The sequence below is a fragment of the Corvus hawaiiensis genome, chromosome 4 (assembly GCF_020740725.1).
Source record: "Corvus hawaiiensis isolate bCorHaw1 chromosome 4, bCorHaw1.pri.cur, whole genome shotgun sequence".
Lineage (NCBI taxonomy): Eukaryota > Metazoa > Chordata > Aves > Passeriformes > Corvidae > Corvus > Corvus hawaiiensis.
The window spans coordinates 42,864,700-42,936,788 of NC_063216.1; the positions used below are offsets into that span (position 1 = coordinate 42,864,700).

General features: G+C 36.8%; 1 long non-coding RNA gene across 1 annotated transcript; it reads right to left on the minus strand.

Moving 5' to 3' along the window:
- Positions 1-10,623: 10,623 nt before the first annotated feature.
- Positions 10,624-54,201, minus strand: LOC125324298. The gene is made up of 3 exons (XR_007202915.1): positions 54,104-54,201; positions 15,235-15,296; positions 10,624-11,064 (listed from the first exon to the last, which is right to left on the minus strand). It is a non-coding gene; the product is annotated as an uncharacterized LOC125324298 (long non-coding RNA).
- Positions 54,202-72,089: the final 17,888 nt, after the last annotated feature.

Consider the following 72,089-nt stretch of genomic DNA (forward strand, 5'->3'; position numbering starts at 1 on the left):
TGGTTTTTTTTGTTATTGCTTTTTTGTTTGTTTTTTTACCTTATATGATCATGATATTCCTTATTCTTTTAAAACATACAAGAAATCTTGCTGCCTGATTCTCTCCTCTCCTGTACTATTTCTCTATTCCTGTCTGTGGAGAGTTTGCTACAGCTACAAGGGGATCACAATCCAGGATGGTGATTGCTCTGTGAACAACCAGGGTGACTGAATATATTATTTAATGCAATATTGAAAGCATGACATCCTTAATTTCCTGCAAGAATTGAGCATCATTGCAAGTTAGAAACTGCTTTTAATAAACTTATTAACAATGACCAAATCAGATCCTGGCTTTGTACAACTTCCACAAACAATCTGGTACAAACTTCTGCCAAATGTGAAATGTCTTTTGAAGCAAAACCCTGGCAGTTCCAGTTTCTTCAAGAAAGTCTTCCTCAAGACTTCTGTGAAAGAACTCTGTCTTAAAAGGTACCAATAGCATCTGTATTAAGAGGAAAAAGAGTCTTCAGAATTCACCTCTAAAACAGAGCTCAAAATCTCCATCTCACTTTCTGTCATGATTCAAAAATATGAATAGAGATTTCAGTCATGATTTGTGCTAAAACAAGCTGGGTTATCTTCCTCTTTTTTGGGGCTATGTGCATGGAGGATGCCAGCCACGTAGTACTGAGGGATCCAGAGCCTTCAGGATCAAGTTTACTTACAGCGCTGGGATGTAAGGTGTTCCTCTTACAGCATTTTGATATTGGACCAGTACACAACATCAATAAACAAAGGTTTTTTTATCTAGTCTGTATCCTCAATACTTGACATTTTAGGTGTAAAGAAAATGGAAGCCAAGTCAGACTGCTAAAAGGATAGAACAGATAGTAATAGAAATTAAACATATCAAAAGTTAGGAGAATGATAAGAGACAGGAGATATTCTGAAAACTCATTCCAGCCTTTTAGTCATTAAAAGAAGGGCAGAGATGCTCGTCTGTTAGTCCCTCATTTGGAAGGATGTTGCCTTTTGATACTGAGATGTCTGATGGTATTTACCAACCTTTTTGCTTCTGCCTTTACTGAAAAATCAGCACATTGAAGGGAAGAAAGCAAAAGGCTATTGCAAAAAGTAAAGAAATAATCTGTTCCCTACATATCACAGTAGGTATGAGAGGTAGTAGTGGACACTAACTGCACCAGGAGGGATTTAAGTTAGGAAGCAGAAAAAGCTTTCAACTAGTATGGATAATGAGCAACTGGAATAATTTGACTGGGGAAATTGTGGAGTCTTAATCTTTGAACCTTTCCAAGGACAACTTGGGCAATTTGTCAGGAGCAGTCCATGATAGGAATAGCATCTGTCACAATGTGACTCTGACCTGGGGCAGAAGGAAAGTCCAGGTGATGCTCTTGAGGCTCCTTCACTTTTTTATTTTTCTATGACTTTTATAGTTTACTCTTATTCAGAAAACTAATAAACAAAATCATAGCTACTGGCTTTTTGTTACATGCATACCTGCAATCTCCAGAATTCCTGATTGCCTTTGGGAAGCATTATATGGCTATTGTTGCTATGTCAATAATTTTTATATCACCTGTGGGACAAGTTAGGATTTGTAAATAAACATATTGTCAGGCAAATTTAAATCAGTCTTTCCTTTGACTTCAAGAGGAGCTCAATTGCAGAATGTAGATTCAGACAACTAAGTTGACAGCTGGTCTCCCAGGGCTCCCTTTGTATGATGGGCACTTTCAGGAAGCAACTGAGAGCATGAGACTAATTTATTTCTTCTGAAGACTAGCCAAATAACTAAGCAGGTTATTAAAGTAAATCAAATTGGAAACCAATAGTCGGACAGTGTTAACACTCTCCTTCCACACCTTCATAATGCCTAACTTACTAAGCAATAAATAGCCAATATTTAGAAAGAAGATATGAAAATAGATTGAGGAAAAAATAGCATTAAATTAATCACATCCACAGAGTTTAAAGATTTTGCTGCAATCTCTCCTCCCATTTCTGTACCATAAATAATATCAGGGCAAACTAACTGTTTTCCCTTACAACTCAATGTGAAAAAATTTCTGAAATAGGCTGGCTATGTAAATATCTAGTGAGGACTAAAAGAAAGCAAACCTACTCTATTTTGGCTCCCAGTCAGAGCGGTAGTAAAAATAAGATAGTGTTAAATAAATATGCTTTAGGACTCCTTAGATGTGTTTTATAGTAAGAATAAAGTAAACACACTCAGCATAATTTCTTTCAAGGCTTTTTGAGATGTAGATTCCCATAGTTAAGTTACAGAACAAAATTAAAGAACACAGAAAAAGTTTTCTCTAGCCTTCAGCTTCCTGGTCTGCGTCAATTAAAATTATCCTAGGATCAAGAGTGGTCCTCTTTCGGTCCATAATATGCAATATTTTTTTTCTTATCTAACAAGGTCTAGCTGAGTAACTCCTCAACATTGAGAGAATATTGATGAGTGAAAACATAATATTTTCTTCTTACTATTCACTTAAAACAATTGTTCAGAAGACTTTCAGGTAGCCTTCTGCACATGATGGGATTGTCTAAGGAATAAGGAGGAGGCTGTGACTGAACAGCACAAGAAAGAGCCCAGGACTGCTTTGTTAATTAATTAGTTAGTTAGTTAGTTAGTTTGTTTGTTTGTTTTTATGAGATAGGTGTATCATAATTTCATCAAATTTTTAAATTGTTATTTATATTCCATCTCACTGTTTCAACTGGATATCACATTTCATTGGCACGTTTATTCAGCACAGCCTCACTGAGCCCCGGGGTAAACAGTCTCCCACTCAAAAGTGAAAATTCACAGTTTAATAGGAAAATAACATGTTTGCTACTACAAGTAATGGAAAAGTCCACACAACTTTCAGGGACTCTAGTTGGAATCGTGATAATAATTAGTACAGCCATGAGACAGTTTTGACCCATATAATCAAAAGGATATGTGTCACATTAATACTGTCATTACCATGTAGGTTAACCTAAACATCCATATTTATCTTTTCTTAAATACTTCTTTAAATATATAATTCATATTGATGCAAAAAAAATTTAGTTATTTAGCTTGCAGTATGAATGCAGTACTAAAACTTTTTCTTTTTTATTCTTTTATTTCCTTGTCAACCAGCTTGTGAATCCTTGCCACAGTGACAAAAGTATCTTTGATGGCAGTTGCCTTTGGGGTCTCCCTTGTGCTGAGGGGGCTCAGAGCCACTTCCACAGGCACCAGAATATCAGGTTATTGAGGGGTTTGTTGCACCCTGCTGCTGCTGCAAGGGGAAGGATTGTTTCTCCCCAAGATCTCTCATAAAAGGATATTGCTTCTTGACTGCTGGCAGGAATGTTTAACGCCATCCATGCAAGTGCCCTGCAGAGTTATGCAGGTTAACAACTTCCACAGCTTAGATAATGCTGCAGGAATTGGTGCTGAATAAATAATTCATGTAGACTTCTTATGGCTGAAAAAAACCCACAAAACTTGTGTAGTTTGACTCAGATTCAAGCTGCTGTTAAAGTATTAGGTTTTATCACAGATGTCATTTTTGCCTATTTATTTCTTTTGACACTTGGCCTTTTCCAGAGGCTTGATGGCAGTATAATAGAAACTTGATAAATGGATCCATACATTGTTTTCATTCTTTCCAGATGTTTCCTTCAATATGCAGAAAGCTGCAAAGTTCAAATTTTAGTATCTCTTACAAGACAAGGAGTGCAGTTCAGAAAACAGTGTGGATCCTTATTTGGCCAGAAATTTTGTTTATTTTGGTTAGAATGGGACACACATCAATAGACACATTTAAAATAAAACAAAAAAATAATGAAAAAAAGAAATCTATGAAGTTTTTCAAAGAAACCAGTTATGGAAAATACTAAATGCAGTTTTTATTGTAGATGGGACAGCTAGTACTGTCTGCTGACTGCCTCTTCCTGACACCCACGAGTATACTCTAGATGCATTTGGTTAGTGCTGCTTACCCATGCATTACTACCACTAGCTGTTGTAATAACAGCAGGCTAAATAGAAGCAATGTCTACAACCACTCTGCAAAATTTCCTTGTGTCTGAATATAGACTGTGCTTGTTTTTTTATAGGGTCTAGATGCAAAACTTTGAATGACAGTCACGACTAAATGATGTAAAAAAGGGTTGCACAGAACATTCAAACCTTTAGTAATTAATTTAAAATCCTGGGACTTATCTGACACAAAAATTAATAAAAATGAAAGCACGGACAAGTTCTATTTCCTGCTGCTATGTTATGTAACCCATTTTCTCTTTAGAAATTAGGCCATAAGAAGTTACTGAATTGCAAAGTAGTTCAGCTGGTATTTGCATCCAAATATAGAAACACTGGCTATAATAACCTACCAGTATAAAGGTTACTTCAAAAGTCCTGTCATTATCTTCTTGTATGGTTGTCATAACATTTCTTCATATAAATATGTGAATGAATAAAGTCGTTTTAAGGAGATATTGAAAGAGTTTTTTCCTTTCAAAGTTTGCATATCCTGAAATGCCCAGATTTCAGGAGCACCTGTTTTCTCACATGAAATCTTTATATAATTTGTTTTTCACCTTTGTGTTTTATTGAGGTGCACAGCTGTGGATTTTTGGTTTAACCTTTTAGAAAGAAACCTGCAGCTTTATAGTTTTGTTACATTCAAAAATATAGAAGGCATTGTCCTACAGAACTGGCAGCTTTTCTACTTAAAAGCTCATAATTTAGTTAAGCCCTCTAATAGAACTGTATTTCATATATGCTGAAAATACCCTTTATGCTTGTGTTACTCCTCAGAGAATCTAAAGATGGAAATAAAGTCATTTATTGCATAAGGAATAGTGACTGTATTGGCCATTAACCTCAATAAGTTGCCTAGACTAGAATGGGGCATATAAAACACTCATAGTAGTGAGATTTGACAGTACAAGACATTTATTCAAGCCAAAGTACTGCTTATAGAAAGGAACTCACAGATATCTGTACTCACACTACTCTGTGCTGCCATCTTCTCCAGTCAGATAATTTGTTTTCTGCTTCATACAATATTTGAGCATTATGCCCCAGGCACTTCATTTTCTTACAGCAATTTCCTCTTCTCCTACAATAATAGTACTGAAAAAAAGTGTTATTCTTTATTAACTTATAAATGAATTTTTGTCCTTTAGCATTTTACTTACAACTTTAAATGTAAGTATAATAAAATAATTAATGGGGTATACATTATACTGCTAATATGAAGAACACTTTGTTAAAAATTAAACCCTTTGCATATTTATTTTGCATGTAGTAGCATATACACATTTCTATTTTTTAAAACTGTTGAAAACTATATTAACTTTTCAGAACAAGAAAAAAGAGAATGCTTCCATGACTAACTTCCTCCAAGCCTCTGGTTGAATGCAAATATCAGTTTATCTGTTTCTAAAATTTTATGTAAATGCATGCAACTCCAAAATGTTTTGCAAAAGTGAATTATCTTCTGGAGCCCAGTGATACAAATCCTCTGCTTCTAGGTACTCTTCCAAGTCTGGCAGAATTGGGCTGTTAATACTTAAAAAAAAAAAAAAAAAAAAAGTGAAAAAGTTGTGTGAAAATATTGTGTAAATTATAAATTCAAACACTCAGAAGTTAGAAACTGTCTGTTTAGTTAAATTCACTCTCTCTGTTTTTGTATAACTGAATGAAAACCCAGGCATCTTTCCTCATAATACACAATTGTTTTCTGCAGGAACCCTGCCTTCTCTTGTGAATCAGTTTTATGGTACTGTTTGAGTGTGGTGATGTACAGTTCTTAAATCCATTATTGAAAGCATCCACTCATCTACTGCTTGCTTAGCACTGTCTCAGTCTTGAAATAATTTCTTTGACAATTTTTATGATTTTTAAGATCTTAAACTTCTAAGATTTTTGTCAAGACCTTAGAGTTACCCACAGCTCTTTGTGAGTGCTCCAAACATCTTAAGTCTGAACAAAATTCACATGCTTAATTCTTAATCCACATATATAGAATTCTAGAACTGTAGAATAATTTGGTTTGGATGGGACCTTAAAGGTCATCTAATTCCAATCACGCCAGTGTGAGCAGGGAATGTTCCGCTAGACCAGGTTACTCAGACCCCCATCCAACCTGGTCTTGGACACCTCCAGGGATGCTCTCTGAGCAACCTGTCCCAATTCCACCCTTATAGTAAAGAATTTCTCCTAATATTTAATCTAAATCTCCTTTAGTTTAAGGCCATTTCCCCTTGTCCTGTTGCTACATCTCCTTGTGAAGTCCCTTTCCAGTCTTCTAGTAAGCCCCTTTATGTACTGCACATAAATCAGCTCAGTATCAAGATATTTTTCCACCTGCATCTTTCCTGGGACTCACTTCAGTGAGTTTTCTTAGAAAATAGCTACAGGATGAAGTCTTGTCCAGAATGTAATAATGGACAAGGCTGGCCATGAAATGCAAATCTTCTTTAGTGATATATGGTGTCTGTAATAAAAGCCTCCTAATGAATTTTATATTGTTTTTTTGCAAAAGGAGACTACTCCAGATAGGAAGGCACTAGCCACAGAGGACGACAGCTGGTGATTGATTTTGTCTCCCTCATTCTTGTTGATGTTTCTGAGTGCTGTATGTGTGCTTGGATGAAAGCGTTCTCCTTTCATTGCTCTGCTTTTCAGTGGAAACTGCTGTAATTACTCAACTTCGTAACAACCAGCTACACATGGTTGATCAGGAGTGGTTTCTAGCATGGACTGAATGGAAGTCTTTGGATTTTATCAAGACCTCCATCAGCTTCCTGCCCCAAATGGGAATGAGAGGGCGTCGTGCCCTCTCTCAGCATTGCTCAAACCTGGGCTTCATTTTGAAGTACCTAACTTCACTCATTTGTGTGTCTTTGCAGTTGAGATTGAGGGTGATCATAGAGCATATAGGCTCAGAGCAAACTCGCTTTGGGCATTGCCAGTAAGCAAGAAACTTTCTACAAGCGCTGCCCATATATCATTACCTCCTAGCTGCCACATGTTGCTTCTCAAATGATTGAGAGTGGACTACTTAGAGGACCCCAAAGGCTGCTGGTTATGCGGTCAAGAGAAGGGAGGTGGCTACTCCACTTGAAGTTAACAATAAGCTTTTGTTGAGTGGCGTTCTCAGAAAATGATTAAATATTAATTATTTTTCTTTTAGATGTTAATTATCTTTTTTTTTAGACCAAATTTTCAGCTACCTACAGACTATGTTCCCTAGAAAAACGAGATGTTTGACTGGTCAAGAGGGAATGTGTTGGTCATTTCACAACTTGCAAAGTGACAGGCAAGTAAATCTGAAGCTGAGAACAGGGTGCTATAAAGGGTAGGTAGGAAATATCACTCACCCATAAGAAGCAGCATGGAAAATTCATCACAAATCCCCTTGTGCGTAGAATGAGCCTTAGGTGAGCCTGTTCTAAGGATGGAAACGTGAGGATATAAAGCTTGTTCCTGAGGCTCACAGGATCCACAGACTGGGAAACAAGGATTTTGAAAGCTATGACCCCAACCCAGCACTGTAGGAGTTTAAACACAGCTTGGATGGGGGTGTGTGCCTTAAATCCTAGTCTAGGCACAGCGTGGAGTGGGAGGTCATCATAGAAATACCTGATCCAACTCCAGGAGTGGTGATGTGTCGTAGTGACACTTTGCAGCTTCATAGGTAAAACAGCAGGGTTAGTAGGTCTTTTGTCAATTTTGTTAGTCTGTTCGTTTTTTCCCATTTTCAGTTTCATCTCAGAGCTCCATAACATCAAACTCCTTCTGTATTTGGATACCAAAATGTGAAGAGAATCAATTGGAATTCTCTGGTGACACTGGTTTTCATGGGAAAATGAAAAAAAAAAAAGCTAAATTATAGAAACTTTAATTTTTCAGAGAAATATGTTAGTTTCTTTTGATGAAACAGCCCAGAAGACAGCTTTCTGATACAAACCCTAGAAACCCACTGATTGCTTGCCTGCTGTTGGAGCTCAAACTCCCCACCTGTGGATTTGACATAACCCCACCTTCAAAGCTCTGGATCACACAGCACACACACTTTGCCAAGGAGACCGGCCATCAGCTTTGAAGGAGTGGAAAGACATTATGGAGATGAGGAAACAAAATTCAAAACCTACTCTCTAAGTGGAAGAAGCTGTTCAAACATGGAGCTGTGTCACACAGCAGGTTAATGTTTGAAACATAATGTGCAGCCCAAAGAATTTAAATGCATTTTGGTCCTCTTTTAAAGCCTAAACTTGGACTCTTCTCTCTTACACTCTCCCTGCCATGGAGCAGAGCACTTCAGAGTTTCAGAACCAAATCCCAAGCCACCTAGTTCCCAGATTCCAAGCACTGGCTGTCCCTGTCTGAATGGTCTCTCATATGAGAAACTATTGGAATATGAGCTGTCATTCTCAGGATCTTAAGATCCAGTGTATTTTGGAGATTTTCTGGGAAGAACATTGGCTATAAGTAAAACAAACAAGCATTTTTATTTCTCTTTATGCTTTTATTTCCTACAAGAAGCATGAAATATGTGGTCTGTTTGGAATTTTAACTTTTTTCCCAGTCCCCAGAGAAGTCAGTTTTTCTATAAAGTGGAGATTTGAACATGTTTTGTATGTTTGTGGGCAAGAAGTGGATATTTGACCCTGTTTGTTCATTTTCCTTTATATGTAATATATTTTTCTTTATCACAAGTCTCTAAGGAAGCTAAAGATGATACTATTCTTCTCATTTTATTAATTGGAACCTGGAATAAATGGAATAGAGGCAAAAATGTTGACTTTAATTTAAGAGTGAATTTTTACACTTTATATACAAGCAGGGTTCTTATTGACCTGATTAGCAAACCTTGACCTCAACTCTTCTGAGCATCAAATATCACTTTTGGGTAGCCAGAAACAAATTTCAGTTAATGTAAGGTTCTCTTTATTTTTTTTAAAGGCAGAAGAGCAATCTGATTTTTTAAAAGTAGCAGTGAATCATAACAACCAAGAAATCATTTTAGCCTAATTTTCTAAGACAAGTTTTTGTTCCTGTCTGTGCACACACAGTCACATTTGTCCATTTTTGAACTTACTGATCAATTTAAACAAAGACCTGACAAGAAAGTATAGATTTCAGAAACAACTGAGGTAGTTATTAACCAACAGTTATCGTTCATAGTTAAGTACAAGTTTTCAAAAATCACAATTGCCAGGGTGTGCAATGAAGGAACAGGGAAAAACTCTGTGACACTATCTGATAAACCACCCAGCTCACAAATTCTGCAGCAGAAGAGACAGAGGTCCCATGAAAGCCTCTTGCAGTGCATGACCTGATTTATTAACAGTTCATTCTGCACTGTAATCTGAATGAGGCTTGGGTAATGGAGGGAAAAAAAGAAAAAAGTGCTGTGCTTATGTATTAAAAATATGGGTACTGAAAATGTACACATCTATGGGTTCTGCTGGTAACTTTTCCTGTTAGCCCCCACTAAAATCTCAGTCTTGTTTTAGTCCTGCCTTAAATGCAAAGCACACAAATGCCAGCACCAAGACAACACTTTAGCACACTGGGGTAGGAAGCACAACCTGTCTGTCCTCAGTGAGGATCCTCATCAGCTAAAGGGCATCATGGCTTCCCCTACCAATTGGAAAAATATTGATTCCATGTTTTGATACCACACTCTCGTTCTCTAGGTGTTACGAGGCATGGTGGAACATGATATTATCCCTACTGTCACTGATAATGACAGTGGGAGCTGTAGGGATGAGCTGTTGGCCCTGCTGCGCCGTAGTCCCACACCTCTCTTTAGTCAGAGGAGTTCTTGGAGACTCAGGAATGATGGTCTCTGTTCCCTGCTATACAAAGGAATGGGTCTCATTAGTCAGATTCTATGACCTCTTACTCCTGTAAAAGGAAACTTCAAATAATGCCCTATTCTGCTTCTGCAGCCCTCAGATGGAGCATATGCATTTGTTCCTGGAGATGCAGTCTTCTTTGTGCAGGCTACAAAGAAAAGGGTCATGTTCTCTATCAAAGAAAACTGCAGAAAATTGACTGCCAGACTAAAAACTACTCACTGTAGTTATGAAAAGATCATTTTAAGGGATCATAATTTAAGAAAATATGAACAATATTTTTTATGCATGAGAAAAAAAACGAAACTCATGACATGGAAGCAAATTGTCTTCCAAAGTTCATGAAGTCTTCCCAGTACTGAAGTACTGCAGCTTCTCTTCTAAGGGCTGCAACAAACAAAACTTGTTTAAACACCAGGTTACACACTAAGAATACCTAAAAACTATACTTTTTCAAATAAAGAGTTCAGCAAAGGTACTGAGCATATCTGGTAGCTTGGCAAAGTCATGAGTCAGTGAACACAGGGCCTTATTATAGAGTTTTGTGCAATTTCTCTTACACTAGGTTTTCCTTGATGGTAGATGAAGACTACTTCAAAAGCAAGAGGCACAGTCATATAACCCAGACAGGCACGAAGGAATGTAAATTTTGCTTGCACGTATGCATTTAATCTATGAGGTTTATGCTAGCAAGGATCACTCATGAGGCTAAGAGTTGCAGAATTTTAGCTTTATTCATGCAATATAACACATGGCTGATTCACTGAATGCAACAACATGAACCCAGAAATTTTTGGCCAGTATAACTCCAGAATTGGAAAAAGATGTGCCAGGAGATTGTCTCCTGTTCACTCAGAAAAAAGTTCAGCAAGTATTACACTGTGTTCTGCTGCCCTAATCTCCTCTGCCTGTCCTTCAAAAGAAGCCTGTATCCTTCCATTCCAGTACTCCAGTCATAGGAGCCATCCCACCATGTCTCCATGATTCCAGTAAGACTGTAGCCCTGCAGGCATGTGCACATCTCTCACTCCTGTTGTTTATTCCCCATGCTGTGTGCATTTGCATAGAACCGTTTAAGTTGGGCCCCGCAATGAAGCCAACTCGCTGGCTGGAGTAGCTGGAATTCCTTTGTGCTGCTCTTCAGGTGCTCTCCTGCTGATCTGTGATCCCGCTCCAGCTTCTGGGCATCTCCTGCTGATACTGGCATGAAGGAATTAAATTATGAATAATTCATCTTGGCTGTTTTGGAAAATAATTTGTAGTTATAAATAGTAACATATAATGGACTGGTATCACTGCAACATGTCACAAATTGTCTGTTTGATACTGTTATTAATAATGACATAACTTTTGTTTGTCCAACTGGATTCTGTTCCACACGAAGTTATCTACCCATGATTTTTAAGATAATAACTTGCCATTTACCACTTGAAATACCATAGTTTGAATTTGTAACAAACATATAAATCTAATCCAGAGAGCCTGTCCTTCTAAAATCAGGTGAGGCATTGATTTAAGACATTTCTCATGAAACATACATGAAAAAATTGCAGCAACTTTGCTTTGAAAATACTTTCTTCAAGCAAACAGGCCTCCACTCTGGAACATATGCTAGATGAGTTCAGTTCATTTCAGCCTAGGCAACCTCAAATATCCCTCTCGTCATTTGCAGAGTATTTAGGGAATTATACGAGTTCTTCTTTAAACTTATGTCCTAAGCAATTCATTGATGGTATCTAGAGTGGTATAAGATCTGCAGAGTTCAGAAAATCTGGCATGTCTCTTGTGCTATAAGGTCACAGCATAAGTGAGAAATTACTTAGAAGCTTGACACCTTGCAAACTGAAATATTCAAGGAATGGCATTGTTGGAGGTGGTCCTGGTCTTTATGAGCTTACTCCTGAGGATGGACCTTTTAATTTTTGTGGAACCACTCACAAGAATAAGTAGCCTCTAGCATACAGTCTACATCACCAGACATTAAAAATGTGGCCATTTTACATTTAAATATTTGTAGTAGCTCTGCTTGCAAAATGAACAGTAAAACTTCTAGGATGAAACTTACATTTATGCAACTGTTTGCAAAAGTATAAGTTTTCCTACTATACATTATTGGAATAATTTAATGGTATTCAATTTACTGGAACTATATTACTTTAAATATTACTTTTGATTATGTTATTTTCTAAAATAAGTTGTATAGAGGCCAGGAGACATTTGTTGTGTTATGTCAAAATCATAATTAATATTAAACAAAAATGTCTCTAAAAGCGTAATACATAATTGGTTCAATCCATTTTTCAGAGAATGAGTCTGTGCAAATGAGGCTTTCTTTATATACTCATATACATAGCAAATTGTCTTAAAGTGTTAGCATAGTCTTTAGGAACTCTCAAGTGTACATTTAACATCCGAGATTCATTGTATCTGGCATTTGCACAACTGTTGTCTCTAAAAGCAAGTAATGTGAATTGTCACAACAATGATTCTTTAGGGAATGCTTCTTTCTACCATGATGGATTCTATTTTTCTGTGAAATTTTGAAAATTGAACTGTTCGTGGTAATAGAGTTTAAACTCCTCCACTTCTCCAAACAGAATTCATTTATGTACATGCACTTGGAGCACATCTGCACCCAGTTAACTGCTTTCAGTTAGCAAAATCAGCTGCTTTCAATAATTACACGCATATGTGAGTTCCTGAATCACATTCACTTTATAAAATGTTACATCTATATGTAAACTTATACTTTTTTTTAACCAGTGTAGTAGATAAAATTTCCCATATTCATGGCTTCTTGAATTAGCTTTCACAGAATTTCTACACTTCTTAAGGAGATATGTAGCATATGTCATATTGATCCCAACAGATTTTAGGAGCAGGCTTGTGGCACTATATCCAGAAAAGGCCAATGCAAATACACACCAACTCAAGATGTGCTTCTGCAAGCAAAAAACCTCATAAAAAATGCTTTGAAAAGGGAGGCACAGTACATGAGAAAGTGTTTTTAACTCACCTCTCCAAAGGTGCCAGCTATTCCATCTACACATACACTTAAAAAAGAAAATTACTTAGAAAAGCCCACAGTTTCTTCCTTATGCTTTTAATTCTTCTTCAGAGAGGAAAATTTCTTATGAAACCAGACAGGTTTTTAGGCTCAGGGTTCTTCAACCAGCTCATAAATAAACAAATAAATTGCCAGCTAAATAAATAAATAAATATTTTAATTGTTATTACTGTTCAGTCTGTCTCCTTTTGGTTTCATGTTGCATGGTCACCAATCCAAATACCTTCCCATTAGGCATAAACTTTAGACTGTCCTGACTGCAACAACAGTAAAAAACAAACAAAAAAGCAAAATATTTAATTTTTCTAGTTCTGGATAGCTCATACCACTCAAAAAATAGTCAGGACCAACAAACTCATAAGTATCTGGTCAGTAAAATTTCATATGTTACTTTGTGAAAATTGAATTTAAAATATAATCTTACACTTTTTAAATATACCAGCTTGTTTTTTTAAAATACTGTAATAAACCCAATATGATAGAGAATAGAACAATGTGGCTTGTAAAGTAGAAAACAATTAGATACCAATGGAATCCTTGACTTCAGAGGAACAAGATTATTTCATTTATTTCTCTGGACTTTTTTAAAAAAGAGATTATAAATGTATCAAAATGATAAGCATAAATATGATGCTATACTTTCATTTGAAGAGTTTGAGTTTTCTGCTATAAACCATATAACCAAGAATAGTAATGGACTAACATCAAAACACACACATCTTAAAATGGCTTCACAAAGACACAGCTCCTAAAATAATTATTTTAGTTTTGAAGACTGGTTCCACCAAATCCTAGCTTTAATGTATTTTTCTCCCAAACAATAGTGGTTTTAAATTTGTGTTTGAATAAAGCATTACAAAAAAATGTAGGATTGTCAATAGAATATGAAAAGAATCTCCACTGCATTTCATATTTGATGAATGAGGAGCTGTCTAGTTTCCATAAAGGCTTCTCTCTGAGACAGTTATAAGTATGATGCACCACCCTTGGACCATGGCAATTTGGAGGGTTGGCATATGAATAGACCTGAAGGTCGGAAGTGATTGATGTGATCGTCTTGTCTGACCTTCTATACCACAAGTGGCAAGCATCCTCAGAAACAGTATTAGTACCAGAACTTGAAACATGTTTCATCTTATTTTGAAAACTGCATTGTAATCTCCCTTGAGAAGTCTGTTTCAATGTGTAGTTGTACTTCCTGCTTGGAACTTGCGTCTTATTTAATCAAGTCATTGGATCTATTTGTACCTTTGCCTGTCATACTGAAAAACCTCTCTCTACCCATCTTTTCCAGATACCAGAGTAGCACGTAAGTTCTTGACCTTCTTTATAATAACATGAAAAGAGGAGTTGATATCAGAAGAGAAGACCAATGGGCTGTGATTTAAGACCAAAAAAGAAGTGGCATCATTACATAAAAGACTCATTTCTATGCTATGAAGAAATATTGTTGAGCAATTGAAATAGGCACCAGTTCTATGACACCAGGAAAAATCCACAGATATCTGAAGATTTTCTAGAACAGAAAGGGAACAGAGAAAACATATGGAGATTCTTCACAGAAATTTCTCTCCAAAAAATGTGAAAGACAAGCATATTGAAATTGAATCTTTGGTTAGGTAAACAATGTTTCAAGGACATTTTTTTTCATAGAGTCATAGAAAAGAAACCTAGTGCAACACAAAACTTTTAGCTACTCCCCTTTCAAATACATGTTAAAAAAAATCCAAAGGTAGAGAGGCTAAAATTCTAGTTTCCTTGACTCAAAAGTGCTTGCCTGTTTTGAACAGTTTTTCATCTCAAATGCTTTTATCCTCTTTTTCTCCTTAAAAGAGAGAGGGCATGAACTCACCTTATAGTGGAAAATATTTATTGGAACATGAAGAGTCAATCACATAATGACTGGCATCAAACAGAGGTACTCTGAGCCTTTAAAGATGGAGACACCATGCCACCCTCATAATCTAATTTTGATCCCTTCTGGATGAAAGTAATCATTACTATTATTGCATTTTATCCTTTCAGAGTGTTTCCTCCAGAGTGTTGCCCTAATTGACTTTTCTATAACTATGACAGTATTTTTATGCATTAAAAGTCACATTAATAAATAAACATTATAATTATAATGCTTCCAGCTGGGAATATTTTAGTTAAAGGTCATTTTTTGTTCAATAGGTATGTAGTTTAAATGTTGTCAAGTTTAGAATTAAGAATATAAAATACAATTAAACTTCCTTTTATCTCAAATGTTCTCCCTGAAGTTATTCCAGGACGAGTATTGTAAAAAGCATAGGCAAACTCACCTTCTGCAGTAAGGTTTCATGTGTTGTGTGTCAAAGTTTTGTGAAGGACAATTCTTTTCACACTAAGCATGATATTTTAGACAGAAAGAGAAAATAAACTGAAGAAATTATATAAACCATATATTATTACAAAAATCATATTTTAAAATTATTTAAATTATTTAAAACTTTAACATTGAACAGAAAAATATTCAGGAGTGATATTCAGCTCAAACTACATGAGCATATCTAATTCACAAATTTCTTGTTCTTTCCCATCTTTATTAAATTTTAATTACATTATTACCTCTAGCTAACTTTTAGGTTTTCAGAGAATGCATTCTGTTTCCAAGGTATTGGCACATCAGCAGTTGCCATTGGATCTGAAATCTGGACACTGGAATCTACAATACCAAAAGATTCTTTCAAACCCAGTATTTTGTTCCAGTACTGTGTTACTTTCATATTCTAGTGGCAGTTTAGAAGGTGAAGTCACTAGATAAATCACCAAACTGGGAAAGGAAAGAGGAAACAATGTTCACTGCTTAATTCAAATGCACAAATTATTATAGCAATTAATGTAAATTTAAATTTTTTTATAGAAGAGATTTAAAATTAAAAAGAAAAAACAATCAAAAACAAACAGCAAGAGCAAGATGAGTCTATCAGTTTTTAGGCTATTGGCTGGGTTGTATAAAGGGTTTATTCTACATTTTTCCAATACTTACTTCATCACTTAGGGCAAGTGCCCAGAGGTGGAGGTGACACAGCAAAAATTCTGAAAACGTTATAGCCTGGATGTGTATTAATGGAGAGCTCTCAGAGAGGACAGCTACAGCAGAGTAGAGCAGACCCTCTGCCAGATGTCAGTTTTATGAATTTGAATCAAGGGAAGGAGTTCTAGTGATTCTGAAAAAAAGCCTTTGAAAAATACTGTATTTCCGTTTAAAACATTTATTTCTGCAAAATCTACAGTTTGAGAATGAAACATATGAGTTCTGAGAGTATGAATGGAGAATTCCAGTAAAGTTAAAGCCATGCTGGATATGCTGTCAGAACACAGAATCTGCAAAAGTGCATGGGAAATGGATTTTCTTTCCTATTTATAATTGACATGTTGAATATAATTGTGCTGTGTATTTGGCTAACCATAGAGCAATCTGCTTCATATTGGTTAGTCTGACACCATCATGACTGTAACTTCTATATATTGTTTAATAAAACTGCTGATTTTCACTCTTTTGAGACCCTCTTGGGTCTCAGTATTCAGACCTCTTGGTGTCAGTGTATTTTAAATTTACTGTGATTACTACTCCAGTAATAAGGCATAAATGTGTATAAGTATCCAAAATATGAGAGAATGGGTTTCAATAATTGGCTGCTACCTCTAATATTGCTCTGATTTTAGACACTAAGCTGTATCATTTATTTACACAAATGTTTGATTTTAAGCTCATAAGTCTTATTCTCTGGCCAGTAGAGGATACACTACGTCCTCTTAAATGCCCTTCAAAGTCATGCAAAAGTCAAGAAAATCTTAACAAATCTATGATCTTTTCCTTCAAAAAAAGCAATTTTTCTATAGGGACATAAAAAGAGAGTGGAGGAGGTTACAAATTCCCACACAAAATTGTGAGGAATTGCATATACTATACAGTATACACTATACACTAACAGCCACACCTCGGACCCTAGAGATCAAATATTTTCATATTTGTTAGAAAATCCTGAAGAACCTATACTGGAGACTGCTTTTACCAATCAACTTCTCCATAAATGTCACATCACAACAACACAAACCATTAAAGCAGTCCATAACATGCCTTTGAGATCTCTTGAGCAAGCATATGGTGTGCCTTTTCTGCACCCAACCAGGAGCATTACAGTAAAAGGGTTACTTTTACTGTGATCCCCTTAATTACAATATCTTCCAGCAATGTTGTGTTGTAAACAAGGTCATCTAATGGCCTAATCAGCTCATCTTCCCTTTGGGAAAAATGCATGTTATTCATTTGGGTATAAATGAAGCTGCAGCTAGAGGGGATGCAAGTGCTTGGAGACATCGGGCTAGGCACAAAAAAAACTAACTTCAAAGAACACGGTCAATTTTACACTATTTATTTTGCTATAAGTATGCCTTATTTGGAAGAAGAAAACGTAGCATCAGTTAGGGCAGGCTTATCACACCTGAGTTCCCATGAAGGATGCTCTCTTTTCCTGATTTTGTGAGGAGAAGCAATCTCTAGGATGCCAAAATGAAAAGTGATCCTAGCGACACACTGATGGCATCATTGTTGCATTTTGTTAGCAGCTTTCCCTTCAGAAGTAAACCTGCAAGGCTAAGCACTTTGGGTCACAGTGCATAACTGAAAAAAATGAATTGATAGATAGTTATGCTTGAGCACTAGCAAAAGGTAAGAGTAATGGTAAGTGTAATAAGTTTGAAACACTGGGAACATACAATTGTTCTGAAATCCCATTATGAAGATGTATTATTATTAGGTTCTGCTGTTGCCTCACTAAGAGAAAGAATATAAAACACAAATCAGTGGGCACAAAGGTGGGGATGAAATCTTAAGACGTCCGTTTTCTAAACAAACTCACAAATCACTTCCTTCGCTTGGAACGGCAGCTGCACCATTTTGAAGAGCCCCAAGAAAGAGGACGTAGAACACATGTCTTGCTGTTTTAGACTCCACAATCTAACTGGAGAAACTTGCCTTGTGCCAATAGGCATTGCAAACAACTCACTCAACTTCTCTGCCAATATGGCAATTTGCATAGCATTACCCATAATGCTTCAAACTGTGCCTTTTCTTTGAAAACAGATTTAATTGAGCCTTGCTGAGCTGCATTAATGTGTCTGTTTAAATTGAGCAAATCTAATTAGCTCACATGAAAGTTATGCCACCTCTGGTGCAGCAAAGCTAATGCAATTAAAGTCAGCCAGATGTATTGAGTATTGTAAACATGCAGTCTGACTGGTGGAGAATAGCTCAGTATTCATCAGAGACTGGACAGTTTTGTAACACATTAACAACAGCTGCACTCTCTACAGTGTATAAGTATATATTGTGCTGTATATATGAGTACTTTAAAATTCCTTGGTTTCTGCATTCTTCAACAATACTTGTTATAAGATTAGAACAATCTCATCTATGTGTGCCAACCCAAGCCCACTTTTTTTTTTCAATTAGACCACTATGTATTTATACAGCATTGCTACAAAATCAATATTTACTAAACATTGCACAGAAAATTACTATTTATATTGGAAATAATTTCTAAACTCCTTGACTATTTACATGCCTTTATGAACTGGATTTCTAAAAAAGCTGTATGTAAATGGATAACAGGGAAAATGTCAAGATGCACTTCAAAAATAATCAGAAGATGCTCTAATAGGGAAAATATATATATTTTAGATAATTAATTATTTTCACTACACACTCCTTCAATCAGATACCACTTCCTAGTTAACTACTATCTATAAACAGGTTAGCACTCGAGATGCTCAGATAATGTCTTTTTTTAATACTGATTTTTTTTTTAATACTGATTTCAGTATCTGGTTTTGTAGATGTCATGCAAAAAAAAAGTATTTATAATTCTTGAAAGAAATACTTCAAATCATACTTTTTCTTTGAAAACCCCAGTTAGAATAGCTGCAGATTTGGCTGCTTCTTTGCAGTCATTTTTTGTCTCTGCTTTGCATTCCCTTCCCAGAATGTCAAGATGAATAAAAAAGGTTTGGCTTCTTCCCCCATAATTGATAATCTTCTTCTTCCTCATTTATTAAATTAAGCTATAATTGCTCTCAATGGTAATCAAGTCTAGTGTTTCACACTGTGAAAGAGATACTCAGTGGAAATGAAGGTAGGTTGTGCTCTCTTTATTCTTTTTAAATCTTGAACACACCATTTTCTAACTTCTCAATTCTCCTGTCTGTAAAAATGGACATAGTATTACCTAAAAAAATTATGAATTTTGTTTCCTTATCATTTCCTGCCCTAGAAAGTCTGAGATATAAACATTATAGAATGAAAGTTACATGTAAAATTGAATTTTTTAAAGTAGTAGGTTAAACATTGATTAGAAAAATAGGTATTCACAAAACATCTTGGGTATAGATTTTTAAAATTATCAGCTTTTGAGAGTAGAAATAACACCCATAAAAATAGGGAAATTTAATGAGGAATTAAATTCCTTTACATGTAAGTAAAAAAGTCATCTTAAACATGTTCAAAAGAAGGTTTTCAGTATTTTGTTTAGCTGTGTACCTCAAGTTCTAGACTTTATTTTGTGAGGGTTTCTAAAGGTAGCAAGGTAGCAAAGCCAAATGTAAATGTTTCTTTACTGGATATTTAGATTTTTCTATGGAGTTTTCACTACAGAGAAGGAAAAGATTTGTTGAATGGATGGGATAACACATCCTTTCTTTCCCTGCTGTTTTTCCTGTCTGATATCCTGAGATCCTGAAATAAGTGACAACAGCTTCAAAGCTGCCCCAAATGCTTTGTCCAATGATCTGTTATTTTTGTTACCCCGTGCTGAGATGCCTCCCCTCAGCATACAGGCGCCTTAAGGAGCAGCTGGGATACCAGTACAGGCTTTCCACCCTTCCTGCACTGAGGGTGTTGTACAGCTACTTCCCTCCCACCCCTCTTCTCCCACGCCAGATCATAGCAGAAGGGTTGCACTGGTATAAGGAGGAGCATTCCTTTAATTAAATTGAATTATACTTTGTTTGGATGAAGGAAGAAAGCATAAGCAGGGGGAAGGATTTTAGGGGTTCCTTTGTTTCTTGTTTGTTTGTTTGTTTGTTTGTTTCAGCTGCTGGACACAATATAGATTCCCTTGATATTCTTCATCTTAATTTTATAAAAGTACCCTTCTGTTGGGTACTAACAGACTTTCATTACCAAAAACTATTAACTGGTTTGGCCATCTCTTAAAAGTCACCATATGAAGAAATGTCAAACTGCTTGACACTTCATAGAATCATAGAACAATTTGGGTTGGAAGGGACATTTAAATGTCATCTAGACCAAATGCTCTGCCACAGCCAGGACATGTTCATCTAGATTTAGAGATTATGACTAGAGGGTTGCCAACAACCTGACAGGCATAATACAGCAGAGAATGCTGTAGCAGTGGAAGATTACATGTACACAGGCACTTCAGACTGGACTGACAAGCTGTAGTCAATCAATGTGATCTGGAATTTAGTAACTCTAATATAAGAATGAGAACCAAGATCCTAAACACATGGCTTACAAAACAACAGAGGAGTAGCCTTTCTAGCCATTTTTAGAGTTGAAAGGAAACTTTGTTATTACAATAAAGAATAATGTTTTAAGAATATTATAGTGAGACACAAAGGTGAAATTCAGACTGTGAAAATCTTGACTGAGATAATAAAGAAAATCTATCTTCAAGCTTTAGTCATTATCTGCTTTTTTGCCAGGTTAATTGCATCCTCAAAGTAATGCTTAGATCTTTTCTTCATCTCTATTTTGCTGTATTTCTAACATGTATCCAAACACGTGTAACTTTATTAATATAAGCATACTAATATTTGCCTAAGTGCAAACTGAACTCCAGATTTAGCTTTAGGAAAACACCTGCTTTCACCTCAAACACCAAGCCTGCTGGCTAATTTCAGTCCTTGGATGAAAGTATTTGGCACTCCAATACAATAGAGATCACAGAGGCCTAGAGTCACACTACATGAAAGTTTCTTTATCAGGTACAGTAACTGCAAATAACTAAGAAAGTCCTGTGTAATACAACAATAAATTTTATCTACTTCCCCCAGAAGCAAGGATTCCCTCTTGCTTATCCCGCACAAGGACTGGTAAGACTCAGTTTGGTCCAGACCTTAAGCCATAATAAAAACTTGTCTCATACAAAAAATAATTAAATATCATCCTTATTTGCTAATATACCCATAGAGGTCACACTCAGTTTACATATTTTGGCTGTGCAAATTGTATTTGAACCATTTTGCTATGTGATTCTAATTAGAAAATTGCAAGTTTATAAACAAATCAGGGTGCCAAGTCAGCCTGTCATACTGATTATAAGTGAAGTGCAGAAGATAAATTGATTAAGCATTAGTTATAAAAGCAGAACAAAGTACCACATCAGGCACCAGAATGCAACACAAAACGCAGGTGAAAGGAAAAGAGCAGTGATACTGGTTAGCATAAACTGGAGAAAAAAGTGACAAAAACACAGCATAAACTGAGGGAGTAACATGGATAACATATAGCAAACTCAGATCTTTTTTATTGGCAGCAAGTACATAATATCTGAAAATAAAATGAAAACCTTAGCTTACTAAAATCAATTTGCAAACCAGCCCTTGGGAATTGTGCTCATATCATTAGAGAAGATTTACTTTTGCAAGATACATCAGGTCCTGGCAATCACATTAGTTATTAAGACAACATCTTAAGTTATTTATACAATGCTCTCTGAAAAAGTGAGAGTGCATGCTTAATGCAGGTAACAGTTAATAAAAATAAGATTGCCTTTCCTAGCAGATGCAAAATCTGAAACTTTATATCTAGTTCAAGGCAGTAATCCAAGTAGAACAAGCTAAAATTCCCATTACCTCCACTCCAGAGCTGGGAGCAATATCAGCTTAAGTTGAATAAGGCTACAACTAATTGTAATTGGGTTGGTCAGTTGGAAAGCTTGCTAGGGATATTTTGACAGAAGGCTCTTTTTGTAAAATAAATAAAGAAAGAAAGAAAAGGAAAGAAAATATCCACTGACCAACACGAACTGAAATGTTATAGGGAAAGAAAAGCTATTGGAATTAATCTCTTTGCAAAAGTTTTTGGTGTTGTTATCCAAAAAATCACATATTTAAAAACCTAGGTTTTTAAAATATGAATAAGGTTTAAAAAGTATGAAAGATATTTGGAAACTGAAATACTGTTTTAAGTGATCCAAAATAATGTTTACTTTCATCTCTCAAGATTTTTGTTCATCTTTGGGAATGAAGAAAAAGAGCTTCAAATACGTATCCCAGGACAGCTTTTTACAGCAGTTCTTAGTTAAATACAACCTCAAGTAGGTCAATGGGTGTTGGGGTCTCCTCCCCTGCCATGGAGCCCTGGGAGAGGGGCCCTGGGGGGGAGGCACGGGGTCTCCCTGCCCCTGCTCAGCCTCATTTCCCATGGGTTGGTTTGTGTTCCCTGGGGTGGCCAAGGACCCTCGGGTCCCGTGACTGCAGAGTTCCTGAGCAGAGCCCCAGCCATGTGGCTGGAGAAATAAACATCTCTGAAACATCTACCACGAATCTGTCCATATATACTTCCTTTCCTCGGGACTCCTGGTTTGATATATGCGTGTTACAGTAATCCCCGCTGTAACAAATGGGCTTATCACAATTTAGATTTTTTATATCCCTTAGACTGTTTATAGAAGTCATTCAGTGTTTTTTTAGCTCTTCTGTGCAAGGAAGCTCTCTGGAGACTATTCTCCCTTTCTAGTACTCATATTCATGGTTTTGTTAGAAGGAACACTCCCAGAGAAACTATGAGCACCACAACCATAGAGATTTAGTCTCTGAGCTTTTTCTGCCCTGCTTCTGATCATCACAAGCCACACAATATCTAGAAAAATAATTTCTCACCAGACTGAACAAATACTTTTCAGAAATACCTGAGATATTTAGAATATTAAAAAGACACTTAAAGTAAACAGCTCCATTCTGTGTGCCTTTCCTTACACACCAGATGACCATTACGAGGTCTAACTACTCCTTAGCCAGTAGTTACCTAAAACAGCATTTTCCTCATCTGAGCCCCTAAATATCCCTACCTGCATGTTTAAGACACTAAACAAAGTCCCTACTCTCATTTTCATAGTCCCATTCTAATCAGAGGGACTGCTTGGTGGTTCCCTAGTGCATCCTAGAAGAGAAACAGCATATAACTGCTTTGAATTTAATGGAAGGGTTTTTTTCACAAGTATGGCAAATATGTGTTTTAAAGCAAGAGACAAAAAAAAAATAATCTTTTTTTTTATGTTACTAGAAGTTCTGACTTCTCCAGTTGTGAAATGCTGTTCTTGAATCTCTATAATTTCCCTAACAGTACTTTAAAGAGATATACAGGTCTCTCCTGCATCTCCTTTTTCTTTATGGGGAACTGATAGATACTTGAAAGCTCCCTTAACAGAATAATTATTGTTGGTTGTTATTTGCTGGCTACTATAACGCTCTGAGAGACAGTAGAAATAGAAAGAATGCACAGCAGCTGAGACCAGGCAGTATATGCCTTTAAACAACACTGAGTGGATTATCTGTGGTCAAAGAAAGAAAACAAATGTACAAGTTCCGTACAAGATTTGGCAAACTACATAAAGTTAAGGCTTCTTTTTGCTTTATTCTCCATTTTGTGTGCTACTTCCCTGATGATACATTGTATTGCAGAAGTATCCCAGCAGTGACAAGACCAGTTTCAGGTTTTTTCCAAGTATAATTTTTAGGAGAAAGAGTTCAAGAAATTTTTAATGAGTGAGCTAAGACTGTCTCTGGTTTTTGAATGTCCCTCAATAACCAATGCCTGTGCTACACTCATTTGACTGGCTCTGCATAAACCCAGCTAAAGAGACCAGAGACTTTCAAATAAGGTGTAGGTTTGTACATGTCAGAGAGCAGACGCTCTCTGTGAGCTGTCTAGTGGGTTGTGAAAGAAATCTCTGAAGGGGAAGGATGAGGCAAAAATTTCCATTGTCAGAAAAATCAGGCTGTGCTTTAGACTGTTAGAAGAGGTGAGACCTACCACAGTGTACAAGTCAAAGCTGCATCCTTTCAAAGACTTATGGGCACGTAGAGCTTTTAAAACCAACAGTGGCTGTAATTCAGAAACCTTTTTTCTGTCTTTCCTCCTGTAGTGCTGCCAGACTGGGTCAAATAGGAAGCTCAAAACAGCTGCGGTGGGATTCTTGAAGGGGTGTATGGAGAAGGAGGATCTCAGTAAGCTGAAGCATCAGATCCAAGGTTTATGATGACTTTTGAGACTTGTACCCTCAGAAAGGAGAAAAGGTACCAGGACTAAAGCCTAAAATGTGTCTGAAATGCTCAGAAATTAATACTGATCTTCATATCCAGCTAGAATGTAGGCTTTGTCGTTGGCTGTGCTCCTTCTGTAAAGTGGAGCAAAAGGGCTTGAAAGAGAAGAGATATATTGGTCCTATATGTTAAGCCCACCTGGCCCTCCATTTGCCAAGAATAGTTATAAGTTTGGGTTGTTAAGCCTAAGTATTGAGAGAATAAACCCAGACTTATCAGCAGGGCTTTTTCTCTCATAAACTTGGCACTGTCCACTGCATCTGGAATTACTTGACCCTTGTCAGATTGGGTCTTTTTTTGCTTCCTGGGATTTCCAGTCCTGCAGTTAAAGGTGGGATAAGAAAGAAGACATGTCTGTAGGAGTAATATCTGTGGACCTGAGAGGCTGAAAGGAATTGCATCTGTAATGTTCTGGCCTAAGATTCGTTAGCATCAGAAAACTGCTTGATGGAGCTCAGAACTGCATGTGTTACCAAATGATGGTGCCAGAATGCTGTGCGCAGATAAGGGACAATGCACTAGCCAGAGATGTGCCATCTCGTAGGAAGAGCACAGTTATTTATGTGGACTAACACACAGAGCTGCAATCACTTTTGAAATCAGTGCAAAATCTTTCCTTCTACTGAGCTCTATTTTGGAATCTAGTGTGTTCATTAAACATAAAAATTGTGCAGCCCTCATATCTGGGCATGGTGCTGTAAGTTTTTATATGAAATGACCTCTAGCTCAGAGAAGGGCTGCAATTTCACCTCCTACAAATTAATCCTACACAAACCCAGTGTGACACATGAATCATGTAAAATATTTCTGCAGTATTTTTAAGGCCTAGGGGGATACCTGTTCAGAAGATGAAAAAAATAACCTGAGATTTGCAGTGGGATTTATTGAGTACAGGTTTTAAAGAGGTTGCATTTATCAAACACTGTTGAATGGATACTTGTCTGGAGTTTTCCAAAGAATTTCTAGTTGCATATAGGTTTGTGGTCCTGATCTAGACAAACAGCAGGGAGAAAGATAGAGAACTGATTTTTTGAAGACTTATTCTCCAAAGAATCCTTGGAGGAAAAGTTCAAAAGGTAGCTTCACGATAATATATTCAGAAAATGCATGCTTAACCCAGGCTAATAATGGTAGCTATATTCCTGGGTATTCCTTTGGGTGTAACAGAGGGTACCACTGCAGATATCAGGTGTGCTGCTTTACACAACCTTTATACTATCCCAAAAAAAAGCACTTTTTAACAAGGGCAGGTGGCTGGCTTTGTGCTTTAACAGATTATTGATCAAATATGTAGGACAGCACAATTATAATGAGAGATGTTCAAAAGTCTTGGATATTCTTCAGATGTGCTATAATCCTTCAGACACAGTGGAGTCCAGTCTATAGGAATCACAGCAGTAGATATGCATAAAGAATTTGGAAGCGCAGATATATTTTTGGAGGGGAGAAAAAAATTCTGCTGCAGGTTCAGTGCCACTGTATTTTAACTCTGGTTACTTCACTTTCTATGGCATGTTAAGGATGAGGAGAATTTTCTCCCAAGCCTCCAGCTGAGACACTTAGTATAGGACTACTGGGGACAGCTAAAGTTGTTGACTGATGAATGATAGCCAGTTTATAGACATGAATTTATGTGGATGAGTCATCTAATGATGAATAATGAATAAGAAATTTTCTTTCTGGCACTTTGGGTAAACCATGCTCCTCTTTGAAACGGTTTGATAACAAGGCAATAAAAGAATTTTGTGCAAATACTCTTTTGCAGCTTTTCTAGCTCTCAACCAGCCTTTGCTCACCTTTAGGAGTCAGTTCCAGATTAAACAAAAGATTATCAAAGGAAACTTCCAGTATAAATTACTCCTTTCATGTTTTTCTCTACTGATAATCTAAACAGGGCTAATTTATTAGGCCTGAGCAATGTCTGAAGATTGTTCAACCTGTTAGTGTAATCCTAGGCACAGTTTTGAACTGTGTTGACTAGGACTTGCCCAGGAAAAACCCAGGCATGGTTTGCAGGTTAGTGTAGTTACAGGTTAATTCCAATAACCTTTGGAATTAAATAGATTAGGACTTATGTCAGATTATGTAAGATTAGGACTTTATGTCAGAGGACAAGCACTTGTAACTGCAGAGATGCAGCTGTCACATAACAGTGGACTTCAGGGTCAGAACACAGTTCTTGATCCATTTCATATGAGTTTAAGTACTGCATAAATTAATATATGCAGCAGCAACCTGTAAAATTCCTTGAGATGCCTGTCTTGCTTTCCTGTGCAGGAGTAGAACTTGTACCAACACAAAGTTGAAGGTCACTTAGACAAACTTAATTTTCCTCAAAGCTATAAGAAGGTTTGTGAAAAGGGGACAGTCAAAGGTCAAGAACTTTGGCACAATCCTTGTGCATGGCTGAGTGTCCCAGCCCTCCAGAAGTATAACCTGTTCGGTTTCCTCCTAACTCAGAGATCTGGAGACATGTTTTTCTTTCATTGCAAAAGAGACACTTAGGGGGTTTAAAGGGAATCAGCAGTTAGGAAAATTAATGTGTCAGCCACACTGTGCTATCTAAGACAGTTCATTAATTTTTCCCAGGCTGCTTTCTTAAGGCGAAAGATCATAGATTCACACCTTCACAAGAAAAGCTGACATTCTCCTTTGCCAGTTCCTTCCTTTCAGTGACTAAACCATAAACTTCAAAAACTGATTTTGACCATGGAAAATATGAACACTTCTAAGACTAATCAAGTTCTCTTTAGTCTGGTTCAGACATAAGCAACTGATGTCAAATTTCTTCTTTGAATAGCACAGAATATAATTAGAACAGGAATAACTACGTACTTACTACCTGTTAGCAAACCCTCACTTCATAGTAAGCTTTATATTTAGATTTTAAATACGGATCTTACTGTTTCCTATATGTCAAATACGTCTCTCTTTGTATTTAGAGAAACAGCCTATGTCACATTTATGATAAACTGCTTCACAGCAAGTCATATCAAAGAGTTGCAGATGTAATTTTATTTTATAATATTAACACACTTTACATTCAGACACTTGACTTGTTTGAGGAATGTCTACACCAGTACAGAAATATAATGTTCCCTGCCATGTTTCTTTGTTAAATTGAGAGAAGAAAAGCATAGGCATTAGTGTTCCTTGAAGACTTTCACTTAATAAAATCTCTCCGATTTCTTTAAGACATCTCCTAGGATGAGAGTTTTTTTATTTTTCTCCAAGCTTGAACATTTTTTCATAATGTGAGGTCAAGAATATTGACAAAATTCACAAAAACTGTGATGCAGTCCTTTTACAAATTACTTGTTATTATAAGTGACAAGACAGAAAATATATCTTGTTGCAAACAGTAAGATCCAAATGAGAATAAAAATGCTTTACCTTTAATGATTTGAAGTTTAATAATTTTATTTGTACAGGAAGAGTTGTATCCTTTGCAAGTATATTTGGGCTAAATATAGCTTCATTTTGCAAATCTGGATTCTCTGCTTCATTACCAGTTAAGTCTAGCATCATTTCAGCACATAATATGATGTAATAATCTGAGGGTACAGTTTCAGAGAAAATAGTGCTAAATTATTTTCTGTGTTGTGACATCAAATCTGTTTCAGAGGAGGAGCATTATACCTACTAATAATCTAAGATATCATTAAATTAGACAATTTTTTTACTTTTATCACCATTCAGTCCTCTGAAAATTAATCATCAAAATTAATCAGTTAGGTGTCCATTGCCCAAAGGACAAATTTTCATGAGATTAGGGTACAATTGCATGCAAAAAGTTCATGTAATTAAACAAAAATTCTTTAGTCCTAATGTCTGATTGAATTATTTTGTGTCTGATAATGCTGTTTGATAACCTGCTGAAATTATGCCAGCTAGTTCATGCTTTCTTTTCATTGACTTTGGTATCTTTTTCAAGTGTTTCAAATTACAAAATATATTAAAGAAATGGGAATGGCAGAAGGAACAAATGGGAATGGCAGAAAGAATCAGTCAAATGTTTAGGAAATTGAACCCATTGCCCAAATCTGACCATTTTCAAGGGTTTGGGTCATAGCAGTGACAAATGCTAATAGAAATACATTTTCTTGTATATGAGAAAGATGAATCATGCAATATGACCTCACAAAGACGCATGTATGTGAGTGTGTGCATTGGGGACATGGAGAAAATAATTAAGGTTTTGACTGATGATGATTTAAAATCAAAATTTGCTTATTTTTTTTCACACAGTAAGTTTCTTGAACATCTTGATACATTAACTTGAAATTGCTACACATTCTTCTAATTGATTGCAATTAAACCACTTCTCATTTTTAAAGTAACAACTTAATAGCAATGTACCTGATTGCTATTTTTTTTCTGTTTCCAACACATAGAGATAAAAAGCTTCCAGAAATTCTAGAAAGAGTAGTTTGGGGGTAGTAGAGGGTTAAGTCTAGAGAATACCCAAACCAGATAGACTCAAAATATTTTCATACTATATAAAGAAATGGTCAGAAAATCAAACTTCAGTCATCTGAATATCATCCATATTCAAGTAATTTCTTCTAACTCAAATCACATTAAGACATCCTAAACAGCTCCATATTCATATTCCATATTCATAGAGCTGAAAATCCATTTTGTTTTAGAATTATGCCTGTCTTTTGGCTTTGCTAAAAGTTTAGCTGACTGCTTTGGCAACACAGCCTCTGGCTTCCCAACATTTTCTATTTCAAAGCCACCAAACTGTGAAGTGCAACAGTGAAATTCACCAGGCATTGGTGGACAATCTCATTGTAAAAGAAAAAATGAGAAAATTTTAGCCAGTAGAAATAGATTTCCTCCTAACCCCCAAAGTACTAAGTTCAAAGACCTGTTCCTGGCCCCTGAGCTCAAGGTACAGTAATTTTGTGCCAAATATGTTGTCTGTTACCATCTGGAAATAGAATATGTACAGAAAAATTACTTTACCACTTGTCCAGGATTTCTGGATAGCTCAGAGAAGTGACAACTGTGCATGAAGAGTCAGGGTGTTCTGGACTCATGGCTAGAGAACAGACTGACTCAGGTGCATGCAGACGGCAAAACAGATGCTTGCAGAGATGACCAGAGGACTGGGCATGTCTTCCCTGTCAGAACTGCAGACACACAGCAGCAATTGTGCCACCTGGACACACCAAACATCACACTTGTGTTACAGGGCACGGGCACCCACCTTCCCAGCTGAGATTTCCCAGGAAAGAAAAGAGGAAGAGGGTTAAAGGAACCTGATTTGGCTCACTTTCAAATCAAAATGTGATCCAGAGGAGCAAGCTTTGTGGGTATATGGTAAGATTTCTGGCATATCCCCAGTGCTACCCCGGTTCAGCCACATTTCAGTGTGTGCTCTTTCAAATGCTGGTTAAAAGTGAGTTTTTTCCACCCAAAGTTTCTTTTCTGGAACTTTTAGAGAAAAAATACTTTCTGTCCAGGTGAAAGTGAAAACACCTCTCTGATTCCTCCCTATGTGCTCGTTGGTCATCTGTTTATAATTTACCTGCCCTGGAATACCTCCAAGAAGATACTAAGGGATAAGTGTTCATTCTGATATACACATGATGATGTACCCCGTTTTGCCTCACAGCCCCATTTCGCTTCCAACGACCTTTGCAGGTCTCGTATCTCAAGCATTTCCTCTGCAGTGACTTCTTTCTTCTTCTACAGCTCTGCACAAGATGAATGCAGAAGTAGAAGTGGACAGGCCATGAAACTGTATTGTCCACCCTCAGCCTACAGCCACATCAAGCAGTCTGTGTTTATAAGGGCAAATCCTAGACATAACCTGTTGTATCTGACATCTGACCCTCTCCCACTGTCACACAAGGACTGAGTCTTCTGGACATGGGTTTCCAGGCTTCTGAGTTCTTCAACTTTGAAAAAGTAATTTTCAAATTTTTTTCATGTATTGATACATGCTACAATGATTTAGCAATATTTAGTATGATAGAAGTCTGAGTAAATAATAACTCCATTATCTTTTATCAATCCCGTAATCTGATCAAAATTGATATCAAATTAATGAAATCAAATTATCCTGCCATAAGGTCATATTGATTACTACTATTTCTATTGCTAGACCTAATTTAATATGATGATTTATTTTTTATTGTTCTCAAATGGCAATTTTGTTCCAAATTTATTCACACTTTCCAAAGATAAATGCATGTACCATACAGAAATCACTCTTGCATGTGAGGTTTTTTTGCATCTGGGCAAAACAGTGAGGAAAACCTTTCTTGTTGTTCTCTCTTAGGCAACTCCTTATGACAGAAACACAATGTAATTAAGTGGAAGCAGGGACTGTTTCCAGAATTTCCAGATTAATTCAATCCAGCACTTTAGTACATAAATGTAATCAAATGATGAACCATAGATATTTGCTTAAGTATGTGCTTAAATGCTCTGCTGAACTGGATATACAGCTTCTAGCTCCTAAAACTTCACAGAATAAAAATCCATATTTTCCACTTGGATAAAATATCAGATGATTTTCATAAGTAAAGACAAAGTTGCTTCTCAAGTCAATAGACCAAGTTCTGATTGCAGATGTATCCCAGAGAACCCACAGTCACCCCTAAGACACCTTATTTTGAACAAGTGGAAATGAGACTAGCCTAAGAGAAGCCGTGTGTACTTACATAGGATCAGAACTCATATATTTGTCTTTGACAAAATGATGAAGAGCAATGTCAGAAATTGAGTATCTGAGACTAAGAAAATTAAATAAAGTTTTAATATTTCCTAATTATCATTTGAAGAGGAAAAAAATTAATCTTGGAGGGAATACTTCATTTATAATGCTCATTAAAATTGAAAGAGAACCATAATATTGATATACTTAATATGATGTGTGTTTTCTGCCTTTTCTAAAGATATCCATTGATTTTCTGTAGCTATACTTGCATCTCATACATAATTCTTAAATAATTCTTTTTTTATTCCAAGTCTTTAGCCATCTTAAGGATAAACTTGAAGTGGTATATGGAAGCTAGCTGAAGAAGATAGGTGAAGAGGAGCCTTGAAATACTTGAATCTTTAAGGTTTAACCAAGCTTATCGAAATGTTGCTAAAGCCAGCATATTCAGGAACTGTATGGGATGGAATGAATAAATATCTCTATAGCTCTACAGCTACAAAGTAAAAACATAAAGAAATACTTGCAGTGCATTCATAACAAAACTGTAACCTTATCTATTCGGTGTAGATTTTCTTACTTCCATCCGCCCTAGCTATAATACTTCCCTCCTAATAGGGAAGAAAATCACTTTGAGTCTGGTTGAAATAAATATTTATTTTTGAAGTCTAAAATAAAAACTATTTTTAACTTTAATAGATCAATATTAAGGCTTCTTAAAACCACAGAGGAGGTCAAAGGAGGTGATCTTTCCTCTCTGTGTGATACTGGTGAGCCACACCTGGAGTACCTGGTCAGGTCCTGGGCTCCCCAGCACAAGAATGATGTGGAAATTCTGGAGCAGGTCCAGAAAAGAGCCACAAAGGTGATTAAGGGACTGGAGCCTGTGAGGTAGGAAGAGTGAGGGCCCTGTTCAACCTGGAGGACTCAAAGGATATTTAAAACTAACTGGCAGAGGGCAGTAAAGGAGATGCAGTCAGACTGTTCTCACTGGTGACAGTTGAGAGAAAAAGGGACAGTACTCACAAACTGCGGTTAGCGATAAAAAGTGTAAAGAAAAGGAATTTCCTGGAGAGTTTATGGAGTCTGCATCGTCTGAGATATTCAAAACCTGACTGGACATGGCCCTCAGCAACCAGTTCTAGCTGATACTGGTTTGAACAGGGGTGGGATTACCCAGTCCTCAGAGGCCCTTCCTAACCACAGTAGTTTTGTGAGTCTGTGAACAAAAGATTAATTTCTCTTGTTAAAACCAGAACATCCATGAAGATGGAGATGTCTTGCCAGGATCAGGAATACAGCAAACATGATCTTATTCTGCTACAGCCTTCTGCAACTGAACTAACATGAAGGCCTTGTGCACAAATAGAAAATCCAGCTCAAGAACACTTTCCGATTTGAGAGAAAATTATAAAAAATGGCTAATAATACCAGTTTATTTTCTTACTTTCTGAGGAAAAAAAAAGACACAACACTTTTGTCTTTATCACTTTTATTTCCTAAATTTTTCTGTGCTTTTATCACTTTTACTTCCTAAATTTTTCTGTGTTCTAGGAGGAGATCTAACTACTTTTTTTTTGTCTTTTTCTTATACATGTGGTTATCCAGTGAGCAGTGCTGAAATAGATCATATTGCTAAAGCTCTGTGAACTGTCCTTGGAGAGACATTCAGCCCAGTTTGGAGTGAAGGTCCAAACTGAAATAGGCTGCCCAGGGAAATGGTTGAGTCACCATCCCTGGAGGTATTTAAAAGATGTGGTGCTTAGGCACACAGTTTAGCAGTGGACTTGGCAGTGCTTGGTTAACAGTTGTGCTCAATGATCTTAAAGTTCTTTTCCAACTGAAAAGATTCTACAAATCTATGAAAGTCAAGTGGTTTAACTGTAGTATCACATACACAGAAGAGCTTTGTGAAGTCTCAGGGACCATATCCTGGTTTTGCCTAGAATAGTTTTCTGCCTAGTAGCTGTACAGTGCTGTGGTTTGGATTTAGTATGAGAGTAATGTTGATAACATACTGATGTTTTATTTGTTCTTAAGCAGTGCTTACACTTAGTCAAGGACTTCTCGTACTGCCCAGCCACTGAGGAGGCTGGGGGCCACAAGAAGCTGGGAGAAAACACAGCCAGGACAGCTAAACCTAACTGATGAGAGGAATACTCCATATAATATGGTGTCAGGCTGAACAATAAAACTGTGAGGAGTTGGCCGGGGGTAGCAGTCTGCTGCTTGGGGCTGGCTTTGCATCAGTCAAAGGGTGGCAAGCAATTTTATTATGCACCACTTTTTCTTGTATGTTCTTTATCATTGTCATTATTTTCCCTTGGTTTTCTGTCCTATTAAATTGTATTAATCTTAACCAATGAGCTTTCACTCTTTTTCTGATTGTCTCTCGCATCCCACTGGGGAAGAGTGAGCAAACATCTGTGTGGTGTTTAGCTGCCTGCCAGGTTAAACACAACAGACCATTACAAATGTCCAGGGTTAAGAGCATGACAAATATCTCTTAAGTCTGTAGAGGCTTAAAGGAAACCATGGGACAAGTCAGACATCCAAGACTGGATCTGTATATACCAGCAGGTCTCATACCTCATAAAGTATTACTGCTTTCATACAAAATCATAAAAGTGTTTAGAAATGCCATTCTGCAGCCATTAATCTTGTCTTAAAGAGAACTATTTGCAACCTTCTTTCAAAGGTGTCTAGCTGACACTGCTACTCCACAAAAAAGACACACACAAAAGTCCTTTCTCTTTGAATAAGCAACTTCATAGTGTATTACTCCTCAAGTAGCTCAGAACTTAACCCACATAGCCAAATAATCAAGGAGACTATGAGAAAACCTCTTAAACACACCACAGATTCAATCAGGGCTTGGATGTGGTGTAAAACAGACTGCTGTGACAGAAGTTACACATGCTCACACCTTACTTAGGCATCCAAATTTAGTTATTTTCTTCTTATGAATCTGGCTTTCACCAAGGAAAATAATGGTATGGAGGTAAGGACTATTGCAACTGCTTTATTGTCGTAATGTGTGACAGTTTTGCATCCACAGTATTCTTTCCAGTTTTACTTGTGAGCATGTTTATAAATGTTACTTTATGAGTAACTTTTCAAATATTTAAGCAGATGGAGCATCTGCTTCTATGAAGTCTGTAAGGAGGGTGGGGTGTTAATAAAGGCTTCATTATTGGCACAGCAAATGTGAGAAAGATTACTGTCACTTGTAAAAGCAGTAAACACTGTGAGAGCTGCAGTCTGCATGTGGAAGGCGAAACCTTTCCAAAGGTCTCTTCCTCTCTCATCATTAGACTGTATTAGCAGCCTAGCAAAACAGGAGCTCTCTATTAAAGAGACAGGAGCAAGGCAGGGTAAAATGCTGGAAGTAAAGCCACATGGCAGTAATCATGGTGAATAACTCTAGCTGTAAAATTTCATTTAATGAAATTAACTTTATAGTCACAATAAAACTGGAAATAGGAAAGGTTATGTTCTTTCTGGAGAGCAAAGCCTAGCTGTTTCAGGTTTAGAGGGAATCACGTAGGCATTTGAAAGTGTCTGCAAATGTACTATTAATCCCTGAAGTTCAGCTACAATGAACCATGAAAGAGGAGTAGAAATCTGCATATAAATGTAATGTAAGGTATAATCATATTAAAATCACATGAAATCTATGAATCTACAGTGGGTGTGCATGTGCACAGCAGCAAGTCCCAGGAGAGGAAGCTTCAAGAACATCAGTCTTTATTGCTATGGAATGTGACATGTATTGGTTTACTATTCCTCTTATATTGTTAACTTGCTATTCACTTTGCCACTGCTCTCACATCAAATGCAATGTTTGCAGTGAGAATATTGCCAAGACTTCTCTTGCCTCCTTGCAGCCTCGATAATTGCAATCTGCTTTGTGAAGTGCTGTTTAATTGCAGTGTTTCCCCTCCTCAGAGAAAGATATGTTCAGCATAATTTTTAGAATTCCTAATAAAAGATTATAAGCCTCAAAGGCTTGGACATCTAAACCAGGACAGCAGTGGTTTCTGGATTCCACCCCCAGCCCTGTTGTGCTGTTTGGAAACATAGCATGAGACATTTTCTTCTAAATAGGTAAGACACAGCATGATCATTTAGATGTTCATTTGCATATTCACCAAAATATTATTGATATTAGTATGATTTGAATAGCAATAACAATTAGTTTTGAGTGACTTCTTTCCTTAGAATAAAATCTTCTGTTTACATTTGAAACACAGGGAAGGGAGGTTTGGGTCATGATGGGGTGAAGGACGGGAAGCATTTGCTAGCCAGATTTCTTATTTATAAGCACTCTGATTTCTATGTAAAAAACAAAGAATAAACTGATCAAGATCACGACACCATTTAAGTTACCTGCTTAATCCTGTTGGCATTCCCTACAGGGCAGTTCCTCAAATCAAAGGACTGAATCTCTTCAGAAGCCTCCCATTATTTTTTTGGGGGGAGGGCAGTAAGGAGGAGAGAGAGAGAGACATATGTATGCATATATATATATATATATATATATATATATATACATGTGAAGCCTGGCAACAATCAAACAATATTTTGCAAGTTGATGATGATATGTTTGGGAATGACTATTCTGTTATTGAATTTAACCTTGTTCACCTGCAACTTAACCCCTTATATTTTCCAAACACTGTTTTACATACACAGATTTACATATAATTTAGGTTTATTCTTCAGGATTCCAAACCCTAGCAGCATCCCTCTGGAATCAATAGATATCTGTACCTTGTCTGTAGATAAGCAATGTTTTCAGAAGCAAATTATAGTTTTGTATATATAAATGTTATATCTAAATGTTTACACCAGAGAATGGTATTTTATTAACTCTTTTCTTTCAGATATTCTTTTAAATATTTAAAACATTATACTTTTATCAATGTAAATATATTTTAATAATGTTCTCAATGGCATTTTTTCTTAAACGAGTCTTCCATCTTGAAAAGCTTGTAGAAGAACACATCACAGATTGTCAGAATAAGTGATGCCTCTTAAAGAGTAGCTGTCTTAGAAAGCACAAGGATCATCAGAAGCTCCAAATATTACAGAATTTAATTAGCATCTTGTTAAAAAGAAGCACTTCATTGCAAGAGGTGATAAACACACCAAAGTGAAGAAAAAACCACAACAGAAGCACTTGGAAAATAATATACAAAATTTAAAGCAAAATTTACCATCACAAGTCCACTCACCTGGCTTTGATATCTGGTTGCTGAGCAACATGTTCATTTGCAACAATCACTGAACATTATAAAATATGGTTTGTGTCTTTGCTGGAGGTGATATATAGATTTCTCTGTCTGTAATCTAGAGATGGCCAAACTTTGAAAAATACACAATAAACCAGCAGGCTTCAGCTGAAATCCAATTTATTTTATAGTCTCCAGCAATAATTTCTATAACTAAGTGCTAAATGTTTGGTCAATATTACTTCTTTACTTTATGCTTTGCAACTAAATTATGCTGCTATATAGGGAAATGATAATTACAGCACTTGAGAAGCACTTTATACTTCCAAAGCTCTATTCAAAAGTTAATTACTAAAAAGTGATATAGCTTGACCCCTCTGGCTGTATACCCTGGCAGGGCTGCACACAAGGGACAATGCTGTGAGGTTAGCAGCTTTCACAGTCTCTCCTGAAGTGTGCCACAGATTTCCCGAATGAGTCTTGTGAGATAACTTAGGTGCAAATTTTGCTGATCCTGGTCACAGTCAGTCTAAATAAATAACTTACAATTACTTCATTAGGATTTCATTAGCCCAGCTGACTAACCCTCTACTCTGTGAATAGCCTTAACGAGGGATCCTCACGGTAAATAGAATAAAAGAGCAACAATAAATTTTAAAATGAAAGGAAAAAAAATGTTATTGGACTTTAATATTTTTTCACTTCAAAAGAGTAGTGATCATAGTAAAAAATTATTTTTCAAGACTTTTCAACCTGAAAGTATTTCCTTAAAACCTTGAAATATTCACAGACCTAGTTCCATAGTCATTAACTGTGGAAAACCAGCTGTACGGATGTTATTTTCTTAAAGCACAAAACCAGAAGATGAATAATGATCAGGGTACCAATACAAAAGATTTAATGTTAGCTGAAAGGTCTGGCCTTTGGTTAATATTTACGCATAGTACAGTACAAGTTTTAGCACTTATCCATATTTGTAAGTCAAGCAAATGAGTAACTTTCTTTTGTCTTCACTTCTGAACAGAAAACAGAGTATCTAAATGTACTCTCAAAACCACTTTGATGTTTAACAGCAAAAGTATTTTCTCTTTCCATATGTGAAGTGTCTTAGAGTATTTCCAATGCTGTCTGAGGATAGTCTAAAAAACTGTGAGACCCCTTGTATTCACATTGAATATTGGGAAAAGATTCTTTTTAAGAGAAACAGTGCGTTGTCAGCTACTTCTATGAAGATACCAAAGCTCCCTTGTAGGTGGGATATAAAACTAAAATTTCTAACAGCACTGGCCAGTCTATCATGTCTGATGAATTTTTTGGTAAATTAATATGTAGGGGGTTTTTTTAACTTTGAGAAGTTTAGGATACACTTGATCTACTTGATGTTTTTATCTATGCTAAGATACTTTCCAGTACATGGTCCTTTTTGCATTTTCAGTTGCCCTCCTGGAAACTGTGTGAAAATGTGGGAGTCATCAGTGTGACTGTTATGTGTCTATGATTTTTCTGTTTGTTATGAAAAATAATAGGTTAACACAGAATTGGATAAATTCAGAACATGGCTTTAGGTAACACCCATTAGCAAATGTACAGGGATAATATAGCAGACCTTGTACATTGTACCTCTGCATATACCTTCATACCCATAGAAAAGGGTGTAAAGTAAAGATAAAAAAGAGACAACTTCTAAAAAATGCAGATCCTCCAAATATTGGGAAGTAATGGTCCTTGGACAAAAGCATACAATGTTAATTGCATCTTGAAACCTCCAGTGATGGAGACTCTACACTCTTCCAGTGATTGGTTGTTCACACTGTAAATTAATTTTTTCTTTTATCAAGATGAAACTTCTATCCCGTGCAATTTGTACCCTGTGATCCTTGCCTTCTCCATGTGGTTCCTTGTGAAGAGAGCCTCCATCCTCCTCATAGTTACCCTTTAAAAATTGGAATATTGTGATGAGGTCCCCCGGAGCCTTCTCTTCTCTGGGGATTAAAGACCAAACTCCTTCAATCTTTCCCCATAGGGCAGGTTCTTTGATCATCTTCTTGGGTCTCTTTTGGACCCTTTCCATTCTGCTCACATTATTCTTGAATTGTGGGGACCATAACTGGACACAGTACTCCAGGTCCAACCTGACAAGCACTGAGCAGAGTGGGATGATCGCATCTCTTATCTCAGCTAGTAATGTCCTGGAGATGCAGCCCAGGATGTGATTTACTTTCATTGCTGCAGCAGCACACTGCTGACCCATGTTCAGCTTGTTCACCAGGACCCCATGTCCCTTTCAGCAAGGCTGTTCCTAGTCTGTAATTAGCTACTTGCTTATTTTGTTTCAAATGTAGGACTTTGCACTTCTGTCTGTTAATCTTCTTGCTAGCCCATTCTTCCAGTCTGTCCAGGTTTCTCTCTGAGTGTCCCTCTGTTCTTTTGACCTCACCACCCAATTTGGTGCAATCAGCAAACATGGTGACAGTGCTGTCAATTCCATCCTCCAGATCATTTATGAAGATGATGAACATTGATCACCATGACCTGTCAGCCAGTTTCCTACCCATCTTGCAGACCATCCATCTAATCTGTATCTTGCCAGTTTTTCTAGAAGTTTTATACTTTTAGTAGAAGTATTGAAGTTTTATAAAACTCAGCTTTCTGGCATACTGGATATAAAGCAGTACATACTGACAAAGCTAATAGTTGCACCCACAACTAAAGGGAACTTGAAAATATAATTTCTTTTTGAAGCTCTCACTGAGATTTGCCCCTACAGTTTTCAAAATGAGGTGGCACATTTGTTTTTTCTCCCTAGAGAATTTTTTTAAATGTGAGAAAGGCACACACATATCTCAAATTGCCATCTGCTTTAATGTTCACTAAAATGAGTTTGGAACAAAAATTGGCTAGAAAACATAATTTCCAGTGTGTCTGCAGAGTAATATCCCTGCTTGTACGGAACGAAATCTAATCTTTCCAATCAGTTTACACTCTGCTGCTTGGTATGACACATATGGTAAACTGATGTAGCTTTAAATAAATACCAGTAGTAATAATAATAACAACAGGGAAAAATCCATAGGAGAAGAGAACCATTTATAGCATGGTTCTGCCTTACTGGTAATTTGAGATGCTGATTCACAGCATTAGGCACTAGTGGAAATAAACCATGTGACTAGCCAGTCAGAGAAGGCAGACTTGGACATAATGGCAACTGAATATTAAAAGCCGAAGAGATAAAACCGAGGTCACATCCAGAGCCAAACTGAATATAAATTCTTAACAAAATCTCTTAAACAGTAATGTTGTTATGACCTAGTGCCTTAGAAAAATACATGCTTTTATAGATCTCTTAGTTCCTGCGTGGGTGAAGCATGATCAGTGTGGGATCTTCAGTTCTTCCATACTGTACTGCAGTTTAGATAAAATTAAAAATCATACCATGCAGAGACAGGTGCCACTGTATGATGTCACTAGCACAATTTGGATTCACATAAGTGTCCTTATACATCTTAAACATCTATTCTAAGATGTTCATTAGACTACATCTTAGACCACTTCAGAAATACAAGGTTATATTTGATGATACACTACTCAAAATACAACATTTTCCTAAAAAAAAATTAGTTTATAAAGACGTTTTGATGGCACAGGTCTGTGTCAGACATTTGGACTGCAGCTTCTAAATTTGCACTTGAGAAAAAAAATTGTTGGAGCCTTGTTTTCAGTTCATTTGTAAATGTGTATTAAAATAGGTATGATTTAAAGTGTTACCTTGGAGAGGTTTTCCCCACACAACAAGTTAGACATAATAGGAGTATAATTAATAATGATCCAGAAAACTTGAAAGTAGTGCAAAGCAGCTAATTTAAATATCCTTTCTCTGACAAATTAGCCATAAAAAATTTCAAAAACAAGCCATTTGGAGAAATTCACATTTAAGGAATTCATTGCTCTGGTTGTCTTTGAGTAGTTCTACGCAATATCATCCATGTGTTATATTTGAATCCTAAATTCCACTGCTTGTCCTACAAATAAGGTGTCCAGTGAGGTTTCCAAATGTAAGTAAAAGTCACAATGGTGTTCAAGTTCATGGGAAGTTTTGGACAAAGGAGATGTTCTCCAGACATATAGTAAATTTTTAATTGCACCCCCTCCACCCAATCATCACACGATATCTGTAAAGTGCGGCTTAACTTCTAAGCAGTTAAAACATAGAGGAAAATAGCCACAAGATATTAAATGAAAAGCATATGGGAACCTAAGTATATTAAATACACCTAACGCTTACTTCAAAATAAACCAGTCTTTTTTCCTCTTGACCTAGAGATTTAAATAAAAGGTCCCTTGGATTCAGATTAGGTTATGCAACAAGAAAGAATTACTTGCTGATAAATTCTAAAGAGCAGTGATACACTGATACTTTTAGACAACAACAAATACACGTGGACTACTATCAAACTACACATTAAGTTAAAAACAAAAATCTGAATTTATTGACCTTGTTACAAATTCTAATGTTTTCCAAAATTATGTGATGGCAAAGCATAACCGCACATGGAAGCTGTCCTGATGGAAATCTGGGAGCATTTTCTAGGTTAAAGAAGATGAAAAATTTAACCACAAGAAATGGCTATATCTCTTCTATATTTTTGAGCAAGCAGGGCAGTTACTTAGCAAAGTTGTTTATCAGTGAAGTAGCTAGTGCAATTTAAAATATTGTTCTGTTTTTGTGGAAATATACTACTGAATGAAAATGCAGCTGTTCAGTCTGCTGCAGAGCAACTATTTCAACACAAGACCTTGAAAAACAATTGTACTGAAATTTCAACTTGTCAGCCAGTGCTAGTCATTTAGATAGGGGAAAAGGAAGTTCCTTTTCTGGAGTCAATTCCAGCACAGAAAAAGAGGTGTTGGATATCCTGTCAGTTGTAGAAATTTATATTTTGACTTTTGATTAAAGAGAGTAATTTGAAGGTTTTCATTTTTAAAATTTGCAGTATTTTTCATAACCATGTCTAATTAGTATTTCATCACTGTGAACTAAGGAACTGATAGCTCTAGAAAATTATCTAATATTCTGCTTTGCAATTTTGTCAGTCTTTTCATGAAAGATATGAAAGGTATATCCTGAAATTCTGTTGAAAAGGAACTAAATTAGTTATTGGTTTTCAAATGATCCTTACAGCCAGGCCATTGGGGAGGGGAGGGAAGGGGAGGGGAGGGGAGAGGAGACTAATTAAAAGTATTATGGGTAAGATAAGCAAACTGTTATAGGGAGAAATCTTATCTGATATTATCATAACCACTGAAAATAGCATTACATTTAGACACATAGAAGAAAATCAGACACTAAAAATTAGATTCCTTGCCTATTGCCATATGTGTGAGATAGCACAAACCCTTTCTTAGTCCAACAGACAGTGTAAATACAGTCACCTCTTCTTTCACTAAGATAGTCTTATGAGGAGCTGCAACTTCACCTCAGTGATGGAGAATATTTTTCCATACACAGTTAATTGCTATCCCCTATTCAAAAATGTTTTCCTTTTACTATTCTGCTCTTGAGATCTAGATATTATTCAAAGGGTAATCAGGGTTAACATGTTATATGAGTGTGGTAATTCTTGTCTTTGGTTCCAGAAAGCCAACTCATATTGAAAGTCATGTTTGGCACATGTCTATGTACTTTGATCTTTGAGCTGAACACCACAGCAGTCAAAACCAGAAAATTTGTCTAGACTTTTTTAAGTGAGAACAACTAGAATTATTCTACTGTATGAACTGCCAAGTATAATCCACTCCTTAAAAAAGAGTGGAAAAATTTCTTCTTCCTGTTTTGGATACTTGTTTACATTAGAGTGGATCTCAATCTTATGGAAATTTTCTTTGCCTTGAATACTGATTAGAAAGGGACCAGCTATGACTAGATAGGTAATTTTTAGATGGGTAACATCAGATGGGATGAATCCTACCTAATAAATAATCACTTCCCATACTTCTTCCATATTAAGCATCCAATACTGTGAATAATATCTCAAACTCTTTTGTGTTGTTTCCAGTTTTTATGCTCAATTAAATGAATGATATTGTATTTATTGAAAACCAACTAGAAGTCATTATGTTTTGCATCTGGGGACAAATTCTAAAACCCCCATCATTCTTCTCTTTCAGCCCAGGATGCATCTGTTTCTGGGTAGCCAGAGTTTTTCTAACATTCTTATGCCACCACCTGAGATAAGGCTGCCATGTGTCTAGATTTTCCATGACACTTTGTCTTTTCCAGATGGAAGTTTTACCATTCAGGATTTTGAGCACTTCTATTATTTGTCCAGGAATTCTTGGCATATAGCTGCTCAGTCACAGCTAAATATTTCTTTCTGAAAAATCATAGTCTGAAATATGGCAGCCCTAATGAGAGAAAAACCATCTGTCGTTGCTGTAGAGCTTAGTTTTGCACGTAGATATATTTATCTGGACAGCTGCAACTTTGCAATTGCTGCACTAATCAATAGTTTTTGGCTGCAATTTTTGCAGCAGCAGCAGATACATTTACATTTACTTTCCCAGCTGCAGCTGCACCAAGAGAATGAAAAGAGAGGAACAGCAAGGAAGCAGCACAAGCAGAGGCGCTGATTCAGAAAGGATTTTCTTTAGGATCTCTTCCCTTCATGTTTTAGTGTGTGAAGCCAATCAACAGCTACTGACTCCATGATGACAACAGGAATTGCAAACTGCACCACTGTTCAAGGCTCCTCTGACTTATGGACCCAGCTCACTTCTGTGAGAATTCATTGTCCATTCACTGGAATGTGACCATTGCCACACTGGCACTTGCTGCCCAATTTGGCAGAGGCAGATCAGCTATTGTTGGTACAGTGAAAAACAAATAAACTTACTAAAAATGTTCTGTTGCTGCAAACTGTAAAACTCTAAAATTCAAAAACCTAATGGTGTTTTGGCCCATGAGAATGGAGTTATCTAATGGCATTGGCAAAACTGGTGGGGCCTATATTTCTATCATTTTTCAGTGCAAGACTTGAACTGGAAGCTGTCTTGAAGGAAGAAAACCCTTCCTAAATCACACTGGGAGAGTAAATGGCAAAGGTATTTCTGTAGGAGAACTAATATGTTTCCCTTTTTGCAGAATGACTAATTTGTCGCCACAAACAATGCAGACGTTGATGATGAAACTTCTACTTTTATTCAGAAAAGTTTGCTAATTCCTGCCTTCCCTGCCTTCATGGTTTATGAAGCCTGTTAGTGGATTGCAGGACAGAACAAGTGCCTAAATATTTGTAAAACGACAGTAAAATTTCCACTTCTCCTCTGACATTTTTATTTATACCCGCTATGTCTGAGGACTTGTCAAGCTATGGGAGCTTCTCTTTAACCATTTTCTGGTTAAAGCTCATCCATTCCAACAAAAGAAGGGAGCTGGGAAATGTGGAGATCCTAGAGAGTATTAGAATCCTTCCTTTCCCTCATCTTGTGATAAGTCCAGATGAAGAAATTACAGGGAGCAGCCTCTAATTCCTTGAAACTTCAGGGAAGAGGGTGAGCCGTTGTGATCTTCTACTTGACATCCTTCAGTCTTTCTATATCTATGACCATTAAATCTTTCTCTCCCATCTCCCATTCCAGCTCCTCTTTGGTTTTTTTCCATTCATCATCTGCCATAGTCATTTGGCTATTCCTCCTTTTTCTACTGCTCCCAGGAATGGGCTGATGCCTTTTTTTAGGGGGAAAATCAGCAAGGACACAGATGTAATCAGGAGCATAAAGGAATTTTTAAAAGACATGTGTGTGCAATTGTCTATCCACAGCAAAACACACTTCTAGTGTTCAGCTTTGTTCAGTACAGAGAACTTTCTGTGCTGAATGTGCATATTTGGTAACCCTTTTACAGATCTGTGCCCAGTGTCCTCATGAGCCAATGCAAATATTTGACACCTCAGAAACTAATTTTGTCAAGGATTTACACTGGTTGAATTCTTTATTTTTGTTTGTTCTGAATCTGGGTACTTCTCACATAATTTAATGGCCCCTATTTCTGTACTGTCAGAGAGGAGGACAAAGAAATCCCTATTTATGCTATTTCACTCATAGTTTTGCAGATTCCCATGACACGCCTTCTCTGCATTGTAGAGACCCAGGCATAAGCATATTTTGTCTCAGAGATTCTTAATAGTGCAGCAGGAAAATTGTGATTAGAAGACAAAGTTCTGCAGAGGTGGAACAGTACTGTCCACCACCATCATACAAAATCCAGCTTACATAAGAAGCACACAACAGATTAATTATAAAAGGAAGCTGATCAGTGTGTACCCCCCACTCTTTTTCCTCTCTTTCACTTTCTTTGATTTACTGCCCCATCTCTGGGCCACCCACGTGGCAGGACCAACACAGGGCCTAAGGGCTGGTGATATTCTTTTTCCTCTTTCTCTCTTTTCAGCCTTTATTTCTCTCATCCCTTGCTCTGACTGGGCAAAGCACTGCTATCATATTCTACCCTGTACTCCATAATGAAGTTTGTGGTGGGAGCTGGGAGCTTGTGGAAGTGTGTTGTGACCTGTGAGCCCGCACCTTTGAGAAGTTTGTTGAAGGAGTTGAGAGCTTATTGAAGTGTATTGCAAAATTTAAGGGCTTGTTAGCTAACACTTTTTGAGTCTAAATAGTGGCCTGGTTGCCAGAGTTAAGATGACTGTATAACAAAAGTGTACGAGTTCCCTGACACATGGTCTGGTGTATTTGTTCAGGTCAAGGAGAATTTACAGCAAGCATCACGCTTCACAGGGGTGGGCATGTCACATGTTGGCATCCTCACATGTGATTTCATGACCTTAGAACTGAAAAAAGAGTAATTAAAAATTATTCATGATCTATCACAACAGGAAAAATGAATGGAGCATGGGGGAGACTCAGGCACAACACACATATCTCATGTCAGTGCTACTTGGCCTCAGAGAACAGTTCATGGTCTTGCTTGCCTGACTCATTTCTTTGACTCATTAACCAGTCTTTAGGTGGATATCAAGTAATCCTAGAGAAAGGAATATTGTGGCACCATGTTTGGTTATCAGGATCAGGATCAAAAAGTTCAGCCTTGTCATTTTCAAAGCCAGTTAAGAAGGAGGTGCAAGTGCCCAAGCAGTGTTTTTAGTCAGTCACACTCCCTGCAGTCTGTAAATTGGGATTAGTCATCCTGGAGGCAGATGCTGTGAGGGAGGAAGGAGAAAAAAATAGCAGGCAAGAAGTTGTGTTGATTGAATATGCTTTCCACCTGAGGTACTGGTGCATCTGCTTGTGCATTTGTATAGGAAAGCCTCACTCTGCAATTATACCTCTTTTCTTCTCCCGGCTCTTTTCCCTCTAATGTCTGAAAAATTGTGAGTAATTCTCTCTTGTCCTCAATTAAATCTCAATTAAATTCCTTCTCTCATGGAACAGCCTCCCTCATTCCTAGAGGTTTCCTGAAGTTCTCCAAATGTTTCAGAGTTGCCTCTGTCTGAGAAGACCAATGCCTGTTAAGTAATTAGAACATTTTTGCAAGGCTGGGATGATATTTTCACAGCGCCTTTCTCTTGTCCTGGGAGTCCTAAGTAATGCTGTGTCCCTCACATCTGCTGTGTGCTCTGAGCAGTGGGAACTTCCTTAGCACAGAGAGATTATAATATCTGGGAAAATGGATGATCACTGTAAAGGATACATTGAATTTTTGCTATTCTTTACCCTATTTAATATCCAAAACAACAGCATGGGCCTGGAAGACCTGGGGCAAACATTCCTGTTAAGAGTATCTGTGACTTTACATGTTCATGTTTGAGGTGAGATGGTAGCTGCAGGCAGAGTACTTTTACTTCTATGCAAACCCCTTGTCAACCATGTAAACATATGGGTCCAAAGTAATTTATAGCCCAATGAAGGTAATAAATAGCTTGGGCTAGATCCTCAGCTGCTACAAAAGCTAGTGGAGCTAGTCTAATTGCACCTTGTGAGCTCTATGCTGCTGAGTAGTATTTTTTTTTCAAGTTTGTACACCAGAATCTATGTTACTGAAGTATTATGGAGTTGAACAAAGAGGGGAAGGAATGCAATTTGCATTAAATAACAGGAGACAGATCTTGCAGAAAAGTAACTCAGAAACCAACCACAGGTTTCTTGCATAAATGTGAACACCACAGTGTCTAGAGGTCTAAACACTATTATATTCAGACATCACATTTCCCGGTCAGAATATGTCAGATCAAATCTCCTACCAGCTCCCAAAATCCAACAAAATATGAACCTGCACATCTATTTCTGTTCCCTATAACACAAAGATGTAGATAATTCACTTTTGTCTTTTTTATTTATATGTGTCAAAATATTTAATCTTTCTGGTGGTAATAGATCACATAATATATTCCTAAGTCTTTACAACATGTTTTGAAGGTAGCTAGTCAGTAAAAATACTTGACAATTACCAATCATTAGCTTCTCAAAGGCTCCTTTACCTTTAAATCACTCTAATGATGCTCTCATAAAATATGGCTTGTTTACTATTACTTTTATGTGTGCTGTAGCTTGCACACCATTTCAATTACCTTCTATCTTTGCCATCTGTTAACAGGGAGAAGAACTTGTCTCCTTTGTACTGTATGGAAAATTATTACCAGTGAGACTGTCTCCTAACTGAAGGAGAATTTTTACATCATAACTTGATTGCTATTTTCATAAAACAAATCTATTTAACAATATATACACCAAGAATTTATATATGATACTATTAAAAAGTTGCTTTGATTTCAGGAATTAGTTCTTCCAGCTGGACAATAACATATTATTTCAAAAATCATAATAAAGATCCACCAAACAGAATATTTTTATCACCCAGATATGATGCACAGGGTCACAGCAACCTGAGGAAACAAAAAGTTGTTTGGCAAAACAGCTCCCTCATGCCTTTTTAAATGTGATCATTTTAAAAAAGGTAATTAGCAATAACGGTCAAATCCCACTAGATTTGAAACCTCATTTAGTTTAGATTAGCAGATGAAACTTCAGATATTTATCTGAATTTAGACAAACTATTCAATTGTAATGAGTAACAATAACAAACTCTTCCAGTCTGCGGTTCAGCTGCTTGGGCAGAGTCTCCCTGAGAGCAGTGGGGATCTTCTGAAGATCAAAGGTCTGACCACTGCATTTTATTGCAGGAACTGTTTCCTCATGAATTATGCAGGTATCACTCTTAACTAGAAGGTTTTTGCATCATTTTTCTCTTTTTCCTTCTAATCTCAGAACTGGAAGAGAAGCAAAAAGCAGGCATAAGAATGAATAACGGGAGGCAGCAGATGTATCCAAAACTTGCATACATCCAAGAAGAACCAAGATGTTTCAACTTGAATTCAAAGTGAGAAGAATTTCTTGACTCATCACCAGAAGAAAAAAAACACAACAGGTTTCAAAAGCCTATGCGAAAAAATGTCACTGAAAGGGTATTTCATATATGCCACTATAACATAAGGGGACAGGTATCTGCATGTAAAAGCACAACAAACTACTGACTGGAAAATAGTAAAAATACCTTTGCCAGCTCTCAATCATATTTTATTACCATAAAAGGAAAAACAATTTCCATATTTATGCATGATAAGAACAGTGACAAATATAAATACCTGTTAGTGTAGAGATTCAAAATTAATCAAATTTTGATGCCTACAGGGAGAAAAAGAATCTATAATGTAGTGCAAACAATGTCAAAGAAATAGGAACAGTCATGGATCAAATTTATGATAAAAAAATTGCCCCTGGGAAATTCAGATCTTTTTCATGATGGTTTTACATCTTTATACAATGTAAAGACACACTTTTCATTTGGTTATCTGTGGCAGCAGCATAAATATCTTCTCATCTCTGGTCAATATTTGGTACAAAGACTAAAAAAAGTAGCAAAGCAAACACCTGCAAGAAGACTCATTTTAAATATTAAGTCTAATATAAAATTACTTTATCTTGTCTTTCAACTATTCAGAAACATTAAATTTACAACAGTCATTTCATATGGAAATTACTTCTCTCCCTTGAAGAGACTAACTGTAGTCACATATTTCATGGTCCATGATTGTATGAACTTGCCCTATTTCAGCAAAGAACCCAAAATCTGTACAACACTAATTCAATGACAAGGCCTAACTATGAAGCTCAGAATGTCCTTGCCTTTTCTTCATGCCTCCCTACAGAGAGGCTGGTAAGACTTGTACTGCCTTGCTAATTGAGCATTAGATTAAGTGGACTGGTATATCTGTTGTCTGGATTTTAGCAAATAAGTGGAAGAAATAATTGCCATCATAAGTACAGCCACAAATCCGCTTTACATTTTAATTTAATGTGTTTGTATGGGATCTTAATCCTTAAAATGGTTACACCCCACTGTAGCTAGCTATAAATGTGAGGCATAAATTTTCCTTCTAATAGCATGTCATCAGCATTTGCATTTTCAGCCTGGAAAAAATCGTTTTGGAAAGGTTGATGCATTTTGAAATATTAGAGCCAGTATTTTTCAAGCTGATCAAATACTGTATTTTGTAGGAAGAAAACTGCAATGGCATTCCTTTTTATAAAAGTTGTTAGACAAGAAGGCCAACGAAATTTTAAAGAATTGCTGCAATGAAAGCTGGTAATGTATTTAGTAAATAAAACTACCCGCTTGTAAACAGTTCTAGGAACCAATAAAATCTAATGTTTCTGTTTAGTTTTTGCCTATCAAACCTATTAGAATATACATAAACAAATATTTGAACTTGAACATATTTCTTCAGAGTATTATTACCCTATATAACTTAATACTTTCACTGGTGGAATGAGATGATGGTTAAATCTAGTTATTAATAAATGTATTCATTTTTTGAGAAATTTCCTTTATTTTGGAAACAATCTGTTGGTCCATGTGTCAGGACCTGGAGAACACTGAGAGGGCTGCATGACACCAAGGAGCCTGTCAGGGAAGCCCCACTTGCAAGCCAAGGAGGGCAGGCTCAGCCTGGGACCCCAGCCCTGTGTTCAGCCCAAGCCCTGTTGAGCCCATAGGGGCTCCCCAGATGGACCCCAGTCCTGCTAGGTGGAGCAATCCCTCTCCTACTGCTTCCTGACATCACATTGCACAGCTTCCCATCATAACTACTGTGGGATGCAAAAACCACATAGATCTTTTTGCACTACAAAAAGCTAAGCTCTGTCAAAGTACCACCTGGCAAGAATTTATGTTCTTCCGTTGAATAAATCTCACCTTTTAACACCAAGCTAGTATATTTATTTCTACAGGAGTTAATTCATCATACAGTGGTCCCCAGCTGCTCTGACAACTGCTCTAAGAAACACAGATGAAATTGAATAACACTGGTTTGCAATATAGAATTTGTAGATACAGAACTAGAAAAAGAATGAGAAGTGCAAGTTCACTTTATGTAATAAATGAAAGGTGTAATAGCAAAGTGTAAGAACGGTACATAGAGGAGATGTGTGAATTCCTGCCAAGCAAACACAGGTTGCTTAAACTGAGTAGGCAAAGCTTTAATATCCACTGGCTTCCTAAGAACCTTCCCAATACAGATTCGCCCTCTTTATGATTGGACAAACCAATGTCTGGAAAGCCTTGTAGTATCCAGAGCTCTGTCTCTTGAGAAACTCCCACAGTTTTAGATAGTGTGGAACTGAAATTGGAATGTAAGAGTCCAAAAGAAAAATGCCAGTCTGAACTCAAACAAATCTAACATTACATAGTTCCACTGTATCACAGCGAAATGCTACTGTAAAATTGCAAACAATGACTCACAAGTATAAAGATGCTCATACTTGAATTTAACTGAGATCCTGCCCAAGTTCTCACAAAAAGTGAAATCCAAAGGATATCAAAGAGAATCACCTAATGTTAACAATATTAAGCACCTCTCTCATGAATAGAGATGCTATCACTATTTTACTTTTTCTTTGCAGGTGACTGCTCTTCCTTGACATGAACTTGCAGCTGCCATTTTAGTATTGGCCCACATTTCTAGCTCCCACAATCCTGTATAGAAATTGTGTTCAAAAAATATGACCTAGATAGCTCTTAGCCACTGAGGGAAATGGAGTGTTTTATTGTAGCTGCTGCTTTTATCTATTTAAATGTGATTATGGAAGTGGCAGAATTTGCAGACTGTGTTTCCCATGCTTCATGCAGGAACAAGTTAGGTGTGAATACAAACAGGAACATAAGAGAAATGAAGGGGGAGGGGAAAATCCATGTTTGTACAGACAGATTAATGTGCATGTGCATGAACATGCTTTTGTATACAAAATATACATATACACAAATATTGCTCTAAGTGGGAAAATTCACAATACAGTGGAGGCCTACTAATTTATCCTGAAACTTTATAATTATGTAAGCTGTCTATATTTACATACAGCGAAATCAGAGGTCAGAAAAATGATTGAAGACAGAGGCTTAACTTGCCAGTTCTCAGGTCCTAAAGATCTTGTACAGGGAAATCTCTTTTGTTGGATAAATACTTAAAGCAGATTGAACCATTGCTCTGCATGCAATCAAACAAGGCACTTGTAAACTTAATTATGAGTGACAACCCAAGTCAGAACTCCAGTGGGGAGGGCTGTGAGCCCTTGGCACAAGAGCCCTCTGCACTCCCTTGGATGAGAGAGGTCTGAGGGCAAAAAGACTCTCCCCAGAGATAAGCAACCTTCCTCAGGTCATGGTGACAAAGTGAACCATCCCCAGCATGCCTTGTTTCTATATGGTAATAGCCTGTTGGCTAATTGGTTTCTACCCCACCCACTGCCTTTCCCATAAAAAGCCCCTGTTTCTGCCCCTGGCTAGGGAGTTTTGTCCCTGGCCGTCCCTTCACAGGGGCTGCTGGACAATAAAAGCTGCCTCTGGGGAATTGCCAAATGAGGCTCCAGTCTCTCTGTACCTGAGTCCGCCTTGGGTGATTTCACAGAGAGCTGAATCACGAGTTGGAATCACTTGTAGCTGAGAAAACGCTACACCTGCTGGAATCACCTGCTGCCCAGGGAGGCCTGCCATCACCCCTGGAAAAGTTGTTCCTTGCAGGATGCTCTCTCTAGGAAGGTCGTGGCATACTGGTGCTGACCAGCATCAGACCTCCTGCGATACTTCAGTGTTGGCTCACTTCACTCCTTCATCTGTGTACCCTCAGGAATTACAATTCTAATCCCTCTGTCACTAAGGAAATTACATGATTAAACTAACTTTCACAGGGAAACCAATTACTCCTCAATTTTTTTAGTTTATTTTTACATCCCAGAGCCTTTTTCAGAACTTCATATTGAAATGACACAATTACAATGTTATTTAATATCACTTCAATTTTTAATTTTGTTAGGAAATCTGTTTCTACTTTTCTAATTTTGCCCCTCCAAAATATCCCCAAAATAAACCTTTTGGACAAAGACGTGGCTTTGAGTGGATACGTCACACCCCCTATCACCCACAAGCCTCTGTAAAGGCTGAGAGATATAATGGACTGCTAAAGACTATGTTGAGAGCATTAGGCAATGGGGCATGGAAGCAACAGGATGCAAATTTAGCAGAAGCCACTTGATTATATAACACCAGAGGAACTGCAAACCATCCTGCTTGCCCCCAAACAAGGCCCCTACATACCTGGGAGGAGATAAGGTCCCTGTACGATACATAGGGAAGTGGCTGGGAAAGACAGTGTAGATTTCTCCTCCCACAGGAAAAGGCAAACGTATTCAGGGGATTGTCTTTGCTCAAAAAGCTGGGTGTTCCAGGTGGGTAATGCAGAAGGATGAGGAGACCTGGTGTGCATCTCAAGGAGATTTAACTTTGGGGGAAAAAAATCCATTGTAGGTTGCAGGAAGTAAAGTAGCAGAAATGGCATGAACCAAGGCAGAGTGAATTTTGTGAGGAGCAAGGAGAGGAGCAATGATGGGCCAGGCTGATGCTGGTGCCCAATAATGGAGTGTGCTGCTTCTCCTGTCCTGATCATCTGTCTTGATGGAATGCAGCCTAAATCACGGCTTTTTTTGACCATCTGGAGGGGTGGAGAAAGTCCATGGAATGTGAAAATAATATCTGTGAACTGACAGGGAATGGTAGACAATGATATATATACATCTGTATGTTGGGTATAAGGCTGGTTTAAGCAACTAGTGTAAGCTGTAAGAAAAAGAGGAGGAAGTGGGGACTTTCATTAATTATTTTTGCCTTCCAGAGCAACTGCTATGCATGCTGAAAACCTGCATCCTGGGAAGTGGCTGGACATCACTTGTTGATGAAAAGTAGAAAATAATTCAATTTTTTTTTCTTTGCCTGTGCATGCACAGCCTTCCATTTTTGCTTTAGTAAACTGTGTTATCTCAGCCTATGATTTTTCCATCTTGTTTTCTCTCCCCATCCAACTGAGAAGTGCAAGTGATAGAGCAGCTTGGTGGGCACCTGACACCCAGCCAAGGTGAACCCACTGTGGTCCTGGATATTTTTGCTTCATGGTTTATTTAAATATCTCTGATAGGGGTGTTGTTATACACATTAACAAATTGTCTGTATTCAGATAAAAATTATTTCTGTTTCACGATGTAATATTCCCCTCTGTACTCTACCACTCATGATTATCCTTTCAGTCACACTGTCTTGCATGTGTGTGCACACGTTCACCTGTGTGTGTTTAGGTATATATAGGTATATAATAAAACTTAATTTCTTGCCTGGTCAAATTTTCTTATGCTGTTCCAATTTATCCTGTCTAATGAGACAACTTCTAGCAGCAGACATGTTGACAGTAAAAGTAATAGCTTTACAAAAGCAGTAACCTGTTGCTATACACTGCTATATTGAAAAATGGATGCTCTGGTTTGGAGCACATCTTTTTATTGAGCGGCTACACTCCATGATGGAAGATACACGTGAGAGAAGAACATTCCTAATCACCAAATGTTCTGATAAAGAGGACCAATTAATCTTTGTCTATTAGAAATAAGGATAGGAATTAACTCCTATAAAGTAGTGTGAAGACAAAGTTAAAATAAAATTTAACAATATTGAAACACTTTGCAATTTTTCTTTCATGCTCTGTGCAAATTATTTTGCACTCATGACAGCCTATGGGCTTAATACAGTTTCTGATGTCTGGTATGTCAGTAATGCTGAAAAATCTGAAAGCTATAAATTATGCAGGCAATGACTATGACTGCCTAGTTGCACTTATATTGCCTGTTGGCCTTGACCACTGGTGCACGAAGAACTTGGGAACGCCAAGAGCTTGTGGATCTGTACCAGGTCCTAAGTGCAGCCTTTGGCTGACCATGCAGGCTGTTAAGACGCTCTTGATTGATTCATTGACATGATGGTCTTAGTGCTTATGTACCAGCCTCACACAGAGTGCTTCTCTCTGGCCTCAATGCCACAAACAAAATTCTTTCACTCACTTACTGTGAGCATACTCACAGTGTTTTGCAAATCATGGATGGTGACTAAACACTGCACATTTCTGAGCCCCAAGTGAATTCAACTAAAGGGAAATTTAAAATATCTTGCTACATTGAGCTTATTGTCATTCACTTTTACCACTATCTTCAAAGAGGAGTCAAAAAAAGAACAAAGAATTCACTTTTTTGCAGTATGTAAGATAGGCTTTTCAGGGATTCTGTAGGTAACAATGTTACTGAAAGATTAAAAAGATAGATCATCAGTCTAAAACGTCCATTTAGATAAGGTGCACTACAATCCACAGGTGAAATTCTTTTCATTGGCATGAAGTCAGTAATCAAGCTGTATGCAAAAGAAGCCTGGAAGCCTCCAGGTGGTTCATTTGATCCTTCCAACCCACTGCCTAAACTGGAGGATACAGAGCTCCCACAGAGCCATGATATTCCTACCTGTAGACTGGAGACAGAGCAGCAGACCCCTGGGCCAAATGGACTTGCATGAACCAGCCCCTCTCAGCATCCCTCGCACATCGTTCCACCTGTGCCTCCTCTGGGAATACACAGACACAGATACAGAAACATAAGAGGGCCTTAGAGGGTTTATCATTCCCCTTCCTGCAAGCAGACATTTTCACCTAAGGAAATTATACTCTATTTTGGGGTAATTTAGGCCTTTTTCTATAAGCTAACAAATTCTTTAGAAGCTGTTAATAATGCAGAAATGATGAGAAAGTAAAACTTTTACATTTTCAGAAAACATTTATTGTCCTATAGATTTACAAACAATACTGGGCACTCTTTTTTAAAGCCTAGATAGCAGAAACAGGGATATTAACATCTACCAATGCCCACTAATCTTTTGCTTTATGAAAAATATTTCCCCCCAGTATTTAGTTGAAAATATTTAAATGATATTTTAAAAGCATTTTTGAAAAAACAAGCTGACCAACTTTTTCCTTTTATTTTTAGAGAGTATCTTTTTTGATACAATAATACAACTTCATTCAAGTTTTGCTTACAAATCACAGCAAAATTCACAGGAGCCTGAAAAGAAAATCCCTGTCATGTGCTAAGCCTTAATGGCATGTCATCCACTCTGGGTCTCAATTTAGTTCAAAAAGGCTTAACAACTGTCAATTTGAAGACATGTTTGGAATAGCAATGACCATCTCATCCTTTTTATTGATTTTAGCTATTTTATTATGTTTTATTCAGCATGCTAAAATTTAGTCTCCCTAGTAATTTTCAGATATACTCACAGAAAAACTTTGAAACAGGAGGATGGATTTGAAATAGATTTTCCCTGGCTAAATAATAACAAACAAAAAAATCTCAACAGCATTTGGTTCTCCTTATTAGTAGCATTGTCAACTATGAATCTTTATAAAATAAAGATTAAAAATACCTGGTGATGGCTTTAGAATGAAGGTTTCCCTTCATCACAAAACTGAAGGAAGGGGCCAGTCAGGTGATTGACCTATTTTCTACATTTGTTTCTCAGTACCTTCGAACTCTCAATATAGAAAAATTCATGACTTGCACTTAAATATCACAAAGAATTTGTTTCTCTTTTTTCTGTTGACTGTGTACTTGCATTACTTGTTTTATTCAAATTTTCCTTGTGCCATCAGAGATCTCAGCTTTTTTCCAGAGTGCAAACTACATGTTTAAGCACCCATCAATGTCTTGTCATTTCCTGAATACCTTGTACAGTAGAAATGTTATTATTCCTTTACCACAATGACTGAACTGTTCTGGGCCATTTGATTTAATATCAGAGGAGATGGTGGGAAGGGATGTCTGTTGGACTGTTAGCTTTGAGAACAAACTAACAAAGTTATAGTGACAGAAAGAAATGTCCCTGAAAATGAGAAACCAAACCACGGGAAAAGCAAAACCAAGTGAACAATAATAAAGATTTCAACAGATTCTCAAATCTGGATTTAAGGTGAAAAAAAAATTATATAAAAATTCGTATCTGCCAGAAGGGGTTAGCCTTTTTTTTATAGCATCCATATGAAATCAACAGTTCAGTACAAGCTGAATGTAGCAGTTATATGTTTTCCATTTAGGATTTATGTCATATTGTGTTCTGTATGTCAGCTTGAGCTTGAGAGCAGCTGCTATGACATAAGTCACCTCCAAATGCTTGCATAAAAAGTAGGAGGGTTGTTTTTTCTTTTTGGGTGGGGAAGCAGGGAGCAGGGAGGAGGTGTGAGTAAGAGAAAGTGGATGGAATTTTTAAAAAATTAAAAGAGGAAAGAAATCAGTTTTTGAAGTTTTGTATCAGTCTCAGTCTTCAGAAGACAAGCATTTGCAAAGTTTTCTGTGCCATCTAGAATTTTTGAAGTTAGAAAACAGCAGCCCTACAACCTTTCGTCCAAAACTGCAAACAGTCAGGGAAGAGTATACACAATTGTTAATGGATCATCTTTTTTTCTGGATACTGTCTATGACATAAGAGTGGATAATATTTGTTTAATACTCCAGAATAGCATCATGGATGGATCCTGTTCCTGCTGTTGCTGTAGCCATTGCTACCTTAATGGCTGACCAGGCAACAGTTTTTATATGTTCACTCAGGCTCTGACTCTTTCCTTTTGGTTTTGCTGATTTTATTGTCCTTGGTTCTGTTTTTCTTGCTGTGGCTGTTAGTTGGAGGGGAATTTGGAACTCATAAATTATTTTGCTGTATATATCCATCCCGCATAGCCCACAAACTTCTTAGCTGATATAAACTTGGTAAAAGTGCTGGCACTTAGTTTGCTGCTATGATTTGTCTCTATGCTAAGTGAGTTAGAAGTTGTTTGATGAAACATATGGTCTCAAAGTTAGTAGAAGCTGATCAGAATTTCCCTTTGCAATGTGCCTTGGGTTTATTTCACCCAGTGCTGCTTGAGAGTCAAACGGTGTGAGCCACCAGTCTCCAGGTGGTCAACAGACAGGGCTACTTCCTCCTATTTATCTTTTCTTGCTGGCTTTGGGGGATGATTTAATTCATAGGTGGATAAGTTACATGAGATGAAGTTCCTGCCTTGTAGGTCCATTCATGAAGACCACTTTTTAGACAACTGCCTCTACAAGGTACTGAACAAACCTGTAAATAGGCAAGGATAAAATGTACCAGTAGCAACAGCTTCCTTCTCTTGGTGTGTACCTGAAGTATTGGTATATAACTTGTATTCTTGCTTGTATTTATCAACTAAATAAAACTTTGGTTTTAAATGTTAAGGAAGAAGTGATGCATTAGGATGAAATGATGACTGTTAATGCACAGTTTTACAAATTGCACTGTTTATTGTGTGCTCCATAAAACTCAATAATGGTTTGTATTTGTTTTGTTCTAACAATAAACATCAAAACAAAACTATAAATACATCTTCACACAATTTGCAACATAACTTTATACTCAACTGTGAGAAAATTAAACAAGTGCTGGTATATATTTCACTACAAATAAAGGCATTTGTGCTGTAGCTAATTTTTTCCTCTAGACTCATCTAGACTTTCATCTAGACTAATTTTTTACTTTCTCCCTATTCTACCTTTTAACAAACAATGAAGAAAAAATATAAGTTAACTTGGACAACTAATGTCAGCTTTTGTGAATGAGTTAGAACTGAGATCCACCTGGTCCGCCAGTGGAGTACTCTTAGTCCTGTGGCAGGATTATAGGGTGCAAATAGGTATTTACTAGAGATTTGAATGGGTTTAAGATAATTTTGACAAATCTATTCTAGCACTACTGTGCATTTATTGACATTTGGAGAAGGGAGTTGTTTCCTTGAAAGTACAATGCCCCATTTTGGAAGGTCATGATGATGCTTCCTACAGGTGCACATTTTCCTTTTTCTCCCTTTTTACAGTCCTAAAACTCTTATTTTCTTATTTAAGCATGGGCATGATTTTAACAATGTTAAATGTTCGAGAAGTTGGTCAGAGATGGATGAATTACAACAAAAACATGCTTCTCATTTGCCTCTCTTGTCTCATTCAACCCTTTTGCTGTTAGTGGGAAGCTGTGGCAATGAATGGTGCCCAAACTGCTGAATGCTGTCCTATGCATGAGCAGCTGATTTGAGACCTGTATGTTTGCCTATGGTCTGGACATGAGTGGCCCTTCAGACCGAACCCCTCTGACAATAGGATGGCTTTTTTTGCAGGAGATGTTCATCACTTCAGGCTTTTTATACAGCTATTATTGGACATCTCCTAAATTGAGTTGTAATGCTTCTCTTCTTGAAGGATGCTATAATAAACAAGAAAATTGCAGTAAATGTTCACAAAAATAAATGGTTCTTCTGGGCAGCAGTGGCAGGGGGCAGAAGAGCTCCTTATGTCAAGTAGAGCTAAGATTGCATACAACAGCTGGCTTCATAAAGTACGTATAAAATATGTGGTAAAAACACAGGAGGACCCACAGGATTCTGCAAATTCCACCATGGGAGTCCAGCACTGTTTAGCAGAAACAGGTTGTTTAGACTTTGTTTCTACTGCAGGGAGAAAAACAATAGAAAAGTCAGACACAGTCTTTGTTTCCTGCATTGGGTCTATTAAGCAGTAAGGGTTTGTTTTTCAGATCCAAGAGTAGTAGCAGAGAGCAAGAATTCTGTTTATATCTGCTTTTCATCCTGTAAAATGTTAGGGCTTTATCAAGAATTGAGTTATATAATATTCTGTATTTACTTTTTGATTAAAAGAATAAATTATAGGCCATCTGAGACCCACTATTAATCTTTCTTATTACTTTGTTCCACAGGAAAAATAAAATAAAATAGCCAGGAATATTTCCAGCAATATAAATGACTCTTTTGAGAATTTTATGTCACAGATAAACTGTGAAATTACCCATTTTTTGCTTTAATCATTCCTCCAGGTTGCTAACAGTGATTAATGCATCACCCTAATTATCCGTGTCCCAACAGTTTCACATCAGTCACAGAAGATCCATGGTTTAAAACAAAAAAATCTGATGGTGAAATAGTCACAATTGAGCTTTATTAATAGAAATTGAGAGGTTTTTTTTCTTTGACATATATGAAGGAAGGAAGAAAAAAAATGTTATCTCGATCTGAAAGCTAGAAGAATGTATTCTAAAACATGAAGGAACAGTCAATTAAGGTGTCAATGTTTTCAAATCTATGGTTTTCTTTTTCAGATATGCTTCTCTCACCAAGGGCATGTAGCTGAAAGTCAAGGCAGACACATAATAAACATAAAGTGTCAAAAAGGATATTTATACAAAATTTAAGACTCTAATGCCAAGAAAAATGACCCACATTGTTTCAAGTGCACAAGACATGCTTAAGCTCCTTGTCTACAAGTGTTTTACTGATGTCCATGACCAGCTGAATCCTTTCCTTTGCTAAGCCAAACACCTCAGCTTTCATCTGTGTCTATCTGAAAAGCTTTAGGATATCTGAGACATTCATACAGGGGTGACAGGTATAATACAGAATTTATGTTCACTATTTTAGAGTAGCAGCTGAAAGCCAGCCTAGAGCATTCCATAGTACCTGATATCCCATCTGCTGCAGAGAAGCAATACCAAATTAATTTGCAGAATACTGCTACCCTAATCATAAAAGGAGACCACTTCTTTCATAAAAGGAGTTATGGTCTTCAGTTGTCTTCTAAAGGGAATTTGAATCTACAGCTTCAAATCTCCTGAAAGCTACCTTTCTATCCAATTACAGGATAGATAAAATGGAAGCACGTGTCATATGTCCTATTGAAGTTTGGTTGATGTATAAGGAATATGAAAGTTGTGATTCTGAAAGATGACTGCTGAGAAAATATCACCATCTTACTGAGTCAAAAACTTGCTTGGTAAGAAGTAAATTGATCTATGAATTATTTATTTCAGGTGAAGTAATAATGAGGCAATTAAACCCAAATCAAGAATAACCATAACCATGTGACTTTTATCTAAGTATAAACTAAAAGTGCACAAGCCATTTAAAATTTTGAACCCCAGCTTCAAATGGGCAAGTAGGCAATAGAAAAAGCTAATAAAATTGTACTACTGCTATGTCTTTTAAAGACAATCCTTTTGTCTTTAGATCAGCTAAGATGATGTTAGAATAAAAATGCACAAGAATCACTAAAACAAGTTTTAGTGAGCTGCTGAGACAACATATTTACTGACAAGACTCACTGTGCTTTATTTTACTATGAAAACCTTCTGATTTATGTCTCTTATTTGTCTCTGTCTGTAGTAGAGTAGAGCTGAAGTTGAAGGAAGACAGGGAAATAGGGTGTGGAGAATTCAAAGAATGTTAGATTCTGCATGGATGGAAATGCAATGTCTTCCATATATACAGAAGTATTACTGTAGCAGAGAACTGCCTCATACAAAAACATGTTTGCCACAGGAAAAAACCAAACAAAGGAAGTAGAAATTCAGAGCTCTTAAGGATATCAGCTGTGGAACCCCATGGACTAGGAATCCAGAACTTTAGGCAAGTACTGATATTTCATGTGGCTAAACCATTGGAGGACATGCAAATGCAAATACTTGGCTATTGTTCTGGGGGTCAGATGTGTGTATGTGTGTGTGACAGAGACAGACAGCATTCTGAAGAGGTTATGGGCTAGTTGGCATGTGCAGATGACATGCAGGAGAAAGCCACTGTCCAAACAAAAGGAAATTATTCCCAGAGCAATTTCTGGTGCAGAAGAATCACTGTTAGCAACTATGAGGAGGAGCACTGAAGGAGTCTGCCCAGGTGCACATTTTGTTTGTTGGGAGACACTGACAGCTGATGCTGCTTTCAAATGTAGTATTTGAAATCAGTTCCAGGAGACAGAAGCAAAGATGCCTACTACAAGAAGAGGTAATACTTCAGAAGAGTCCAAACATGATGAAAGACTAAGAGCTATAAACTCCATAGTCATTATGCGAAAGAATCCCAACTGAGTTAGACACACTGGTCCATTAAGTGTGTCTCCTATTTCATCAGGACGTTGTTATATTATGACCTTCATCTCACTCTCTGGTCCCATAATCAGAGAACATGGGGAAAAAAAGTGCTGTATTCAGTTACACTTGCTGTACCTTTGACATGGCTGCGGAATTCAGAAAAATGGATCCATTAGTGACAGACCCTTGCCACTAAAATTTATTTCCATATTTTCTATTATTATCATCTGAAAAGATAATTGTATTCATGGCGCAAGTGCATTTTCATTGCACTATACCTTAATTTCTGATCACTAGTCAGAGAAACAAAGTCCTTTAGACAAAGAAATTTAATTTCCTTTGTATGTGTCTTGAAGCTGCAATTCGTAGTATCCCAATGAAACATTTGATTTCAATATAATGAACTCAAAGGACTGATCTTGGTGGGTAGAGTCCATAAGCTGGATAGCAATATGAGATGCCTGCAAACTCAGTGCACTGCAATATGCACACAAAATGATGTCTAAAAATCAGTTTTGCAGGTAAAGAAAAGTGGAGGTGGGTAATGAACCCTACTGAGAAAAGGCTAAACACTTTAAAGACCACCAAGGTTTTCAGTGAAATCAGAACAAGGCAAAATACAAAAGAGGCAGATATATAAAAAACCTACTACTTGAAACTTGCTTGTTGTAGTTCTATTAGAAGTGACAAACTCTGTAAAGAAGCAGAAGGGCTATGCAATGATGACTTTGATGCAGAAGGTAGAAAGAGTTAAAGGAAGCTGATTTCAGCAAGTCCATGGGGAGTTAATTGGAAAGTGAGCACAAACAGAATACACTCTGCTGCAGTTTTTCTGTGATTGTGTCTGTAATGCATTAAATTTCAATAAATTCTCATAGAATGAGACATCAACATTTTCTGTCGTCTTACTCAAATTCTTTTGGAATTCTTATCTCATTTTTCCACCTACTGCTTTAAGAATGTAACATAAAGCATCCGGAAGGTTGTTGTGCTACACTATTTATAATTTTAATAATTTTCATTCTGTAATATCAAGATTTGTTTAAAATTGGGTGCTAGGGGGTTTGTAAAGTTCAACTCTAATGTTTAGATTAACTGACTTAAAGCTAAACTTGGTTTCATTCAAATGGCGGAAAAAAAATAAAGAATCACTAAAGTAGTAAGTACTATCCAAGGATATTGTATTTCTGTTCTTTTGATCTGTCTTTGAAATTAAGCCTGAAAACCAGATTTAAAAACCACCAATAACTTAAACCCCGTCTTTGTACTGAGTGCGTTCATTATGTTGATAATATTTTTTTTCCAGAGAGAGAGATTTTAGTATTTCAGAATCATCTAAAAGTGTAGCAAGTTTTCATCAATGAGAAAATGTTAAACTTTTAAGTATCCAAACCTATTCAGCACAACATGAATCAAATTCTTAAATCTTTTCTTCATGATACATTGATGATGGTTCTCCACAATGAACAAAACTAAAATCAATAAAAATATTGATTTTTTTTTAAATGCTCTTTGAGCAATTTCTCTCATTTCCGAATACAATTAAATTCTAAATGTAATATTTACTGATAGCAGCAGTAATTATTGTATATGAGTCTTTCACTGGAACTTGCCAGTTTATACTTTCCCCAGAGAGGTATTTCACATATTTCTATACTGGATTTCTATAAATGTAATCACTACGGACTAGAGATTAAAGTAATGCCTCAAGTAATGAACTACCTTCATGACCACCACTGAGGAAACAGCTCAAGGAGGAAATTGAACCACAACACTACTTAAACTCCAACAGCCATCAAAACATTTTAGGGTGGTTATCATTTATCCTTCTTGCTCTCCCTTTGGAATGGAGTAAATATAAGTGCCCTATACATAGCACCTGTCCCTTCTTCACAACCCAAAACACTTTTAAAATTCAGAGCCTATATAGAAGACTCCCGAGTTTTACATTCTTTATAATCATGAGATTTCTTGAAGGTCTCCAGAGGTAGATGAGTTTGCCAGCGTTTACGTCTGCACTAGACATACTTGTTCGTCCTGATAATTGAAAAATTTTGTTTTATTGTGAATGACCTAAGAGCTCCCTAAAAGTTTGCTATAAAATGTGTGTTTAAATTAGGTACAATGGATTCCACCCACTTACTTCTATTGGTTTATATTTATTAAAAAAATGAATTTTGGGTTAGCTAGTTATTAAAATGCTAATTATACAGCACAATTTTCTAATCTGTTACAAGACGACACTGACATGTTGTCTTTGTTTTATTTGCCCGAGCTTAGTCACTGGGAATGTGAAGTTATCATCCATAAATTAATATATTCCTACAATTTTAAAATCAGTAAGCTAATCTATTCCTACTAACACCAACACGTATCTCAGGAAGACATATTACTATAGAATTGAAATTAATTTAGCTGAGAACAGTGTTCTACACACATTTTTCCTAACTTCACTGAATACAGCTTAGCATATGTTATTTCTAAACCTTCTTGTTAGCTCCTTTCTAGCTTGTCGGTGTCTATGAAGCATCAGCCTTTACAAAATTGAGACTGGGACAGAACCCTGAAATATGTGTTCTCCCTAAGGTGAGAAACAACCTGACAGATGTTAAACCTGTTATTCTACTTACTCCCCTGCCTTCTGTAAAATATATAAACTAAGCTCAAAAATCTCACTCCCCTCTTTGTTCAGTGGCCTGGCTCTTAGAAATGCCACACATCACATAGTGGTCCAGATAGAAAATTGTAATAAATAATTACATTTCTCAAACACACTGGAACTTTCTCAATTCAAAGCAAGTCCCAAAGCTTACTACAACTTACAGCTTCTGGTCCAATGTAAAGACTATTTCTACTTTTTTTCATATAAATGTGTAGCAATTACCTAATACTTACTTAAACAGACATAGAACCCAGATGCTTTCCTACACCACAGAGTGCAAATACACTTATTTCAGGTATGAGTGGTAAGGGCAATTAATTTTTTGTAGCCTGTTATTCAGAATAATTAATTGTTCTGTGAAGCAGATTGGAACCTTGGAATCATTAGAGTTGGAAAAGACCTCTCAGATCAACAGTTTAGCCAGCACTGCCAGGTCCACCACTAAACCATGTCCCTAAGCACCATATCTGCTTGTTTTTTGAACATTTCTTTGAATACCGGGACTTAAGGTTATGCCTCAGACAGATCATCTTAGCCAAGTTCTGTCTCACACAATACTGTCTACAATTAGAGTAATTACCCAGAGTTTCACCTACCTGTATGCATTGTCTGTGTAGTTGCCCACATGTGGATATGGACTTTTGGATCTGTCATTGACAAAAGATAGTTACCTCCTGAGAAAAATCAGTCTACTGTCTCCTTTGGGACTAATTTTGTTGTAAGAAAAATTAAAAAAAAAAAAAAATTGTTTGTCTTCACAGACTATAAGGTTATATGGTCAAATATGGTCATCAGCTTTAGACATCTGCATCAGTCTTTAGAGTACCACTCTAAAAGGGTGAAGACTGTGCAAGTTAATATTGAACCTTCCAGCTGTAGACAGTCATCCCATATACGTAACAGTGCCTCAGATGCCTTGGTTGCATACATGTATTCACAGAACTGAAACACTCCTTCCATCCCACCGAGATTTTGATGTTTAGCATAAGTTTCCTTTGTATACAGTGGACAGACTGCTAAGAGGGGTAATGCATCTTATTTTAAGTATAGTATCTAAGATTACTAGCTGTCTAGAGATGTCTCACTCTCTTATTGACTAAAAAGGATGCCTAGACCACTATCTTAAATGGACACTTCAGTGATATGCTGTTATGGGTGAGATTAATATGACTGTTTCAGAATGAGGTGACTGCGGAATTTATGTTATGGAACTGGAATTTGCAAAGCTTTTAGATGTTTGAATGTTATTTCTGAGCTGATATCTAATGTCTGCATGTGCTTTGATTTCTGGAAGAATTACTGAATTGCCTTCTTTCTTGAATATTAAGCAGTTTTAATTAAATAAAAAATAAATTTTAAAAATACATCACCAAGATATGTTGCAAAAGTCAAAGTTGTAACCCACCCTTCTATAAATTCTGAAGTCAGTCTCATGGAGACATACACAAAATTGACAAACATCCATTCTTTATGATGTTTATTTTTAGTGTAAGTGGAGTGATAATATAATCAGTATAATCTTGGGCTAATTTGAGGCACAGAATAAAAGTAAATTGTCTAGTGAGTTCATTGTAAGTCTCATATTAGAAAGGTCTTCTAAAAGATAAAATAATTGCTATGAATTAGGTTAGCACCTTACCATGCCATAAATTTAAAATAAATCATTCAGTTTAACAGTCAGTCTCAGAAACTACCACTCTTACTATGTTAATCAAATCTCAGTTACAATGCACAACTACAGTTAAATGAACATAAAGGTGGGACCATTTAATTAAATGGGTTTTATTGGTACTTCATTTAATGTTGAGTCCTAAAATTTAGCCCATCAATTTTGCTTTTGAATCCTTTTAACTGGAGGTAAAATTCCTCAAATTCCAGGAATCATAGCTTTAAGAATAGAAAAACCTACAGAAAAACTCTGGCTGTTAGCGTGAAGTTGTAGGTGAACAGAAGTGACAAAACAATTGATGAGATTGTATCAGTGTATAAACTGAAGTGGAAATAAAGCAGCAAATCAGACAGAAACTCTTTGAACTATTACACAGTATCTACACTAACCTCTGAAAGGGGTAGCATAAGATCTCTTTAGTGTCGGTGGAAAGAAATAGACCCTAAAAGTATGTGATTGACCTTACTTACCTTAGATGTCCACCTTAAGACGAGGTGAATTGTTACTTAGAAGCATCTGCTTCTCCCCACTGACTATAAAAAGCGATAGGGATTACTACTTTAGGTGTAGACCGTTAAAGACATCTTCCCAACAGGAAGGTAACCAGCTAGAATGACCCATGAAATGGCACTCATGACTTCATTTCTCAAGTGCCTTTACTTTGAAGGAACAAGAGGCATACAAAAAGAAAAAGTTCTTAAAGATTGCTACACAGGATCTGTTTGTTTATAGTATTGAGAATACAGAGAGGGCAGTGAGGAAATTTCACTTAGATTATAATGGATTTCTGAATGATTAGTTAGCTTTTTAAAAATTCTGCCATAATTTATGCTAAATATTAATGACTTTACATCAAGATTAAAGGTATGATAAAGGAAAAATAGTATTGAAGCTGATTAGCTACCAGTGATTTGATTTGAATTTGAACTGGTATTTTCAGGAAAGGAGAATATAACATGCAATAAACCTTATACTTGAAACACATGTTTTCAAGTTCACTTGTCTTATCATTTTTAAATTTTTAGAAATCTATAAAGTGTGTAATACCATGGAATTAAGTGTTCATGTTATAACCTTATCAATATAATAGCTTCACATTTTTAGTTAGGCTTTCATGAATATGAAGTGTAAGCAGGAAAAAAGTCTTGGCTTGCAATGCATGCAGAATAATATGTTATTGTTATTAAATATATCCAAGCTAAAGATTTAGAAGTTAGAAAAACAGGGAAAAAAGACATTTAATGAAGATTTCCATCAGAAGCTATATTTCCACTCAGACTGAATTTATTGTTCTACATTAAAAACAAAGAAAGAAATCCTCCTACACTTCATTACTGTAGGACAGGAGGAGGGTGCTTGATCTGTTCGTTTGGTTTGTTGTGGCAGCTTTTTGTTTTGTTGTTGTTTTCATTTGGTTGGTTGGTTGTTTGTTCAGAATTTTTTTTTTTACCTAACATCCATAACCAGGTTTGTTCACATCGTACACCCAGAGGAAGAGACTGTGAAGCTGCCCAGTACAAAGCAGATTAGGGCTCTTTGTTCTATCCTATCAACTGGCATGCCCAACTACCCGCAGCTGCTGTCTTTGTTCCCTCCTGCTGGTGGATATCTGAGCAAACACTGGGTGTTTTTATAGCGTCTGTTTTGCATATTCTGTTCACAGAGAGCCCAATTCACTTTGTTTGTAGTAACACTTCTGATTCTGTCCCCCACAGCATCCTTCTGGACAAGCTCTCAGAGTGTGGGATGAGTAGGTTCTCAGGGCAAAAACTGTGAATGATGGGGCTCCAGTGGTTGTACTGAATGGAGCTACATCTTGCTGGTGACACCAGCAATGTCCCTCAGGGCTCAAGCAAGGGCCTGTTCTGTTCAGTGTTTTTATCAGTGATCTGGATGTAAGAGTTGAATGCACTCTTAGCAAGTTTGCTGTCAATACCAAGCAGGGAGGTGCTGCTGACTCTCTGGAGGGATAAGAGGCCTTTGCAGAGGGATCTGCATAAATTGGAGAGCTGGGCAATCATCAATGGAATGGAATTAAAGAAGTCCAAATGCCTGATTCTGGACCTAGGGCAGGGTAATGCCAGGCACAAGAATAAATTGGGAGAGGAGTGGCTGGGGAGCAGCCCTGCAGAAATGAACAAAAGCATGGTGGCGCTGGCTGACAGTGGGATCAACATGGATCAGCAGTGAGTCCTGGCAGCCAAGAGGACAATCATCCTGGGGTGCACTAAAGAAGGATAACTAGCTGGTCAAAAGAGGTGATTACACCACTGTATTTAGCATTCATCTGGCCTCACCTTGAGTGATGTGTGCGGTTCCAAATCCCATGATTTAAGAAAGATTTGAAGGTCCTTGAATGCATCCAGAGCAGGACAACAAATTAGCTGAAAGTGAGGGAAGACATCTCCTGTGAGAAGTGGCTAAGGACTTGGGTTTTAGCTATATTGGATCAAAGGAAGCTGAAGTGTTACCTCACACTCCCTAGTTTCCCTAGGAGAAGTGTAGAGAGAGATGCTGATCTCTTCTCCTTTACATTCAGTGATGCAATGCATGGGAATTGTTTAAAGCTTCATAAGAGAACATTTGGACTGGACATTAGGCAGCATTTCTTTACAGAGAGGATAGTCAAATAGTGGAATAGGCTTCACAGAGAGGTGGATGATGCCCCAAGCTCACCAGCATTAAAGAGTCATTTGGACGATGTCCTAAATAATATGCTTTAGTTGTTGATCAGCCCATAATTGGTCAGGTAGTTGGATGAGTGTGAAAGACTGCACTGCTAGTGGTTAATGACTCAAACATTCATCCACTTGCAGTAACCTCTGTAAGAGTCTGTGCTGTAAGAGACTGGATTATTTGGTACAAATGGCTTAAACCATCCACTGGGTGCTTTGGTAGTGATGCACAGAGTGGTCTCTCAGGTGCAGAAGGGCATGCACATCTGAGGCTACAAGTTGGATTTCCAGGTAAGGGAAGAGAATGATAAGGAAATCCGGTGATGTGGGAAAAGCCCTTCTTATCATGCCAATGCCCTCCCTTACATAATAACTCGTCTGCGAATATTCTCCCCCGAAATAGCAGGATATTCACAGGTAGGGTGAAGGTATTCATCTCAGCTAATGGGTCATGATTTATTAAACTAAGCTGAAGAGACAACTGCAACATCTTAGAAGATGTCAGAGTTGCAAAATGTTCTGTGATCCATAACATTACATCATTGAATATGAGACTCTGTTCTCCAGGGGAGGTGGGCGCTCCCACCTGAAACCAAGTGAATATAAACCCAATAGATTTTGTGATTTATGGCATCTTTCCCCCTCCCCACTTGATAGATATAGTCTGTAAACATTACTTCAACAAGACTGCAGCCACTGAGAAGACTAGAAGAGGACTAATAGGATGTCATCAGAATCTATGTGAGTGGTTATATTTTTTTCTACTTTCTTTGTCACTGTCCTTCTCTCTCCCCACCCTCCTCTTTTCCCTCTCTCTCTACCTCACATTTACTGTTAAATAAAAATCCATACTATCTACTTCAGCATGTGGTCTCGTTTGCACCTTAATTTGGGCAGAAGCATCTCTCTAATAATTTAAATAATAGTATCATAACAATGAGGTGATTTTTCTCAGTCCTTCCAATTGAAATACTTTATTTTATTCTAATCTATTTTATATAAGGTAAGAAAACTTGTCTTTCATTAAAAAAAATAGACAAACATGGGAAACATATGCTTATTACAAGTAAAGTTCCAAATACCTAAAATGAAATTTCTGTCTTCCCCACCACATTTCTCACACACTCACTACTGGTGTTGCATGTTGGAGAACGGAGAAATAGCTACTTGGAAGTGCTGCAATAAGAAAAGGAAATTCCTGGTAGAAGGTACTGTAGGAGACAAGGCTCATTATTCCTTCAGAGATTACTTGAACATGGTTGTTATGTGAAGAAAGAAATTTTAAAAAAGTATGAAAGAAAGAAGTCCAAAAACTAGGTGCTTTTTCTTTTGCTAAAATTGGTTGGTAGGAAGGAAAAAAATAAAGAAAGAAGGCCAGATGAAGAAGATAGTAACAAAGAGACATAATTAAGATACTGAAGAGAACTGTGTAAGAGACATCTAAAAAAAAACAGTCAGAAAGAAAACTTCTGAAGTAATCCAAGAAAGTTGACTGCTTGGCAATAGTTCTTGAAGGAACATTTAATTTAAAACAACTTTGAAAGAGTTCTCATTTAACTCCCAATTTACTCCCAAGGAGCTAAGTGGTGCATTGTTACAATAACATATTTATGGTCCAACACTAAAACAGTACTAATAATTATTCTTTAAGATATCACCGTTCTATAGGAGCACTTAATTACATTGCAGTAAGGAATCAGCATATTATTTTCCCTGCAAGACATAGCTCTTTATTTGTCCTTCTTTGTTTTCTTCTTTTCTGAAAGTTCTGTCATCTAGGGCTTTGGGATATCAGGACTGTTTACTTTAATTCCAGAATCTTTTATTAATAGTTGTGCTAGATTTTCTTATTAGATGGAGACTCTTGAGAGGACTACTATACTAAGATGAATTAACATCTAGATTAACTCCTAATAATTTTAAGAAGTCTCTTCCTGTTCTATTGGAATTTATAGGTAAATATATGGAAATGCCTATGAGGTTTTATATTTCTAAAATTAAGCCAGAGAAACATTTAGAATAGTACAGAGAAGTGTGTTGTGTGAGAAGCCACTCACCTTCATATGGAAAAAAAATGAAAATCAACAAGTCTGAAGGGAATTAAAGAAAAAGCTGTAAAGGTATTAAATAAGATGAAGGCTAAAAATATATGTATATTTTATATCTAGAATTTTCAGGCTTATAATTGTTTTAGAATACTAACCATATGGGTCAGCAGGCAACATAAATGTATGTTAGAGGTTATTCATTCCATTGAATTGAAAACATAATGTATTGTGGCTTTTTATTAACATTAAACAAGGTAGGAAATGAAATGTCATTAAGATTAATGTTGAATTATGAGCTGTGAAACCTCTGTAGATATGCTAAATGATCTTGGGCATGTAAATACTGCCCAAAGATCTAGCACCAATTTAAAAAGAAATGTGTTTCCAAGTTTTCAACCAAAGTTTAAGAAACATGTTTCCACTCCATATGCCTGAGAGATTCAAAGCCAAAAGGGGCAAAAGGGAACTGAACCTCTTCTATTCCTGAATATCACTCTTACCCTGATTAGTTTCTCTTTTTTCAGATGTACTTAGGAAGAAAAAAAAAAAGCAAAATTTGAGGATGAAAAGCAGAGGGTACAAACATCTACCTTTGGGGAAGAGACTCAAGGTACATATCTCAAGTGAAGTGACTCCCTACCCAGTGGTGCAGAGAATCACAGTTCACTGTGTGATTTAAAACGTCCTACTGTCTTCACATTTCTCAGCTGCCTAATATAGGGGGACACTTATTCAATTTGCTGTGGGATTGTTGTTGGTTTGGGTTTCTTTCAACTGTATGCAACACTAGATATTTAACCTTTCCCATATATTAGATGGGAAGCCTGTGTACTACTTTCAACCAAACAGATTCTGTTTTTAAAAATCAAACTCTGAAACTGTGGAGCTTTTAGTATAGATTTAGTACCAAAGGAAAAACAGTTTTGCCTTTAGTAAGAAGTAAAACAACATTGACTAAGGATATTGAGTACTTGTGTTTTGTCAGAAGAAGAGGAGGAAGGGGAAGGGAACTACAAAAATGACAATGGCAGCTTCAATAGAATTGAACTGAATTGGGCATCAAATATTGTTGGATGGTTCCATGAAGCTGGAAGTACATATTGTCAGAAGATGTGAGATAATATTTGATAGACAGAAAAGCTCCTTATATATTGCCAAGTACAGAAATTTCATATTTCCTACACAGAAATGGAGAATACATAAATGTTACATAAAGGGAAACACCTAACCACATGAAATCTGCAGTTTCAGCATAAAGGAAGCAGCTTTTGCTATGTTAGAGGCCTCATCCTAAAACTTTTCAAGTGCATAGATCTCTTAAAAGTATCCCAATAATTATTATTATTTACATTAATAAATGAATGGCTTCTTCTCTAAAGGTGTTTTTCTAAACCCCTCTGGATCCTGCTCCTTGACATCCCTAAATACTGGATGAGATCCTTAGTGACTACTGCTCACTTAAAAGCTGTCTAAAAATATGTAGGGAAAAAATGTTAAGAACAAGACGATAAAACATACATAGCACAGTAATGTCTTTTTGGTTTATACTCTAAATGGTCCGATGTTTCACAATTGCTGTCAATGAAGAACAAGAATAAAGGTGATTAAAAAGTAATGGTTTTGATATAATACTACAGAGAAAAATCTATTGTTGTGATTGGCTATTATCATCTATTTCCCAGGTGAGTGATTGCCAAGATGAGCAGGAAACTTCATCACATTTTCCAACCACTAATAGGCTACTGCAAACAAGTGTCATAAAGACACAATTATGTAGAAAGTGACCAAAGAATTAAAAAATGTATTATGGCTGTAACTTCACCATCGTCTCCAATAAACCTTGCTATTTCTGAAGTGTGTCTGCATTTCACTTTAATCTAGCAGCCACTTGTAACCAGGAATCATTTCTATATGAGCTGTCCAATGGGAATGTAAAGCTGTAATTATAATGCATAAAGATATCCATTGAACACTTTATAATGACAAGATGTATTCATTATATTACAGACAAGCCTAAATGCCCTGCATCAGATATTTCTAGCAGTCCAGTATCTCACATATGCTTACTCACATAAATATACTCCCTTAATTGAAATATATTTGTGCCATACTGATAAAATCCAATGAAAGATAAACAAATATTTCGTTTTGGGGGACTTTTAAATTGTACTATCTATTAAGTAGGCATCAAATAAGTTTCTTTTTGGAAGACAAGGCATGTAAATTTGGAAGTTTTGTACACTTTACATTAATATTTTTTGAATAATCCTAAAGCATAACAAGTGTTTAGAAATTGTCTTTTATTGACTTCAACTTGAATAACAAGAGCTTTTTTCTATGCACCTACCAACTTCTATACAAAGCCTTTTCCAGCTTGAGATTATGATTAATGATAACATAAGCATCATAGGTATTTTCTGATGAAAAGAACATAACATGAAAAAGAGGTGCATTCAAAAC